This window comes from Capricornis sumatraensis, chromosome 7, assembly GCF_032405125.1.
Source record: "Capricornis sumatraensis isolate serow.1 chromosome 7, serow.2, whole genome shotgun sequence".
Taxonomy (NCBI): Eukaryota; Metazoa; Chordata; class Mammalia; order Artiodactyla; family Bovidae; genus Capricornis; species Capricornis sumatraensis.
In genome coordinates this window covers 92,965,655-93,033,723 of record NC_091075.1, presented here as the reverse complement: position 1 = coordinate 93,033,723, position 68,069 = coordinate 92,965,655, and the positions used below count along the sequence as shown (strand labels likewise).

The window sequence follows — 68,069 nt, the reverse complement described above, 5'->3', positions numbered from 1 at the left end:
TCAGGCAGTTAAATGTATCCTCCCCTCCATGGGGATTATCCCTTCTCGGCATATCCTCCCTAAATTGGGCACTGAGTTTAGGAAATCTCAGGGCAGGGCTAGAGATTAAAAATAAATAAATAAATAATAAAAATTCTTAGAAAAATTACAGAGAGCATTTAGCCTAACAACCAAAGTATATTTATCAAGAGAAGCATTTCCTCTGTGATAGACAAGAGACATTGCCATAAAATGAAATTATATTTAGGTTAAAATAGATCTTCTAATCCACCTCATAATAAAAAAAAAAAAAGAAATGACCTTGAAAACATTTTATGAGTCAAATGAATAGTGAAAGTGGGGAAGGAATTATGAATGCAACGTAAGATATTAGGCCAGCTGCCTAAGATATTAAAGGCACACCTTGCCGTCTGTCTTTCTCCTGCTCCTTCCTTTGTTCTTACTGGAGCCTGTGTGATATTTTTAAGAAGGAAAGCACTTCTGGTTTCTCTCTTGGCTAACATAAGTTAGTACTTCCCCACTGCCTTCAGATTAAATTTAAAATGTTTGATTTATAAAAGTCCTTGAGGCTACAAATTTGCCCTCTCATTACCCCAGCTTCCTAAACTCCAGCTTCAGTAAATAACTTTCAGTTCCTAACTGTTCTTCCTTTCAGGAATTTGCCCCTGCTTACCCTCTACCTAGGCCACTTCCCATCCACAAAGTTGCCTATTCTCTTTCTGTTTCAGTGCCCCACCCCCCAGAATCTGCCTCTCTCACAGATTTTATCCAGCTGTGTTAAACTTCTGTGTTGTATAGTTCAGCAGACCTCGGTCTACAGAAGGCCAAGAACCCAGCTTTGTCTGTTTCACAGGCCTTCATCCAGGTTAGTGTTTGACTCGTGTGTGAAAGTTGCTCAGTCGTGTCCGACTCTTTGTGAGCCCATGGAACTCTGCAGGCCAGAATACTGGAGTGAGTAGCCAGCCATTCTCTTCTCCAGGGGATCTTCCCAACCCAGGGATCAAACCCAGGTCTCCCGCACTGCGGGTCGATTCTTTACCAGCGGAGCCACAAGGGAAGCCCAAGAATACTGGAGTGGGTAGCCTATCCCTTCTCCAGCGGATCTTCCCAACCCAGGAATCGAACCGGGGTCTCCTGCATTTCAGGCAGATTGTTAACCAACTGAGCTATCAGGGAAGACTCTTGTAGACAGTAAGTAGCTGTTGAGTGAAAGGAGGCCGGGGGAGAGGCTACCAGTGGAAGTTGCATAACTGATAAGTGTCCCGGATGGGAGGATGGATAGGTGGAGTTTTGTGGACTAGGGACTGCTCCCTCATTCTGCGTCAGATCTCTGAGTGTCTAGTCTTCATGACTGGTCCATAAATTGCTTGAAACCCAGAGAAACTGGCTTCTGCTAACTGAACCTTGCACCAGCCTGAAGTCTGTTCATTTGTTAATGTGTAAGAAGATGTAGTAACTGTTGGGAGGAAGAGACTACTTGTCAGCACTTTTTCTTCCCGCAGGAAGTTACAAGGAAGCCAGATTACACTCAGAAGCTTGCTTGTGGGAGCCTTCTTCCTTCCGTCCTTCTGTAAGCATTTACTTGTTAAGTGCCTGCCCCATTGGAACAGAAGCTTGTGAGTGATTTTAAGGACAGTGCTTCAGCAGAGGCAGTTAGGAGACTGCTCTCTGTGCTATGGAGGCAGCACCATAGCGGTGGAGTGGCGCTAGCCCTGGGCTGCAGGAATCGCCCCCAGACTGGGCCCCGGCTGCCTTTCTTTTATCCTTTCAATGTTGACCAGCTGCCCTTCTCACTGACTCCTGTTTACATCTTCAGTCCGGTTAGGTCCAGATTTACCTCATGGAAGCATTTAGAAGTCTCTTCTGGGCCATTGACACATCTCTGCTGTTTCTCATGCCAATCTCATTTCCAAACTCCAGCATGGGCCTGGTGGGCAGGGATGTCCAGGGCAGTAATCACCTTGCTTGTAGCTTCCAAATATGCTTCTGCTGTGCTGTGTTGTGCTTAGTCACTCAGTTGTATCCAACTCTTTACTACCCTATGGACTGTAGCCTGCCAGGTTCCTCCGTCCATGGGATTCTCTAAGCACGAATACTGGAGTGGGTTGCCATGCCCCTCATCAGGGGATCTTCCCAACCCAGGTCTCCCGCATCGCAGGTGGATTCGTTACCATCTGAGCCACCAGAGAAGCCCATACGTCTGCTGATATAAACGTAAATAATGCTTATACTTATAGCAGGGCCTATTAGAGATTTACAATTGAGTATTTGCAGTGAAATATTGGATTATCAGGTTGTCAAGGAGAAAGAATTGCTCTATATTTTTAGGTTCAGTTGTTGGGGTACCTTTGAATTCAACTGACAAAGGACAGTTAAGGAAAAAAACTAAATTCAACTATTTGTTTTTATTAATGTGTGTATAGGAGTTCACAGAGACTGTGACTCTGGGGTAAGTTAGGATTTGGGGATTATATACCATCTTAATGGAGGAAAGGGAAGGGGAGAAGGGCATTTGCAGGAAAACAAGAGACTTCTTAAGAGAAGGGAGAGGGAGAAAGGGCCTATATTGGAAAACAGATGAGTTTTTGGAAAGGTAAATGGGCCCTGAGAAGTATCACAGGAGTTGGTGGTGGTGTCCAACTCTTTGTGACCCCATGGATTGTAGCACTCCAGGCTCCTCTGTCCTCCACTATGTCCCAGAGTTTGCTCACATTCATGTCCATTGAGTCGGTGATGCCATCTAACCATCTCATCCTCTGCCGCCCCCTTCTCCTTTTGCCTTCACTCTTACCCAGCATCAAGGTCTTTTCCAGTGAGAGGGCTCTTTGCATCAGGTGGCCAAAGTATTGGATGCAGCTTGAGCTTCAGCATCAGTCAGTCCTTCCAATGAATATTCAGGACTGAGTTCCTTTAGGATTGACTGGTGTGGTCTTCTTATAGTCCAAGGGACACTCAAGAATCTTCTCCAACACCACAGTTAGCAATTCTTGGGCGCTCAGCCTTCTTTATGGTCCAACTCTTATATCCATACATGACTAGTGGAAAGACCATAGCTTAGACTATACGGACCTTCATCAGCAAAGTGATGCCTCTGTTTTTTAATATGTTGTCTAGGTTTGTCATAGCTTTCCTTCTAAGGAGGAAGCATCTTTGAATTTCATGGCTGCAGTCACTGTCAGCAGTGATTTTGGAGCTTAAGAAAATAAAATCTGTTATTCCACTTTTTCCCCTTCTGCTGCTGCTGCTTCTGCTGCTGCTGAGTCGCTTCTGTCATGTCCGACTGTGCAACCCCATAGAGGGCAACCCACCAGGCTCCACTGTCCCTGGGATTCTCCAGGCAAGAATACTGGAATAGGTTGCCATTTCTTTCTCCATTTTCCCTTCTATTTGCCAGGAAGTCATGAGATCGGATGCCATGACCTTAGTTTTCTGAATGTTGAATTTTAAGCCAGCTTTTCCACTCTCCTCTTTACCCTCATCAAAAAGCTCTTTAATTCCTCTTCACTTTCTGCCATTAAAGTGGTATCATCTCCTTATCTGAGTTCAGTTCAGTTCAGTCACTCAGTTGTGTCTGACTCTTTGTGACTCCATGAATAGCAGCACGCCAGGCCTCCGGGTCCATCACCAACTCCTGGAGTTCACTCAGGTTCACATTCATCAAGTCAGTGATGCCATCCAGCCATCTCATCCTCTGTCGTCCCCTTCTCCTCCTGCCCCCCAATCCCTCCCAGCATCAGAGTCTTTTCCAATGAGTCAACTCTTCGCATAAGGTGGCCAAAGTACTGGAGTTTCAGCTTTAGCATCATTCCTTCCAAAGAAATCCCAGGGCTGATCTCCTTCAGAATGGACTGGTTGGATCTCCTTGCAGTCCAAGGGACTCTCAAGAGTCTTTTCCAACACCACAGTTCAAAATCATCAATTCTTTGGCGCTCAGCCTTCTTCACAGTCCAACTCTCACATCACATCCAAGCTTGATTCCAGCTTGTGCTTCATCCAGCCCAGCATTTTGAATGCTGTACTCTGCACAGAAGTGAAATAAGCAGGGTGACAATATACAGCATTGTTGTACTCCTTTCCCAATTTTGAACCAGTTTGTTGTTCCATGTCCAGCTTTTTGACCTGCATAGAGGTTTGGCAGGAGACAGGTAACATGGGAGATATGGTAGTTTTTGTGACAATGTCTGTGTAGGTGTGGTGTGGTGACTTCTCATGATCTCTGGTGATAAGAATGCTCTTTGGTTGACTTCTGACAGTTTCTTTGAGTTCTTTGGGGAGGCTCTGCTCTTATACAGATAAGAGATTTCAAGAACTCAAATGCCTTCTGCTCAAAATAAGTGTTATGCTACAGTGACATATTCTGGACCTTTCTTTTTTACTCTAGAATATTCCAGTGGATAGAAGATAATTGGATGAAATTCTTCTCCCAAGTTATATCAGTATTTGTATTTGAGCCCAGAAACCTTCAAACAAGTGACTAGAATATAAAACAAATAAAAACAAACATAGTGACCAGGATATTATTTACTGGATCCAGATGACACTTTGTTCCAAGCATAAAATATTGTTTACTCAACATGATTCCTTTTAGCAAAGTAAGAGGAGTAAGAAAACAATTTGATTCAAACCAAATGGTTTAAAATGATTAGTCTAATTCTAGTTAATCTTTCCCTGGTATTACGTGTGGAATTAATAAACTCTAATAGTATATTTTCAGCACCCTTTTTGCTTTTTATGATAGTAAAAAATAATCTTGGTCATTCAAGAAATATTTACTGTACAAGCATTTTCCTACTTGCTGGGAGTTTTATTTTAGCTTGATTTCTGTGATATGCCAAAAACGGACATGGAAACTAAATACAGGATGAAAAAGACCAGAACTTGCTACCCCAAGGGAGAAGAAGTGAATGAAAACTGTGAGGAAGTAGCCAGCAAAAGAGAAAGGGAAAAGCGTAGGCCAAGAAAGGCAAAAGCCAGCCACCAAAAGAGAAAGGGAAAAGTGCAGGCTGAGCGGTCAACTCTTGAACGGTTAGAATTGGTAAATTATGGCTAAAGCTGGAGAAAAGACCTAATAGCTACAAAATAATGTAGCAGACCTTATCTTTTTGGGAAGTAGGACACAGAAGAAGAAATATCCTTTATCGGTTGGGTTGACAGAATGACCTCATCTCTTTGGAACCTAGAAATCCAAAGAGTAATGAGGCTTTCTAGAATAGTGATGCCAAGTTAAAGAAGTTTGACCTGAGCTGGAAAGGGCTAATTAGAAAATATAGAGTTGAGGAGATAAGCTGTTATACAAATAATATGCTTTCTGATCAGTTGTGTTTAATATATTATATGCTTTCTAAACATTTTTTGATTTAGTTCTTATAACAATCTCATAAAGTACTAGTATTTTGACTTTAAAGAAGAGGAAACAACTTATGTTAACCTTTTATTGATGGATATTTATTTTTTTCATGCTGAATTAAACATTCATATGTTTAAAACATCCATTCATGTCCTTAAGTACTCCTGTTTTTATTTATGTTGATTTCTTTGCATATCTTAATGGATAATATAGGTTTACTTTTCCATATTTGCTATGCTTATAACTAGAAAAAGCATACATATTTAAACGGAAGGAAATAAAAGTGCTAACGTTATTTGTATTCAGTGGTATAATTATGGCTGATGTAGTCTTGTTTCCCATTTTCTACATTTTTGTGTTGAGTACATATTACTGAAGATGAAAATAATGAGTAAACTAAATGAATGGGTGATATGGGGGAATATTCATGAGATCTTCCCTAAAAGCAAGAGCTACAGGATAACAGGCAGATAAAATCTGAAATATAATAGTTTCAAAATCAATATAGTATGCTGTGGCTCATAAACTAATTAGAATCAAATCTAATAAACACTTTATAAGACATGCACATAGGCCTAGTGTTACAGGAGGCTGGCTGAGTGGTCTAATTTGTAGAAGAAAGTAAGAAAGGATGGTGGGAGGGCCAAGCTGAAGCAGTGGATAGGAACAGCCCAGCCTTCAGATTCAGCTGTGAACTGATGTGTGGTTTTGAACAAGTTCTCTCTTCTGTAAATGGAAATGATTCCTGCCATGCAGCTCTGTGCTGAGAATGGCACCAACCAACGGGAATGGGTTCAAAAAGAGAAGAAGAGGAATTAGAGACAGCAAGTATAGAAAACTCTTTTTTGAGGAATTTTACTCTAAGGAGAAGCAGAGAAATGGAATGGTAGCTAGAGGGGAATGTGGTAAGAAAGTTTGTTATTGCTTTGAAGTCCGTTTATTGGGGCTTCCCTGGTGGCTCAGCAGTAAAGAATCCACCGGCAATCCAGGAGACGCAGGATACGCGGGTGTGATCCTTGGGTCAGGAAGATTTTTGAAGGAGGGCATGGGAACCCACTCTAGAATTCTTGCTGGGAAAATCCCATAGACAGAGGAGCCTGGTGGGCTATGGTCCATGGGGTCGAAAAGAGTCAGACACAAGTGAATCGACTGAGCAGAGCAGCATGTGCTGATGGGAATGATCCAGTGGAGAGAAAGACTGGTGATGCTGGAGAACTGCAGGAGTGATGCTCTTGAGTACGTGAGAAGGGAGGATTGGCCTTAGGTGGGAGCGCAGTGTAGGCAAAGCAGCAGGTGGGACAGAAGAGTGGGTGGGTGCAGATGCTGGCAGCTGGAAGAGTTTGCAAGTGACTTGGTCACTCTTGACTGTTGTGGAATTAAGTCTCGCTAGCAGACAGTACCACCAAAGAGCATGTATTGGGGGGGAGGTGGGGGAAGCTGGCACCTTGAAGATGACAGAGAAGCTGTGATATAGTCTTTAAGGAGAGTAAATTGATAGGAAATGTTGCATGATTGCAGTGGCTGTGGTGGTAGGGTCCCTAAGGGCCCGCTGGAAGTCAGTGGGCTGGAATTTAAAGTGAGACCAGCCAGCGTTGTGTTTTCTTCCAGCACTGGAACTGGGCTAATGTCAAGATGTCAGCAGGACTGCTTCCTTCCAGAGGCTCCAGGGGAGAATCAGTTTTTTTGCTTGTGCCAGTTTCTAGAAGCTGCTTGCTCTTCTTGGTTCGTGGGTCCCTTCCTCCATCTTCAAAACCTGCCACATAACATCGCTGAAGCTCCGTCCCGACTCTGCTTCCTTTGTCCTTCCTGTCTGACAGAGGCCCTCTTGCTTCCCTCTCTAGGGGACCCTTGGGATACTTGGGGCCCACCCAGATAATTCTGGACTGCCTCTCCATCCCCAGATCCTAATCAGTCACATCTGGTGAATCCCTTTTTTGCCATGTAAAATAACATATTCACATGTCTGTGGATTAGGACTCAGACATCCTTCAGGGGGCCATTATTCTGTCTCCCATCATTAGTGAAATTGAATATGTTTTCATATGATTATTAGCTTTTTGTGTTTCTTCTTTTGTGAGTTACCCATTCCTGACATTTTTTTTCTATTAGCTGTTAGTCTTTGTCATTCATTTGTAAGAAGTCTTTCTCCCTTAAGGATATAAACCCTGACAGTGCAGCATCTTGCATTATTTCCCCCTAGTTCATTGCTTGCTTTTCAACTTTGTTTACAAAATATTATCCTACTTATAAAAGTATTACTTTAACAAAGTTTATCTTATGGAAAATGTCAAACAAATAAAAGTAGAGAGGTTATTATATTAAATCTCCACATATTTATCACCAAGCTTAAATAATGATCAATTCAAAGCTAACCTTATCTGATTTGTATTCTTACCTACTTCCCCTATGTTATTTGTCATATTCAATGCCAGATATCATTTCATTTTGTCCATAATATTTCAGCAAAATACATTAACTTTATGATATTAATTTTCTTAAAATTTTCACCAAGGTTTCTGGTTTTGGTACTGCCTATGAAAAAGCCCAATCCACTTGTCTTTTAAAGAGGATGAAAATAAAGTCCGAATGTAAGTTTTTTACCTTTTAAGGGAGTCATGTTTCTTTTTTCTTAACTTTTTTTTAGAAGTGACCATTTTCTGACTACTTAAACACGTCTATTTGAGCACCTACCATGTGGAAAATGCTGTGAATTCAACTTCATATTACCCTTTGCACGCATACGAAGAGGGAACTGTGTAAAAGGATTACAATTATAAAATTAGCAGCCTGCCCATTGGTGTCCGCATTCCTGATTTAGTCCTCTTTCCATGATGACACTGATGGCTGGGGACAACTGCTAGAAGGCTGGCAATTGTCGGCCATGCCTGCATTATTTACACTTTTCAGTGTTTTATGCCAAGGCCGCTGGGCACTGGCAAGTAAAAACAAATATGGAACGGAGGGGAAGACCATATCCCTTTCTTCACAGTCTGCTGCTTGGTAACCCCCTTTCTGTTCTCAAAGGCATGAGCCTCATGGTCCTTTGTTTAACACAGCCCACTCCATGATGGATTGTTGGCAACCAGAAATGGAATTAGAGAACCATTGACTTCCACGTCAAAAAAGAAGAAATACAACCAGTACAGTTATTAATTAGGACCAGGTGTGGACATGAGTTTGAGTGAACTCTGAGTGTTGGTGATGGACAGGGAGGCTTGGCGTGCTGCAATTCATGGGGTCACAAAGAGTCAGACACGACTGAGCAACTGAACTGAACTGAACTGAAGACTGAGTAATTCAGGTGATATCTTAGAGTTCCTGACGTAAAAGGGGGGTAGTGGGGCAGGAGTTCAGTGTGTGCTTGTCATAGCCTAGCAACTCCACAGCCAAAACAAACCCAGCTCAAACTTTACTACCATAAATACCAACCGATTTGTTTGGCAGCCTCTAACATCCTACTCTTAACTCCTTGAGATCTGGTTTTGTGAAAATTCTTTCAAAGGTTACCAGCCAGATTGTGGACATCATTTCAGTCTCTGTGCTGTGTGTCCTTTCTTTGGTAAGTGACTATTAAGAGGCCCTTTGTTTGGACTTCTTGTCCTCTTATCCTCTGCGATGCTAAGTGATTCTGTTCTTCCCATGTTTCGTGTGAGTCTTTGACGACTATGGTAGCTGCTTCCTCTCCCTTCATCCCTTAATTGCAGCTCCACTTAAGGCTGTGAGAGTCACCTGTGCTTCTGTCTTACAACTCACTCCTTAGCTTTAATTCTTTGGCTCCCAAATCTCTCTTTCAAGCTCAACTTATTTCCCATGTTTCTGGCTAATTTCTGGGGATATCCAAGTTGATTTGGCTCACCTTGGACTTCTTAGCTCAACTCGTGCCTTAAACTTTAGGACCTGGGGACTTCCCTGGTGGTTCAGTGGTGTAAGACTCCTCACTTCTGCTGCAGGGGGCCAGGTTCAATCCCTGGTTGGGGAACTAAGATCCTGCATATCATATGGCACAGCCAAAAAAAGACAAAAACAAACAAACTTGAGACCTTGGACACCCAACACCTCCAGGCTTGGACTCAACTTGTTTAGGAGATGATCATGGTAGCAACCGAGAAGGATCACAGTTTGACAGATCTTAGAATTGAGTCTTACTGCTATAACCTGGGTAGGCCTGAATTGAGCCTGTGGTACCTGGCAAGGGCTACAGTTGTACCACCTTTCCTCCTGGGCACCAGAATACTGCTTGTCTTTTTTTCCAAGAATTTCACTTTCCCTCTAGGTCTGAAGCCTGTTTTGCTGAGGCCTTGAAAGTGCTGATGAGTGTTAGCACGTCCCTTCCCAATCAATTGCTTTGTGTTTTCCCAGCCCCACGAGTGCTGTGTTCCAGCCCTCATGGGCTGAGCCTCCCGGGCACTGGGCCTTAAGCCACAGGGCTATTCTGGCGGTCCCTAAGTCTTGACTGTTAGCCCTTCTCAAAGTCTGGCCTTCTTTTGTGTCCTGCTATCCCAGCTGCCTCCATTGCTTCACTTACTTCATGCTCATACTTTCTGAAAATCCCTCCAGCTGTTATTATTTCTGGATGTGGTACTTCACACTTCAGCTCATCCTACCTTCTAGTGTCATCTTAAATTCTTCATGGAACTTGGTGAGGTATGAAGATATACTTACCTTTAAAATAGATTTTCTTTTTTTATAATTATTCATTTTCTTAGCATTATTTTTTGTTGTTTATTCCCAACTGCACAGCATATGAAAGGTTGGAGGGCCTGGCTTTGCCAGTGTCTCATAAAGTTAAGTAAGCACTCTTGATATATGTACTTATTTATTCAAGTTGTACCTAAAATATTTTCAAGCACTCATCTTATTGTGTTACTACATGGGAAAATGCCTATAGTTACCTCTCACCCCAGGCCATAGTCCACACTTACTGGTGTGCTATTGGAGGTCTTCCAAGAACACACTCTAGTATTTTTTTTTTTTCATTGAGACACAGTTTACTGAGATATCTTTATTGAGATACGGTTGACATACAACATTTTGTACGTTTGTACAGTGTGAGGATTTGATATAACTCATTAGCATTATTTTTTTTTAATTTCTTGCTTTTTAATTAAAGGATAATTGCTTTACAATATTATGTTGGTTTCTGCGATACATCAACCCGAATCAGCCATAGGTATACATAAGAATCTCTCCCTCACCTCCCACTCCATCCCACTGATATAACACTTTAGTAATATTAATAGGGGGGTTCTCCTTCCTCCTCCTCCTCTTCTCTACCTCCCATTCTAATTGACTAAATAATTATTGATCACCTAGAGAGGCAGGTCAGTAAATGAAGACATGAAGCCGGTGGCAGTGGGGGTTACAGAGACTGGAGGGAGGAGCCCCATCCCAAGGGAACAGACAGCATCTACTGCTCTCTCCATTGTTTCTGTGGACTGTGGGTCCAATGTTGTCAAATTGTTATCTTTTTCAGGAGAATTTGGGCATCTGTTTCAGTTAGGGCCCCATGCTTCCACTGTAGGAGGCACGAGTTCCATCCCTGGTCAGGGAACTAAGATCCTGTATGCCACGCAGCCAAAAAAAAAAAAATTAGCAACCAATTAAAAATCTTTTAAACCCTGTGACACTAAGCAGAACAACTGTGAGCTGGATCTGGCCTGTGGGTTCCTAGTTTGCGCTTTTACTCTCCAGAAATCCCCTCCAAGCCCCTCCATGTTCCCTGATACCTTGTGTTTTCCTGCCTCTTCCTTTTGTTCTGCATGTCCCACTAGCTGGACTGCCCAACCCCATTGATCCAAATCCTAACTCCTACCTGATCTCGAAGGTCAAACTTAAAAGTCTGCTGTGTGGCATGCTTGGCTTTTCAGCAGCAAGCAGGAAAATCCAGAATCAGCAGTGGGTTGACAGGTGGTCTAGACAGCACATCTGGGAGGTCATCCAAGGCAGGGATCGCATTCCCAATCTACATGGCCAGGGAACAGGGAGCCAGGGGACAAGGGGTTCAGTGACTTGGGCGAAGGAGTCTGAGCAAGTCCTAGACACAGGACACAGAAGATTGGAATGAAGCTTGATAGTAGTTCCAAGACAACCGCTTTTAAAAATAAAACAGGATTCTCTAGTTTTTGAAGGGAAAGAAAAAAGGAAGGGCAACTTTCTGTCCTAGGTATGTCTCAAAGGCATACTGCAGTTTAGAGAGATCAGATAGCATATTCATGTCATACAGCTAATGAAATGCAGGGCTAGAGTTTAGATTTTCTGTTCCTTGGAGCTTGAGCTTCAGCATCAGTCCTTCCAGTGAATATTCAGGGTTGATTTCCTTGAGGATTGACTGGTTTGATCTCTTTGCTGTCCAAGGGACTCCTCAAGAATCTTCTCCAGAACCACAATTTGAAAGCCTCAGTCCTTGGGTGCTCAACCTTCTTTATGGTCCAACTCTCAAATCCATACCTGACAACTGGAAAAACCATAGCTTTGACTATATGGATCTTTGCTGGCAAAGTGATATTTACACTGTCTAGATTTGTCGTAACTGTCCTTCTAAGGAGCAAGTGTCTTTAAATTTCATGGTTGCAGTCACTGTCCTCAGTGATTTTTGGAGCTCAAGAAAATAAAATCTGTCACTGCTTCCACTTTTTCTGCTTCTATTTGCTGTGAAGTGATAGGACCAGGTGCCATGATCTTAGGTTGTTTTTTTTCTTGGCTGTGCTGGTTCTTCATTGCTGTGCAGGCTTTTCTCTAGTTGCAGCGAGCGGGGACTGCTCTCTAGTTGTGGTGCGCCAGCTTCTCATTGCTGGAGAAGGAAATGGCAACCCACTCCAGTGTTCTTACCTGGAGAATCCCAGGGACGGGGGAGCCCGGTGGGCTGCCATCTCTGGGGTCACACAGATTCGGACATGACTGAAGTGACTTAGCCGCAGCAGCAGCTTCTCACAGCAGTGGCTTCTGTTGCTGTGGAGCCCAGGCTGTAGCGCATGCAGGCTTCAGCAGTTGTGGTTCCCAGGCTCTAGAGCACAGGCTCAGTAACTGTGGCACACGGGCTTAGTTCCTCCGTGGCATGTGGAATCTTTCTAGATCAGAGACTGAACCCGTGCCTCCTGCATTGGCAGGCAGATACTTTACCCGAGCCTCAGAGAAGCCCTTAAGTTTTCTGAATGTTGAGTTTCAAGCCAGCATTTTCCCTCTTCTCTTTCACCCTCATCCAGAGGCTCCTTAGTTCCTCTTAGGGAGGCTCTGAAAGCAGGGGTGGGGGATGTGCGTCTTGGGCTGTGCTCTGTTTGCCAGAATATCACAGAGCCACTCGGATGTGAGGTCAGTGTCTTGGTTTGAGACCAACCAGAACAGAAATATTAAAAATGAAGGCTCTGCAACGTCTAAATATATGCAACAAACATCAGTTCAGTTCACTCGCTCAGTTGTGTCCAACTCTTTGCGACCCCATGAATTGCAGCATGCCAGGCCTCCCTGTCCATCATCAACTCCCGGAGTTCACTCAAACTCACGTCCATCGAGTCAGTGATGCCATCCAGCCATCTCATCCTCTATCGTCCCCTTCTCCTCCTGCCCCCAATCCCTCCCAGCATCAGAGTCTTTTCCAATGAGTCAACTCTTTGCATGAGGTGGCCAAAGTACTGGAGTTGCAGCTTTAGCATCAGTCCTTCCAAAGAACACCCAGGTAACCAATGAATATGCTTCCTTCACTAGATAATGCTTTCCGGTACCCATAAAATGAGCAATGATGTTTAGTCCTCAGACCAGAAATCTCCAAAAATGATATGAAATATGTATCCCTAAGCCAACTGGCAGAAACCAGTCACTTCTATGGGTTTCTTTGACTAAATGTTATTATAGCTTCTTCTGTGATTCCTTTTTAAGACACCACGTTTTATAGCAAAGGTCATCAGACCCCTTCCTAGTCCAAGAGAAAGAAAAAGAACTGCTTTTAAATATTTAAAATCTCTATATTTTCTCAGTTTGTGCAGAAAAATAGGGAAGAAATGCAGAGGTTTTTCATGGAAATTAAGCCCAGCTTTTCTTAGACCTCTGTGTTGTCATCTTTGCCCATCATAGAAGTAGGTTCTGGGATGAAAGTATTTGTGCAATTACTTTTTCTGGGATTTATATACAGTGGAAAAGCTTAAACGTAAAATTTCTTTAAATGCTATTTGCCCTGCCCCCCTCCTTTTTGAGATATTGGGTTCAGCCTTGAAGCTGATGTTGTGGTAACACCAAACTACCTCTTCTTGCCAATACATGTCACGATTGCTCCAGCTTTGTACTTGCTCTTCCTTCTGCCTGGGACAGCTGTTGTCAACCATTGCACTTCCTTCCCTGGCTCATTCTTTTGTTGTTGTTGTTTAGTTGCTAAGTTGTGTCTGACTCTGTAGCCTTCCAGGCTCCTCTGTCCGTGGTGTTTCCCAGGCAAGAATACTGGTTTGGGTAGCCATTTCCTTCTCCAGGGGGTCTTCTGACCCAGGGATCAAACCCACATCTCTGTTGCAGGCTGATTCTTTACCACTGAGCTACCTGGGAAGCATGGCTCATTCTTATGTCAAGATTCAGCTCAGGTGTCATCTCCAGGAATTCTGAGCCTCCAGGTTGATGTCATTGCCCGTTCTGTTTGTTCTCACCGCGCCCTGAGCAAACCTCCATCTTAAACCTTAGTATAGACACTCCTTGAAAGCAAACTATTAATAAAAATGATGGCGTATATAATGTCCTTTTATTTTTCTTTTAAAAACCATAATATCGGCCAATTTCCAAGCTTTAGGTTTATTTAAATCCTTAATGGAAAGCATGTGGCTTTGTGAAATGCACAGTATCATTATTATTTTGTCTACTATTAAACAGAAATGATCTAGATGAAGATTCTAAGTCCTTAAGTACACCATGATGCTGAGCAAATATGGGCTGGTGTACACATTGTGAAAAATTGCCTCCTCTGCTTTTGTTTTGTGTGTCTTTTGTGTGTTCCTTCCTTTACTAACCGCTTATGGTCTCTGTTGAGGCTTCCCTGGTGGCTCAGATGGTAAAGAATCTGCCTGCAATGCAGGAGATCCAGGTTCAATCCCTGGGTCGGGAAGATCCCCTGGAGAAGGGAATGGCTACCCACTCCAGTATCCTTGCCTGGGGAATTCCATGGACAGGGGAGCCTGGCAGGGTCTCAAAGAGTCGGACATGACTGAGTGACTGATACTTTCACTTTTCACTACTGTCTCTGTTCAACTAGATTTTCTTTCTTCTGATTTCTAAAAAGTAGTTCCTTGCTTATGCTCTTTACTGCCACTTTAAGGATTTTTGTTTCCAAGATTACCCCAAAGGAAACAATCTCCACTTTGACAACCATATATGAAAACCATGTACCTGCCACTCAGTGAAGGCTGATATCCAGGCTATGAGCATTTGGCCTAACAGTAATCATAATAATTTATATCTGTACCAGCAGGTCTATGAGATAGGAATTGCAATTGTGCCTTTTTACAGATTCAGAGAACTTAATAACTTTTCCAGCATCATGCAAGTTATAAATGCAGAGCTGGGTTTAAGAACAAAACTCCACCAGATTCCAGAACTTATGTTTTAAAATTTTTAACTGTTTTTGCAATAGAATAAGGATAGATTAATAGAGAGTTGCAAAGAAATGTGTGGGGAGGTCCTGTGCAACCCTCACCCCATCTCCCCCAATTTGACATCCTGTATCACTGTCAGTTCAGTTCAGTTCAGTCACTAAGTTGTATCTGACTCTTTGCGACCCCATGAATCTCAGCACGCCAGGCCTCCCTGTCCATCGCCAACTCCCAGAGTTCACTCAAACTCACGTCCATCGAGTCAGTGATGCCATCCAGCCATCTCATCCTCGGTTGTCCCCTTCTCCTCCTGCCCCCAATCCCTCCCAGCATCAGAGTTTTTTCCAATGAGTCAACTTTTCGCACGAGGTGGCCAAAGTACTGGAGTTTCAGCTTTAGCATCATTCCTTCCAAAGAAATCCCAGGGCTGATCTCCTTCAGAATGGACTGGTTGGATCTCCTTGCAGTCCAAGGGACTCTCAAGAGTCTTCTCCAACACCACAGTTCAAAAGCATCAATTCTTCAGTGCTAAGCCTTCTTCACAGTCCAGCTTTCACATCCATACATGACCGCAGGAAAAACCATAGCCTTGACTAGACGGACCTTAGTCAGCAAAGTAACGTCTCTGCTTTTGAATATACTATCTAGGTTGGTCATAACTTTTCTTCCAAAGAGCAAGTGTCTTTTAATTTCATGGCTTCATAGTCTTGACTAGACGGACCTTTGTTGGCAAAGTAATGTCTCTGCTTTTCAATATGCTATCTAGGTTGGTCATACTTTCCTTCCAAGGAATAAGCGTCTTTTAATTTCATGGCTGCAGTCACCATCTTCAGTGATTTTGGAGCCCCCCAAAATAAAGTCTGACACTGTTTCCACTGTTTGCCCTTCTATTTCCCATGAAGTGATGGGACCGGATGCCATGATCTTCATTTTCTGAATGTTGAGCTTTAAGCCAACTTTTTCACTCTCCTCTTTCACTTTCATCAAGAGGCTTTTTAGTTCCTCTTCACACTGTTCAGTTCAGTTCAGTCGCTCAGTTGTGTCCGACTCTTTGCAACCCCATGAATCGCAGCACACCAGGCCTCCCTGTCCATCACCAACTCCCAGAGTTCACTCAGACTTGCGTCCATCGAGTCAGTGATACCATCCAGCCATCTCATCCTCTGTCGTCCCGTTCTCTTCCTACCCCCAATCCCTCCCAGCATCAGAGTCTTTTCCAGTGAGTCAACTCTTTGCATGAGGTGGCCAAAGTACTGGAGTTTCAGCTTCAGCATCATTCCCTCCAATGATGTCAACATCAAAACCAGGAGATAATTCAACACCCCTTGGTGTGGTATCCCCCAGTTTGACATCCTGTATCACTGTAGTCAACATCAAAACCAGGAGATAGTTCAACACCTCTTAGTGTGGTATCCCCCAATTTGACATCCTGTATCACTAGTCAACATCAAAAGCAGGAAATAGTTTAGCATCCCTTCATGTGGTAAGCCAAAGTCACTGATTAGCATAGAATTTTAGTTAAATATGGCTTTTGAATGAGAATAGCTTCTTTATATTGTAAAGCCTTCTTTTAAATAAACAACTCATTATTACCATGATACACACTGAAGAAGAATGTGGTTTAGATCATTAGTTCTTAACCTTTTAGGTTAGATATATTTTAGAAGGCAATGCAACGTGGACCTTCTGGGCAAAAAAAGATGCATGCATGCATATGTACAAAATCATGGTTTCCTAAACATCCTCTATCTCCACCCCTCAAAATGTGCTGAGACTTAGATTAAAAACTTCTGGTTTACAAGCAGCATTTAAGGAAGTCACATTTACTTAATCTGAAACAGTCCTTCTTAGTGCTTTTTTATCTTTTCCCAACTCTGCTTATAGAGAAGCCTCCAAACTCTCTTATTACTCTTTTGTTGACATTTAAAGGGCTGAAAGTTCCTTGGGTTTCCTACAACTCTTCGTGGCTTAGGGAAAAACTGTTTGCAACATTATTGCTCTTGTGAACACACTTTATCTGGGTCTGCTTTCGTGTGCATAGAAGTCATTTGGTCAATAACTGTTAAGTTGTCTTTCCCTTTTCACAACTTGGGTAATCTAGGGTCCTGGCTCTGGAGTTAGGGATCAGGCCTGGGATCTCTGAAGCCCGGCTATATATGAAAATGCCATTGAGAGCTTCTGTCAGTTTTGAGCCAGCTATCAGGACCCTGGAAATGTATTTCCACAGCCAGGGCTCGCCCAAGAGAGTTCGAGTTAACAAGTCACATGTCAGAGCCGCAACCTGGCAGGAGGAGGGTAGATATATATCTATATATATAAAGTCAGGCTGATGGTCTGGCCAGAAGGGTAGGACAAATCTTGATTATGAAGAAGATTCTTGCCTTAATCATAAACCTCTTATATGCTTCCTGCTGAGGTAAAGCTCAGAGGCGTGTTCTGCTGCCGGAAGCCAGAGTTCAGTGAGCCAAGAACCCACAAGGAAGTGGTCACACCTGGAAATGTGTGGGTGAAATTAAGGGCTGATGCTGACACTTTGCATGAGGAATTGGCTGTATTTTGCGCTCAATTGGCTAAGGCAGAAGAAAGCCAAAATACTTTTACTGTGTATCAGCTACCTGATTTTTTATGATGATCTTTTTCCAGTCAGAAGAAGTTTCATAGCAGCTCTATCACTTTTTTTTGAAGTTTGCTGTCTGCTGATGAATGCATTTTATTTTGCATACAGTTGGCTTTTTACTGCCCTGAATAATTCTGTAGCCTGGTTGCTGAAAGAGACTAGTTGAATAAATTGCTTTCAAAGGTATGGTATCCATTTCCTCCTCCTGAATTTGTCTACTTAAGACGAAGTTTTTTACCGTGGTTTCTTTGTACTGTCAAACCAAGTATTTGACCCAAGAGGAGAATGAAGATTGGAAGAAGGGAGGGTGGTCCTGGGCTAGTGTCTGTTTCTAACTTTGTCAAGTGCTGTGTTGGGGTCCCCTGTTGTTGAAGGTCTGCCTCAGTTTTATAACAGGAATCAGACTCTTATATCTACCATGCCAGACACTGTGCTAAACACTATAAATGATCCTCCCAACAACCCTAAAGTTGGCTCTTTTCTCTTGGCCGTGCTATGTGGCATTCAGTATCTTAGTTCCCTGACCAGGGATTGAACCCATGCTTCCAGCAGTGGAAGCACAGATCTTGACCCCTGGCCCACCAGGGAAGTCTCCTAAAGTTGGCTGTTTATCCATGAGGAAAGTAAAGGTCAAAGAAATAAACTAACCTGACCAGTGTCACAAAACTAGTGAGTGAAGAAAAAGGGATTTGATCCCATGTGTTTCATCCTTCTGTATTTAAGGGGAGGATTTGGCCCTCAGCTCTGGCTTCTCATGCTACAACCTCTCTCTTCCCCTCATCCCTCCATGAGGAAATCTGGCTCAGGGATAGGAGTTAACACTTAATCCGTTGAAGACTGATTAATGACCCCAGAATGCCTTTTCACAGAAGCAGATATGCCTTTCCAATAAACAGAATATCCACTGGCCAGGGACCCTCCTCTGGGTCAGAGTGCTTAGTGAGAACTGCTGCTGCTACTGCTGCTAAGTCGCTTCAGTCGTGTCCGACTCTGTGCGACCCCATAGAGAGCAGCCCACCAGGCTCCCCCGTCCCTAGGATCCTCCAGGCAAAAATACTGGAGTGGGTTGCCATTTCCTTCTCCAATGCATGAAAGTGGAAAGTGAAAGTGAAGCTGCTCAGTCGTGTCCAACTCTTTGCAACCCCATGAACTATACAGTCCATGGAATTCTCCAGGCCAGAATACTGGAGTGGGTAGCCTTTCCCTTCTTCAGGGGATCTTCCCAGGGATCGAGCCCAGGTCTCCCACATTGCAGGCAGATTCTTTACCAGCTGAGCCACAAGGAAAGCCTGGATACCTTTAAGGTATCTCATATCCAGGCTGTAGTGTTAGTTGCTCAGTTGTGTCCGACGCTTTGCGACCCCACAGATTGTAGCCCACTAGTCTCCTCTGTCCATGGAATTCTCCAGGCAAGAATATTGGAGTGGGAAGCCATTCCCTTCTCCAGGGGATCTTCGCAACCCAGGGATCGAACCCAGGTCTCCTATATTGCAGGCGGATTCTTTACTGTCTGAGCCAAAGGCCTGAAGAATTAAACACAGCCTGTAGCCCTGAGATGGCTATAGGCCATGTAGCCATCTGCCAAATATAGTCTACCCTGAACAGTGCAAGATAAACACTGATGAAGCTTCTTTCCAAAGTCATTTTCTGGACTCCAGGCAACTCAGGGCAGATGACTCTTATTTATGTTATCTTTAGTTGTTCGGATTATTCTATCTCTTAGATCACTTAGCCTGAGGTGATTTTAGCTGTCATCATAACTTTCTGAGCATTGGATAGAATTCATTAGAATTTACAAACCATTATTCAGGGTGGCTTACTTTTGTAATCCCAAGCCTATTTCTTGATTTATGGTGAGATTATTGTCTCTAAATTCTGAAGAAGTTATCTCAAGAGTTTGCAACCTTTATTCTGTCAAGCTTGGTAGCTTTTAGAATCTCCTCTACTTGAAGACTTTAGTGATCTAAACCAGCTACATGGCTGAAAATCCACCATCTAGAGCAGTCATTTATTTACATTTTATACTGAACAGCAAATGGGCAGGCTGCACAAGTTTTTAATGCACTTTATGGATGTGTGACACTTTCACATACAATGCCTGAATCGAGAGGAAGAACATCTCTTCAGTCCTAGCCTGTCCCAGTCTCACAAAGATAATGGATGGAAAGATTTCAGGAGAAATGAACATTTTGTTCTTTGTTCAGGCCATAATAGTCTTTTTCCTTTTCTGCCTTAAAAGGAATGAGGTTTATCTTACTCACCAAAGTAGGTTTCTCTTTGCATCAAAAAGCTTTGTAAAGGAGCCAGCTGCACCAAGAGAGTCCTGAAATTCTTGAGAAACCAGTTTTCAATTAGGAAGGCTTGATCCAAGGCTAAGGGGGTTCATCATTTAGTGGCACTAAATTAGCCATGGGGGACTCTGGGGTCTCTTTCTAAATTGGCCACTTTTAGCCTTGTGCAGCCTGCCTGCTTTGTGAATTGCTTGTGAAACTGCAATGAGGTAATGTTTTGAAAGTGTTTTGAAAACCATAAAATGCTATATACAACTCTAAGTTGTTCCTTCAGAGCAAAGCAATGAGCAGTGAAAAAGGAATCAGCTGAAAGCAACTGGTGCATTTACTTTTTCATGAACCAGACACGAAGTGCTGATGTTTACACTCCAGTACTCTTGCCTGGAAAATCCCATGGACGGAGGAGCCTGGTAGGCTGCAGTCTGTGGGGTCGCGGAGTCGGACACGACTGAGTGACTTCACTTTCACTTTTCATTTTCACACATTGGAGAAGGAAATGGCAGCCCACTCTAGTGTTCTTGCCTGGAGAATCCCAAGGACAGTGGAGCCTGGTGGGCTGCCGTCTATGGGGTCGCACAGAGTTGGACACGACTGAAGCGACTTAGCAGCAGCAGCAGCAGCAGCAGGCATGGTATAAATGTTTTGCTTTTATTAACAGATCTAATCTTTATAGTGTTGTAATAAGGTGGAGACCATTGCTGTTGTTTAGTTGCTAAGTCATGTCTGACTCTTTTGTGACCCCATGGCCTGTAGCCCACCAGGCTCCCATGTCCGTGGGATTTTCCAGGCAAGAATACTGGAGCGGGTTGCCATTTCCTTCTCCAGGGGGTCTTCCTGACCCAGGAATTGAATCTGTGTCTCCTGCTTTGGCAGGTGGATTCTTTACCACTGAGCCACGAGGGAAGACCATAAGGTAGATATTTATGGCCCATTTTACAGATGAGAAACACTGAAGCACAGAAAAGTTAAGCATCCTGTCCAAGGTCATATGGAGGAAATATACTCAGGTCATACATTTACTAAGTGATGAGATGAAGCTGGGATGCAAATCCTGGCAGCCTGGCTCCAGAGCCCAGACTATACTGCTGGCAGTCTAATCCTTCCTTACTAACTGAATTGGTAGCAGGTCCAAGACATTTGTTATGTATGTCTCAAAAGGTTAAATGTTATGTAAATCTTGAAAGGTTAAATTTGTGATGAGTAAAGACACTAAGAAAAATGAGAATCCTTTAAGGATTTGGATTTGATTCTCTTCTAATGCCTAGTCTTCATAGTTTTGGGTCCTATCTTACTTATACAGAATAAGTGTGTTCCTTAAACATGCTTGTAAAGTCATCTCTTAAACACCCACTTCATCAGCAAAATTGTGGTAATGGAATTGTTTGATCTTCAAAGACCAATAAGATTGAAATGAGAGGGTATAAGGAAAAACTTTATAAAGTAAAATGTCAGTGAAGTATTTTATGCTGAAGTCTATAATAAAAATCAGCATCAGTTAATATAATTCTAATAATTTTACTCTTCTAAAAAATTCACCTGCTGATGGTGATTGGCTCTTTTTTCCTTTTTTTTTTCTGTAAAAAAAACAAAAACAAAAAACCCCAAACTGGCCGCACTTGCCCTCTGCAATGGCCCACACTCCATCTGTGGACTGCGCTTCTCTCAATCTGAATAAATCCATTTCTTACCTAAAAAACAAAAACAAAAACAAAAACAACCAAAAGTATCAACTATATTTTTTAACCTAAGATTGATTCATAAACATGTTTGGATTTCATACTAAAATATAAATATATAACTTAAAAATATATTCTTAAATATTTAAATCTATAGCTTTTGATGTATATGTGTCAAGGATATGTGTCATAGTTAACCATTCACTATTATCAGATATTTAAGATGCCTCCAGTTTTTAAATGATAATAAATAATATCACAATGAATTTCTTGGTGCATATCTTCAGAGGAATAAATACCCAGAATTAGAATTATTGACCCAAAAAGTATAGACATCTGAAAGCTTTTGGTATGTCTTGTTAAACTTTTTTTAGAAGGATGAATTAATATTTACTTGTGACAAAAATGTACAGGGTATATATTTTTTGAAAATTGGACGTTTTCGTTTAAAAATATTTGCCAGTTTATGGTTTGCATTGTTTCCATTTAACAGCTCTTCATATATGTTTGATGCTAAGTCCTTTTTTTTCTATAAATGGGACATACTTTGCATGTCTATTGGTTAGGTTTTCATACTGATTGCTTATGAAGTTTATTAGTCCTTTTGATTCACATTTGTAGCAGAAATGTGTTATTACGTAGCTTATATTTATTTTGATTCCATCCTCATAATTTTCTTTGTAATTTAGCTTAAAGTCTCTAAGCTTAGGATGTCATTTCTCACCTATGGAACCATTGAAAAGAATTAAGTACTAATAATATAAAGTGCAATGGCACCCCACTCCAGTACTCTCGCCTGGAAAATCCCATGGATGGAGGAGCCTGGTGGGCTCCAGTCCATGGGGTCGCTAAGAGTCAGACACGACTGAGTGACTTCACTTTCACTTTTCACTTTCATGCATTGGAGAAGGAAATGGCAACTCATTCCAGTGTTCTTGCCTGGAGAATCCCAAGGATGGGGGAGCCTGGTGGGCTGCCGTCCATGGGGTCGCACAGAGTTGGACACGACTGAAGCGATTTAGTAGCAGCAGCAGCAGCAGCAATATAAAGTGCAGAGAAGGCAATGGCACCCCACTCCAGTACTCTTGCCTGGAAAATCCCATGGACGGAGGAGCCTGGAAGGCTGCAGTTCATGGGGTCGCTGAGGGTCAGACACGACTGAGCAACTCACTTTCACTTTTCACTTTCATGCTTTGGAGAAGGAAATGGCAACCCACTCCAGTGTTCTTGCCTGGAGAATCCCAGGGACGGGGGAGCCTGTTGGGCTGCCGTCTATGGGGTCACATAGAGTCGGACACGACTGAAGCGACTTAGCAGTAGTAGCAGCAATATAAAGTGATGTCCAGTTACACTGTTAAGAAAAAAAGAGAATGTCTTGCAAAACAATGTTAATTATGATCCCATCCCTCTCCCTCTTTCTGTCCCCCCATCCCTCTCTCCCTCCATATACATACACATACACGTTTATTTATTTATGAATTTATTTTGAATGTCTCCTTTGTGGCACAGATATAGCATTGGTCAAAGCAGACAAAATCTGAGTCCTTATGGAACTTGGTTTATTGGAGAGGCCATACACCAAAGGATTGGGAATTCCCTGGTGGTCCAGTGGTTATGAGTCTGCACTGTCACTGCTAAGTACCTGGATTTGTTCCCTGGTCGGGGAACTAAGATCCCACAAGCCACGGGAGAAAAAAAAAAAAATCACCAAAAATAAATAGAATGTTAGATTGTGGTAAGTGCTATTAACAGAAGTTCAGTTCAGTTCAGTTCAGTCACTCAGTTGTGTCCGACTCTTTGCGACCCCATGAATCTCAGCAGAAGTAGAGCAGGGCAGAGAGATGGAGAGTGACGGGGGCTCCTTTAGATTCAGTGGTCAGAGATCTTTCTAACGTGGCATTAAGATCAGAATGTATTGAATGAAGTAGCTAGTATAATATTGTATATACCCATATGGATAGAAGAAACCCAAAGTTCTGTGTTCCCCTTCTCACTGAATATTAATGGTGGTTCTTTTGTCACTCAGACAAATCCAGCAAAGGAATCTATCCTAAACTTTTCCCTTACCTCGCATACCTAGTTAATCATCACATCTTTGCCACTTATATATTTCTAAATTTCTTTTCTACTTGCCATTGTCTTCTCTTAGGCCTTTGCCACTTTTTGTTTTCTTTCACTTTTTGAAAAGATATAGTGGTTTATTTTTATGCACCAAATAGTGTGTAATTAAAATCTGTAATACACTTGAACTAACTTGGTGTGGCTTCCACTGGTCAAGGGGGGGTAATGTGAGCATGAAAATAAACATTAATAGTAATGGATTATCAAATAGGAATCTGGGAGTTCACACTGATATAAACAAAAGAATTTTTAAAAATGAGAAAGAAGAAAAGGTCTTACCTATAGTAGAAATGCAGCTGATCAATGTGGAAAGAATGATAGAATTAGAAAAATCATAACTAGGTAGCCACTATTAAAACAGCTGACTCGGCCAAGAGTCGTCAATGGCTGCTAAAACTGGGTGAAAGTATGATGATAAATGGGATATATATATAATCTCAAAGTAGTCGCCTACACAAGGTACTTACTGATTATAAAGGGAAAAATAGTAACTTATAGTGGAGTATTCCTTCAGACACTGCATTAACCAAGCAAAGCAAACATCACTGGTAATAGGACACCTGGACATCATGTGCCTCCATCATGCACTGAGGACAGAACAGTACTTCTCTGGTATTTTTGCCAAAAATGCGTAACCTAGATCTAAATACCACGAAACAACATAGGTTACCAAATGCATGGGCATTCTTCAAAATAATTGTCCTGCACTCTTTAAAAGTATTAAGGACTTGGTATTTCCCTGGTGGTCCAGTGGCTAAGACCCTGTACTTCTAATGCAGGGGGCCTAGGTTTGATCACTGGGTGGGGAACTAGATCCCACATGCTTCAACTAGGACTCGGTACAACCAAATAAATAAATATTTTTAAAAAATAATAAAAATAACAAGGTCATGAAAGAAGACTGAGAAACTACTTTAGACTACAAAAGACTAAGGTGACAGATGATAATTAGATTCATTTGTAATCCTAAATTGTATCCTGGTTAGAAAACAATTTTCCCTTTTGATATTAGTCAGACAGTTGATGAAATCTGAATGTCTAAACCCACTCCAGTATTCTTGCCTGGAGAATCCCATGGACGGAGGAGCCTGGTGGGCTACAGTCCACGGGGGTCGCGAAGAGTCGAACACGACTGAGCGACTTCACTTCACTTCACTGGTGGCTCAGATGGTAAAGAATCTACCTGCAATGTAGGAGACTCATGTTTGATCCCTGGGTTGGGAAGATCCCCTGGAGAAGGAAACGGCAACCCACTCCAGTATTCTTGCCTGGAGAATCCCATGGACAGAGGAGACTGACAGGCTACAGACGGTGGGGTCGCAAAGAGTCAGACATGACTAAGCGACTATCACTCATTCACTCAGATTATAGTAGTGTATAAATGTTAATTCCTGATTTTGATAACTATTGTGGGTATAGAAGGAAAAGCCCTAGTCTTTTAAGAAATAATACTAAAGTGTTTAGGGTAAAGCATGTCCAAAGAAAATTTCAACTAGAACCTCTTTTAGATGCTTTTTCATGGATGGAGGTCATATGACAATCTATCAATTGTCTGATGGAGTATCCATAATAACCACTTGCAGGTTTCTTTGATACTCCTGGACTTGTTCGTTCAGGAGCCATCACTGAGTGCCAGTGTGTAAGCACAGTACTGTGTATGCACGGGATGAGGCAGGAACAATTGAAACGTGTCCTCAGGGAGTTGACAACCTATAGGAGACAAGCCAAAGAAAATTAATGAGAATGAGAAAGCAAATGTAGTAAATACTAACATTTGAGGAATGTAGGTGACGGGTATCCATTTATTATTTTTGCAAATTTTCAGATCTATGAAATTATTGCAAAATAAAAAGTAAAAAAGGTAAAAACTATTAGAAAGATGATAATAAAAGACAGTAAAAAGATTTCAACTGCAAAGGAAAATAACAAATTCTACAAAGCACGGAAATGTACACACCATACTCACAGACTACGAGCACTAAAGCAAGTAAAAATAAAGTGTTTAAAAATCCAAACCGCTTAGACAATCTCAACTCTCTCTAAACCATAACTGAATCAAAGAAGAGATACTATATACTTCCAAACAATTTAGAATACGTGTTAGTTGCTCAGTTGTGTCCGACTCTTTGCGACTCGATGGACTGCAGTCCACTAGGCTCCTCTGTCCATGGGGTTTCCCAGGCAAGAATACTGGAGTGGGTTGCCATTCCCTTCTCCAGGGGATCTTCCTGACCCAGGGATCGAACCCAGGTCTCCTGCACTGCAAGCAGATTCTTTATCAACTGAGCCACCAGGGAAGCTCATTTAGAATATATTTATATATTTAGAATAGAAATATATATTTCTGTATTTAGAATATAATAGTAATGAATAAAACCTCTGGGATGTTGCCTAAATTATAGGCAAGGGAAAAATCTGCAGTCTAAAAACTATTATTATTCATCAAGAAAGAATAAAAATCATAAGCGGTTTTAGAAATTAGGGCAAAAGTATAAAAACTACTAGAAGTCCAAGAGGAACACTGTGGTGCTCTCCCTTCTCTGCTCTCACAAGGCTTTGTCAGCTACTTTATGGAGCAATTTAGGGAGCACTTTCAGTGGGCCAGTACCGAGTGCTGGACTGGAGAAGCAAACAGGAGTATCTCTTTGTGGAACTTTCAAGGTTTGTGTGTAAGAGAGGGAAAATATCAGATAATAAATTATAAATCCAAAAATTCAATGAAGGTTAGGAAGGTGAAGTACACAGTGCTATTCAATATCCCTGGTGTAGTGTCACTTAACAGGACTGTCTGTTGGCACTGCCTCCTTCCCTCCTGTTTTTCTCTAACTCTCCCTCTCCCTCTTTTCCTGTCTCTCCCTGTCTTTTTGTTTTCTCTTTTCTCCTCTCGCTTTCTCTCTCCCCTGCCTCCCAACTTCCTGAAGACAATATGCTTATTTTTGCCTCATCTTGAGCCTAGTTCTTTGCTTGATAGCAGTCAGTAGTGGCCACTGAATGAACGTATTGAGAAATTAATGAATGAACCCTATAGGCTATTACTGAGTGGACACTGCCAGACAATGTGTAGGTTACCATTTGGTAAACTATTTATAAAAAAACAACCTAGAAGAGAACATAGGAAATATATACTATAGAGTACAAAATAGCCACAAAATACTGCTTAGACAAGCTAGTGGACTGTTTAAGCAGTATAGGGTTAATTGAAATTCTATGAAGGGTAGTTTGTGTAAGGGAAAATCATGCCTAGTTTATTTTTTAGAATGCCTGAATGAAGTATTTCAGTGTACTCTGGGAAATCAGTACATGCAGTTTATTTTGATTTTTCACAGAATTTTGATGAAGGTTCACATTCAAGACCCACACAGGGGTGGGAACGTGAAGTGTCAAAGGAAGGACTGAGGTGTATGAGAGAAAAAGTAGTAAGAAAAGACGTGGAAGTAATAAGTGAGGACTAAATTAGGGACACCTTGCATGGTAAGGACTTGGGATTTTATTGTGCTGCCTTTGGAGAGTTTTGCAAATGTTATCTGATTTATAGCTGTAAAGGATCTGGTTGCTGTGAGGCTAAACCATAGTTAAATAAGAGCAGTACATAAGACTAAATAAAAGGTTGCTGCAGTAGCTGACGGTGGTATAAACTACAATAATAGCAGTAATAGTAGTTAAGGTGAAGGTGAAGGTGCAGCCACTCAGTCGTGTCCAACTCTTTGCGACCCCGTGGACTGTAGCCTACCAGGCTCCTCCGTCCAGGGGATTCTCCAGGCAAGAATACTGGAGTAGGTTGCCATTTCCTTCTCCAGAGGATCTTCCCGACCCAGGGATCAAACCCAGGTCTCCTGCATTGGCGGTAGACGCTTTAACCTCTGAGCCACCAGGGAAGAAGGCAGAGGGAACAGAAGTTTACTGTGATTTGCTGTGTGGTGTAAGAAAAACAGAATCAAGAGTGACTTAGAAGTTTTTGACTTGAGCCATTGAATGAATACATTTATATTGTCTCCTTGCCATATTGCCTGAAGAGGAGTGAGTATTTCATGGAGGTTGTTCCTGTAGGACAGGGAGATTACTTAGGAGGTTGTTGCAATTGTTCTGGAAAGATGAAAGGGGCCTGAATCCAGGTATCAGCTCTAAGTACGGAGAGATATTCAAAGGTCACATTCTTGAGAGACATTTAGGAAGTAAAAATAACGATTTAGGAAAGCAGTTTCAGGTATTTCAATAAAAATTCAAGATAACGGAATTTTTCCCAATAACTCCACCTACTGATACACTAAACCTTTGAGCAAGGTTTGTCTGAGGCCTGTTTTTACACAGCCCAAAAGCTCAGAATGGGTTTCCCAGGTGGTACAGTGGTAAAGAACCCACTTGCCAATGCAGGAGACTCAGGTTCGACCCCTGGGTTGGGAAGATCTCCTAGAGTATGAAATAGCGACCCACTCCAGTAATCTTGCCTGGAAAATTCTATGGACAGAGAAGCATTGAGGGCTACAGTCAATGGGGATTGCAAAGAGTCAGACATGACTGAGCACACATGGACAGAGCTAAGAATATTTTTTTTTTTAACATTTTCAAAGTATTTTAAAATGCAGATGAGCTTGGATATGTAACAGAGAACATTTATGGCTTCCAAACCAAAACATTTACTGTCTGCCTCTAACACTGTATGTTTGCCAACCCATGGTGTGGATCAGTGGCTTTTTTTTCGTTTGTCTTTAATCTTCTATTTCTTTAAAAAATTATTTTTTAATTGAAGGATAATTGCTTTACAGAATTTTGTTTTCTGTCAAACCTAAACATGAATCAGCCATGGGTATACATATGTCCCCTCTCTTTTGAACCTCCCTCCCATGGATAAGTGGTTTTTAAAGTGTGGTTCCTAGAGCAGCAAGCAGCGCCTGGTAACTTGTTATAAATTCAGATTTTCAGGCCTCAACACACACTTGCTGAATTAGAAACCCTGGGAATGGGACCCAGCATTGTGTGTTTTAACAGGTTCTCCAGGTGATTCTGATGCATGTTAATTTCTGATAATCACAGATCTAGAGAAATTTTTGTACCTGGTGAAAAATCACGGCTTCTCTGGAGGCTCAGTGGTAAAGAATCCGCCTGCCAATGCAGGTGATGCAGGTTCGATCCCTGGATGGGGAAGATCCCCTGGGGAAGGAAATGACAACCCATTCCAATATTCTTGCCTCGGAAGTCCCATGGACAGAGGAGCCTCGCAGGCTATAGCCCTTGGGATTGCAAAGAGTTGGAAACAACTTGGCAACTGAGCACATGAAGAATAACAGTATTGTGCATAAGAGCTTCAAACTGCAAACAGAAATGTCAACCAATAGAAAGGTTGGTACGATGAAAATATTTAATCGCTTGTGGTAAAGGGCATGTCACTGAGTGCACATAAAAGGCAGACTGCTTGTGTTTGAATCCCAGCTCCATCAGAGTAGCAGCTGTTATGACCTTGGGCAAGTTACTTGACCTCTCTAAGCCTCAGTTTCTTCATGTGTTAAATGGGCATAAAAATATTAACTACTTTATAGGGTTACTGTAGGATTAAACAAAGTAGATGAGTGGCTGGTACATAAGTATTAGATATGAAGGGCAATCTGCATTTAATGTATTATGCTACTTCTAAGGAAAAACATGTCAAAGTTCACTTCATAAAAGTGACAGCCCATATATTTTGCATATAACAAAATGACTGAGCAACCTAAAAGTGTAGATTTTGGAGGTTCAAATGTTGGCACTGCCCCGTAAACCTGTTTTCACACGTGAAAAAAAAAGCTTTAAATTGCTTTAATAGGATTGTGAAGAAAACTGCCGAAATGTGTATGCCTACATTTTGTCTGTATATGGGCATTTCCTAATTGCCTTTAATTTCTTTCACCATTTCCTCAGCTCCTCTTTTCCAAAATTCCTCAGTTGTCTTGATAGTCCCTGAGAAACATTGCCAGAACTAAGGTGCAAAGTGGCTTCCTTGACTGTAAGCAGATTTGGCTTTTTCCATGAATCAAGGTCATGAGTCGGTGTCTAGTGTTTTCTCAGCTATGCCCCCGGGGCCAAGTCTGAGCCTAGATCTAGGACAGGGCTGTAATCCTGATATCTCCTGGGATTTCACCCTTTTAGCTGCTTTGGCATATAAAATGCTTAGCATGTATTTAGCAACGCCTGAACACTGAACAGGCACACAAAGAAATAGAACCTCCCCCCGACACCCGTGGAGGCCACGTCGTATTTTTTTCCACATCCCAGTACCTAGAACGCAGTAGGCCCTATAATGTACGTTGCGTTAAACCTGTTTGAACGGATGTGCCCTTCTCCGTGGAGCTTTAGAACCTCCATTTCCTAGACTGAGTTTACGGTGCAAGCAGCTAGAGCCACTAACTGCATTTTACGCTCGTCTAGAGCAGCAACCTGCAGATACCTAGTTCAGAAAGAAGAATCACTACATTCTCTCCCCCCTTAACATTAATAATGTAAACGGACCAGAAAAATCAGTCCCCAAAATGGCACAGCGCAGAAAGCACAGCGCTGCAGCCACCCGGCTCCTGTTACGCCGCGATCTCGAAGGGCGACGAGGCCCGAGCCTTGGGCCGGAGAAAGGCAGCCTCCTTGTGACGTCAAATCAGCGGACTCTCGCCCCGGCTTCAGGCCGGTTCCGGTTCCCCGGCTTTCCGGGAGCGAGAGTACGTGAGCGCGGCGGCGTTCTGCGCGTGCTCCGCAGAGGGACGCGAGAAGGTTGGGTCCAGCTCGCGGAGGAGATGCTTGATTGGCTGAAGCCGTGCTGGGGGGTTCCCCAGCCCTTTCGGCAGGGGTAAAACAATAAGAGGGGGAGGTGGCAAAGGGGGCGGGACGTCCGTGTTCCTTGTCGCTCGCCGCAGCGCCTGGCGCCCGGGAAGAGGTGTTTGTGAGGGGAACCAGCTCGGCTCTCCGGCTTCCTAGGCTTGAGATTTGTCAGAGGGAGGGGGCGGCGAGTGAGACGAACCCGCTGCAGCCGGTCTCGGCGACTCTCCCGCTGACCTCCGCGCGACGTACCCGCCGCCGCTGTTGGTTGGAGGTGTGTACGGGGGCCGGGAAGGGCGGTCGGTGTGGTGGTCGGAAGGGGACATTCCCGTCGCGCGCAGCGGCTCGCGGCAACCGTTCTGTGCGTGAGCCCCGGTGTCGGAGGTGTTGAGGCCGAGAGAGACATTGTTCTTGCCGGCTGCCTACGCTGCTGGTGTGTGCGCGAGAGAAACCGAGCCTTTCCTCTCAGGTGAGGGATGGGAGGCCGCGTGGGCAGGGAGGTGACCGGCGCGCGTCGTGCGGACGGAGGGCTCCGAGGGCACAGGTGGGGCCGGGGTTGGTTGGGGATGAGATGGCGAGCTGGGTAAGGGGACGCAGCGGCTCCAAAGGCGCGCTGATGGAGGCTTCGGACGGGACGTGGGGGAGTGGGCTTGCCGGAGAGGATGTTTTCGGGTGCGGAGCCCCCCACTCTCATCCTCGACTCTTGCGGCTCTTATTCGCGGTTCCCCGGGAACGGGGAGGCCGCCGCTGCCGCCCCGCCCGTGGGGGAGGGGAAAAGAGGCTGTGTCGGCGGAGGCAGAAGCGACGCAGATGCGAAAGTAGCGGCCTCCGGGCACCATTTCTCTGCACGGAAACAGAATCCGGGTCTGAAGGCAGCCGCTGCTTTGCTTACCCAGTACCTGGTGTTCCGCGGTCTCTGACCCCCTCGGTTTTATCCCGAACGACTTCTGAAACCCGGGCTATATATAACGTGCTCCTTCTCCTTGCCCTTTTATGCAGGCGATCTCTTACTGACTCAGGAATAGAAAAGATGTTTGCGTGCTCTGAGGAGGGGGTTTATTTCTTTTCTCCCATTTATTTCTTGGGGAGAGTGGGAAGAATAGTCAAGGGGAGGAACATAGCGTCCCTAGGTTGTGTTAATTTTGTTAGTTGAATCTGATCGAATTTTACCTGCATCTCTAAAGGCAGATTTCTTAAGATGGCCCTGTGCCGCTTTGGGGCGAGTGTAGATTGCAGCTACAATTTTCCGCATAGATAATTTTTTGTTCCTCCAAGGTATGCCTAATTTCTTAACAGAATTTTTTTTTTTTGGAGGGTCAGTGCCTTTGCTGTCTTAAAGATCAAAACACAAACAAAACCACACACGTGCACCGAAGGTGGAGTAATAGCAAAGTTATTCCGTCTTGCCCCCCATATGATTGTTGTGATAATAACTTGTGTCGAAATGCTTTAGCACCTCGTGCTAGTCTTTCAAATGTTAGCATTGCGTGTACCTGGATTCGTGAAACATTAACTTCAGTTTGGGGAGCCTCCTATATTAGAGGGGAAGAAAATGGGAATTCCTTGCCTAGCTCCATATTTGGCAGTTAATATAGCCTTAGGCATGTGAACAAAGTTTCAGAGTAAACATTTGGCCCTGTAAGTATCCAGTGGTCCTTTTGATGTCCAGAATTCCTGGTCTCAGAAAGTAGACTGTATGATTCGTTTAAACTGAAATGTGTTGTTTCTTTGGTGATATTAATTTCCCGTTAAATATTTGGGATTAGCTGTAGTATTTGGGATTACCTTCTTCCCTGGTGGCTCAGAGGTTAAAGCATCTGCCTCCAATGCGGGAGACCTGGGTTCGATCCCTGGGTCGGGAAGATCCTCTGGAGAAGGAAATGGCAACCTACTCCAGTATTCTTGCCTGGAGAATCCCCTGGACGGAGGAGCCTGGTAGGCTACAGTACACGGGGTCGCAAGGAGTCGGACACGAGTGAGCGACTTCACCTTCATGAGTAAACATGCATTATGATTTCATCTCTTGAGGGTGTTTAATTCTGAAAAGTTAGCAAGGAATTGAAGGGAGGATAAGGACCTCAAATGGATTTCTTTCTATTTAGGAGCTGTTCAAGTTGTTGAATATTTAGGGGTTGAAATATAGATAGCATATTGAAAAGCAGAGACATTAGTTTGCCAACAAAGGTCCCTCTAGTCAAGGCTATGGTTTTTCCAGTGGTCATGTATGGATGTGAGAGTTGGACTGTGAAGAAAGCTGAGCGCTGACGAATTGATGTTTTTGAACTGTGGTGTTGGAGAAGACTCTTGAGAGTCCCTTGGACTGCAAGGAGATCCAACCAGTCCATTCTGAAGGAGATCAGCCCTGGGATTTCTTTGGAGGGACTGATGCTAAACCTGAAACTCCAGTACTTTGGCCACCTCGTGCGAAGAGTTGACTCATTGGAAAAAACTGATGCTGGGAGGGATTGGGGGCAGGAGGAGAAGGGGACGACAGAGGATGAGATGGTTGGATGGCATCACTGACTCGATGGATGTGAGTCTGAGTGAACTCTGGGAGTTGGTGATGGACAGGGAGGCCTGGCGTGCTGCGATTCATGGGGTCACAAAGAGTCGGACACAACTGAGCAACTGAACTGAACTGAGCAAGAGGAAAGAACTAGAATGCTTGTGGGGTGGATAGGGATCAAAAATGGAAGGAGAAGTAAATGTCTTTAATTTGGTAGTCGAGTGAGTGAGTAGTTAGTAGGTGAGGAGAACTGCTACCAGACAGCTCTTGAGTTTGAATAGTATTGGCACTGTTGGTAGTAGGTTATTTTCATTACCCACAATTCACTTAATGAAAACGTCCCTATCAGTTACTGAAAATATATAAATACCAGTAGTGTCTTTAGGTTAACAGTTTCCTTGTCCTGAAGAATAATTGTTGTTAATTGCCCATTATCAGGATTGAAAATTCTTACCTTGATTGTTTAAATAAGACTTTTGCCCTCATATTTTATACTGAGTAAGTATGGAGGTGAGGAATGACCCCTTTTCAAGGCTGATTTTGATAATTACAAACTAGAGGGTTGTTCCTGAACTTAAATTCAGTAGAATTTAATTGACAGACATGACTCTGTCCGCTGGGAAACATTTAAAAGCTGACAGAACAAACAAGTTCCATCTCCTGGAACTCTGGACTGGCTTCAGCAGCAGTGTAATCAGTTTCTTGATGGCTGTCCTTCAGCTTGTTTTTATCTTTTAAATTCTAGATGTTTTACCCTATGTTGATAGTGTAGGTATGTTGGGATGACTGTTGTGGATTTCTTTTTGTTACTGTCTTTTGTCTTTTAACTTCTCCCTACAGTATCAAATAAACTAACAGTTGGACTTTAAATTTTTTTTATATTCTTGCATCCCTGAATGGTCTTCAAAAGTGGTAGTTCTTAAACAGATATAATGAAAACATCACTGTCCTAGGGAGGAGACCTGATTTCAAATGCTCTCTCTCATAACTGAGGGACTTTGAACTCCTTTCCTTAGGCTCTTAACATTGTGGCTTCCTTTTCTGTAAATGAAGCCATTATCCTATCTATCTCAAGGAGGTAAAGGGATGTGTAGGTTACTTGTTTAAGGTTACCTTAAAGCATAATATAAATACACACTAATTTTTGTGGGGTAACATTTCCACTTTAATACTTGGTCACTTTTAATACCTTCTGAACTTAAAAACTCACCTCCTTACCTTTGGGGCCCTTGGAAAGAAAAGGCTTAATCCACAACTATCTCTCATTTCTGTGACGTGCTTAGATCTTGTTTGTGATGCTTTCATTCCATGGTGTGCCACAACAAATTGAAGGTCGCTGCTTTCAGATTAGATAAGCATTGCTGTTTTGATTGGTAAAGTCATTTTAAATAGAGACCCTTTGATAGTTCCAAAGGTTTCTATTTTAATATGGGGTTAGCTTTTAAGAATGGGTATTAGAGCCCATGCTTCAGTGACAGTGGACCTGAGCCTGACTAGTGTGAGCCAGCCAGGAGTGAGGGGCTCTAGAGAGGAAGGGGTGGGGAATAATTATTCAATAGTAGAGATAAGTTCTGTCCTAGCATAGACATAGCCTTTGGTAACATAGTTTCTGATAAGAGAACTGCATCTTCTTTCTAGGAGTTCACTTTTTTTTTTTAATAGAAAGCAAGATAGAGTACTACTTCTAACTTCACAATACTGAAAAATTATTTTTGTAGAATTTTTTGTTTTCCAAAATGTCATTTTCTTTTGGCTTCTTAACTTTTTTTAAAAAACAAGACAACATGGGGTCTCAACTTTTTTAGCAGTTTTTATTTTGGACTTTTTTTCCCTAAGTATTAAATTGTGATGGAATTTCATGTAATTAGTTTGCAATAACTGAAATTCCCCATCCCCAACTGTTTGAGCTGAAGATCCTGCAGTTCTCATCACTCGTTATAGATGGTGGTCAGAGTATTCCAGGCTCTTTGAAGAGTGAATTTTCAGTTCTGCATTTTGATGCTTATGGGGCTTCCCAGGTGACTCACTCATAAAAGAATCTGCCTGCAATATGGAGACCCTGGTTTGGTCCCTGGGTTGGGAAGATCCCCTGGAGAAGGGAATGGCAACCCACTCCAGTATTCTTGGCTGGAGAATCCCCAGGCAAAGAGGAGCCCCAGAGGAGGCTGGTGGGCCACAGTCCGTGGGGTTGCAAAGTGTCGGGCATGACTGAGCAACTAACACTCACTCACTTTGATACTTATGTATGGTTGAGGTGCAGCTAGGTGTTTAGCAGTTTAGTATAGTTAGATTTTATGATCATGTGTAGATAAAGCCATTTTATTACTGAGTAGAGAACGGAGGTGCCATTTCAGAGATTCCTAAGATTAAAAATTATTAAAGGAACACAAAAGTATTTCGCTTGGATAACCTTATCTTTTGTATTGTATTCTGCACTGATCATTGTTTTGCAGTAGTAGATCTAAAGAATTAATTTCATTTTCCTGTCCAGGTGCATACATTGCTCTTCATGTTATTGAAATCATACTTTAGTTGCAGATTTTATATTTCATTATTTTCCCCCTATGGTTTTAGCCTTTGACAGTATTTTAATGACTGCATATGAACTGATGTTCCACAGTTGGGGTTCAGTATATTACATTTTTGTTTTCAAGACCATTAAATTAACATTAAGCTATCAAAAAAAATAGTACTATATCAGGTAAGCATACCAGATGTTTTTAAAATTACCTCTTGGAAACAACAATATTCCACTGTACCTTTGGATCTAGGCAGTAAGTTTCTTTTTGTTTCTCTGTGTAGCTGCTCATTTTAAATTCCAACATGGTATAGCTTTACTAGTCTGTTCCCCTCCACCTCCACCTACTCAACTTTATCTTCAATTAGTTGGTAGTATTTAAGCACACTCAAGATTTTAACGATAAATTGTCACTAATGTAGCCTTAATGTCAGATTATTTTTGCTCTGCTACTAGTGCTAAATTAATTTTCACACTTTTGATCTTTATTTTAGAGCCATGTTTTTGAACCAATAACATATATCTGTTATGATTATCAGAAAGCCAAGTGAAAATTTTAAAATGTTTTTTAAAATTACAAAATTAATTATACTCTTTTTAATACTCAATAAATAGTTTACCAGTGGTGGTGCGAAATGATATGTAGTTTTTTTTCCCCCTAGACCCACAACACATTTTATCTTGTATACTTCTTTTTGTATTATCCCTCCCCCCCCCGAAGATGGGATTTGTAGCATTCTAGAATTTACTGTTTCTCCCAGCAGTCTTGATTCCAGCTTGTGATTCATCTATCCCAGTATATCACATTATGTCCTCTGCATATAAATTAAATAAGCAGAGTGACAGTATACAGCTTTGTGTTCCTTTCCCAATTTTGAATTCTGTTGTTCTGTGTCCAGTTCTGTTAATAACTTGCTTCTTGACCTGCATGTAGATTCCTCAGGAGACTGGTAAAGTGATCTGGTACTCCTATTTCTGAAAGAATTTTCCACAGTTTGCTATGATCCACACAGTCAAAGGCTTTCTCATAGTCTATGAAGCAGAAGTGGATGCTTTTCTGGAATTATCTTGCTTCTTTCTATGATCTAACAAAATGTTGGCAATCTGATCTCTGGTTCCTCTCTGCTTTGTCTAAATCTAGCTTGTACATCTGTAAGTTCTTGATTCACATACTCTTGAAGCCTAGCTTGAAGGATTTTGAGCATTATGTTGCTAGCATGTGAAATGAGTGTGATTATGTTGTAGTTTGAACATCTTTGGCTTTGCCTTTCTTTGGGATTGGAATGAAAACTGATTTTTTCCAGTCCTGTGGCCACTGCTGAGTTTTCCAAATTTGCTGACACATTGAGTGGAGCACTTTAACAGCATCATCTTTTAGGATTTGAAATAGCTCAACTGGAATTATATCACCTCCACTAGCTTTGTTTGTAGTGATGCTTCCTCAGACCCACTTGACTTACACCCCAGGATGTCTGGCTCTAGGTGGTTGATCACACCATCGTGGTTATCAGAGTCATTAAGACCTTTGTGTATAGTTATTCTGTGTATTCTTGCCACCTCTTCTTAATCTCTTCTGGTTCTGTTGGGTCATTACCATTTCTGTCCTTTATCATGCCTATTCTTTCATGAAATGTTCCCTTGGCATCTCTGATTTTCCTAGAGAGAGCTCTTGTTCAGTGGCTCAGTTGTGTCCAACTCTTTGCGGCCTCATGGACTACACACCAGGCTTCCCTGTCCTTCACTGTTTCCCAGAGTTTGCTCAAAATATGTCTATTGAATTGGTGATATGATCCAGCCATCTTGTCCTCTGTCATCCCCTTCTCCTCCTGCTTCAATCTTTCCCAGCATCAAGGTCTTTTCCAGTGAGTCAGCTCCTCATATCAGGTGGCCAAAGTATTGGAGCTTCAGCTTCAGCATCAGTCCTTCCAATGAATATGCAGGGTTGATTTCCTTCAGGATGGGCTGGTTTGATCTCCTTGCAGTCCAAGGGACTCTCAAGAGTCCTCTCCAGCACCACAGTTCAAAGGCATCAGTTCTTCAGCGCTCAGTCTTTTTTATTGTCCAGCTCTCACATTCATATATGACTACTGAAAAAACCATACCTTTGACGATATGGAACTTTGTTGGCCAAGTAATATCTGTGCTTTTTAATACACTGTCTAGGTCTGTCCTAGCCTTTCTTCCAAGGAGCAAGCATCTTTTAATTTCATGGCTGCAGTTACTGTCTGCAGTGATTTTGGGGCCCAAGAAAGTAAAAGTCTGTCACTGTTTCCATTGTTTCCCCCATCTGTTTGGAATGAAGTGATGGGACGGATGCCATGATCTTTGTTTTCTGAATGCTGAGTTTTAACCAGTTTTTTCACTCTCCTCTTTCACCTTCATCAAGAGGCACTTTAGTTCCTCTTCGCTTCCTACCATTTGAGTGGTATCATCAGCATATCTGAGGTTGTTTATATTTCTCTCAGCAATCTTGATTGACAAGGGCATTTCATATGATGTACTCTTCATGGAAGTTAAAAAAGCAGGGTGACAATATACAGCCTTGATGTCCTCTCCCAGTTTTGAACCAGTCTGTTGTTCCATGTCCAGTTCTACCTCTTGTTCTTGATCTGCATATAGGTTTCTCAGGAGGCAGATAGGTGGTGTGGTATTCCTGTTTCTTGAAGAATTTTCTACGGTTTGCTGAAGAATTTTCTACGGTTTGCACAGTCAAAGGCTTTAGCCTAGTCAATGAAGCAGAAGCAGATAATTTTTGGAATTCTCTTGCTTTTGCTATGATCCAACAGATGTTGGCAATTTGATCTCTCGTTCCTCTGTCTTTTCTAAATCCAGTTTGTACATCTGGAAATTCTCAGTTCACATACTGTTGAAACCTAGCTTCCCATACTGGAAGAAGTCTATCTTCTTTCCCATTCTGTCGTTCTGCTCTATTTCTTTGCATTGTTTACATAAGAAGGCCTTCTTATCTCTCCTTGCTATTCTTTGGAACTCTGCATTCAGTTGGGTATATCTTTCCCTTTCTCCTTGCCTTTCCCTTTTCTTCTTTGCTCAGCTATTGGTAAAGCCTCAGACAACCACTTTGCCTTCTTGCATTTCTTTTTCCTTAGGATGGTTTTGGCCACTGCCTCTCCTGTACAATGTAATGAATCTCCATCCTTATCTTCAGGGACTCTTGTCTACGAGATCTAATCCCTTGAATCTACTTGTCACCTTTGCTGTATATTTATAAGAGATTTGATTTAGGTCATACCTGAATGCCTAGTGGTTTTGCCTACTTTCTTCAATTTACGTCTGAATTTTGGAATAAGGGGCTTATGATCTGAGTGATCCTCAGATTGCTCCGGGTCTTGTTTTTGCTGACTGTACAGAGCTTCTCCATCTTCAGCTGCAAAGAACATATCAGTCTGATTTCAGTATTGACCATCTGGTGATGTTCATGTGTAGAGTCTTCTCTTGTATTTTTGGAAACGGTGTTGGCTATGACTAGTGTGTTCATTGGATGAAACTCTGTTATCCTTTGCTGTGCTTCATTTTGCACTCCAAGGCTAAATTTACCTGTTATTCCTGTATCTCCTGACATCTTACTTTTGCATTCCAGTCCTGTATGATGAAAAGGACATCTTTTTGGGGGGTTCTAGAAGGTGTTGTAGATCTTCATAGAACTGGTCAGCTTCAGCTTTTTCAGCATCAGTGTTTGGAGCATAGACTTGGATTACTGTGATAGTGAATGGTTACCTTGAAAATGAACCAAGATCATTCTGTTGTTTTTGATGTTGCACCCAAGTAGTGCATTTCAGACTCTTGTTGACCGTGAGGGCTACTCCTTTTCTTCTGAGGGCTTCTTTCTCACAGTAGTATGTAAAATAGTCATCTGAATTAAATTCAGGCATTCCCGTCCATTTTAGTTCACTGATTCCTGAGATGTTGATATTCACTCTTGTCATCTTCTGCTTGACCACATCCAATTTACCTTGATTTACCTTTACCTAACATTCCAGGTTCCTATGCAATAATAATACTCAAAATTCTCCAAGCCAGGCTTCATCAGTACATGAATGATGAATCTCCACATGTTCAAGCTGGATTTAGAAAAGGCAGAGGAACCAGAGATCAAATTGCCAACATCAACTAGATCATCGAAAAAGCAAGAGAGTTCCAGAAAAACATATGCTTTTGCTTTATTGACTATGCCAAAGCCTTTGACTCTGTGGATCACAACAAACTGTGGAAAATTCTGAAAGAGATGGGAATACCAATCCACTTGATCTGTTCCCTGAGAAATCTGTATGCAGGTCAAGAAGCAACACTTAGAATTGGACACGGAACAGCAGACTGGTTCCAAATCGGGAGAGGAGTATGTCAAGGCTGTATATTGTCACCCTGCTTATTTAACTTATATGCATAGTACACGAGAAACTCTGGGCTGGAAGAAGCACAAGCTGGAATGAAGATTGCCAGGAGAAATAGCAATAACCTTGAATACGCAGATGACACCACACTTATGGCAGAAAGTGAAGAACTAAAGAGCCTCTTGATGAAAGTGAGAGGAGAGTGAAAAAGTTGGCTAAAAACTCAATATTCAGAAAACTAAGATCATGGCCTCTGGTCCCATCACTTCATGGCAAATAGATGGGGAAGCAATGGAAACAGTGAGAGACTTTATCTTTTTGGGCTCCAGAATCCCTGCAGATGGTAACTGCAGCCATGAAATTAAAAGATGCTTGCTCCTTGGAAGAAAAGTTATGACCAACCTAGATAGTATACTAAAAAGCTTTAATAATGTTTCATTAAGAAAGAGACATTACTTTACCAACAAAAGTCTATCTAGTCAACGCTAAGGTTTTTCCAGTAGTCATGTATGAATGTGAGAGTTGGACTGTAAAGAAAGCTGAGTGCTGGCAAGAATTGATGCTTTTGAACTGTGGTGTTGGAGAAGACTCTTGAGAGTCCCTTGGACTGCAGGGAGATCCAACCAGTCCATGCTAAAGGAAATCAGTCCTGAATATTCATTGGAGGGACTGATGTTGAAGCTGAAACTCCAATACTTTGGCCACCTGATGTGAAGAACTAACTCATTTGAAAACACCCTGATGCTGGGAAAGATTGAAGGTGGGAGGAGAAGGGGACGATAGAGGATGAAATGGTTGGGTGGCATCATTGACGTGATGGACATGAGTTTGAGTATGCTCCAGGAGATGGTGATGGACAGGGAAGCCTGGCGTACTGCAGTCCATGGGATTGCAAAGACTCAGACACGACTGAGCGACTGAACTGAACTGAATGTTCCAAGTTCCTATCCACTACTGTTTTTTACAGCATCAGACTTTATCTTCACCACCAGACACATCCAAGCTGAGCATCATTTCTGCTTTGGCCCAGCAGCTTCATTCTTTCTGGAGGTGTTAGTAATTGCCTTTCCTTCTTCCCCAGTAGGGCTTCCCTGGTGGCTCAGAGGATAAAGCATCTGCCTGCAATGCAGGAGACCTGGGGTTGATCCCTGGGGTGGGGAAGATCCCCTGGAGAAGGAAGTGACAACCCACTCAAGTATTGTTGCCTGGAGAATCCCATGGACAGAGAAGTCTGGCGGGCTACAGTCCACGGGATTGCAAAGAGTCGGACACGACTGAGTGACTTCACTTTCTTTCTTTCTTTCTTTCTTCCCCAGTAGCATATCAAACACTTTCTAACCTGGGGGCATCTTCTGGTGTCATACCTTTTTGCTGTTTCATACTCTTCGTGGGTTTCTCATGGCAAGAAATTGGCAGCGGGTTTCCATTCCCTCCTCCAGTGGACCTTCTCCATGTTTTGTGAGAACTCTTTGCTATGAACTGTCCTCCTTGGGTGGCCCGACAGGGCGTGGCTTATAGCTTCATTGAGTTAGGCATGCCCCTTCACCCGGGGAAGGCAGTGATACATGAAGGGGAGCGTTAACTTTATCTTTGAATAATACTTTGGAAACTCATTTATGTTGTTGCATTTTGCGTGCTAAGTCGCTTTAGTTGTGTCTGACTCTTTGTGACCCTATAAATGCAGTGTAGCCCGCCAGGCTCCTCTGTCCATGAGACTTTCCACACAAGAAGAATGAGCTGCCAACCCAGGGATGGAACCCATTTCTCTTAGGTCTCCTGCATTGGCAGGTGGATCTTTACCACTAGTGCTACCTGCATATTATTGGTAAATTATTTTTATTGCCAAGTAGTATTTGATTATTTGGATTTACCACAGTTTGTTCATTCACCTGGCTAATGATCATTTAGTTGTGTTCCAGGTTTTGAGTGTTAATAAAGCTGCTAGAAGAAACATACAGTTCTCTGTATAGACATATGCTTAATTTCTTTTGCATAAATATCTAGGAATGGAATTGCTGGGTAATATGAGACATGTATGTTTACTTTTATGAGAAACTGCCATACTGTTTTCCAAAGTAACTGTACCTTTTTTCAGTTCCTACCAACTTTTCCCATCCTTGCAAGCGCTCAGTACTTTTAGATTTTGATGTAAGTGTTATTAAAGATATTTAGTGCTATGTCATCATGGTTTTAACTTCCAAATTTTAAAAAAAGTATTTATTGGCTTTGCTGGGTCTTGAGCTTTTCTCTAGATGCAGCAAGTGGGGGCTGCTCATTGTGGTACCTTCTCTTGTTGCCGAGCGTGGGTTCCAGAACACAGACTCAATAGTTGTGGCACATAGGCTTAACCCACCAGGCACCTCTGTCAATGGGGATTCTCCAGGCAAAAATACTGGAGTGGTTTGCCATGCCCTCCTCCAGGGGATCTTCCCAACGCAGGGATCAAATCCTGGTCTCCTCCATTACAGGCGAATTCTTTACTGCCTCTCTGAGCCACCAGAGAAGCTGAAAAATTCTTGAGTGGGTAGCGTATCTCTTCTCCAGGGAAACTTCCTGACCCAGGGATTGAACCAGGGTCTCCTGCATTGCAGGTGGATTCTTTACCAGCTGAGCTACCAGGGTTGCAACTAAGTGCTGGGGCAGCTAAAAGAAAAAAAAAATGAGAGTGTAAAAGATTGGCTTTCAAAATGTTTTGAAATTACATGATTCATGACTTAATTATTTTTTCATTAGCATTCCCACATTGCATCAGATGGTAAATCATATGCCTGCAATATAGGAGACCCAGGTTTGATCTCTTGGTTAGGGAAGATCCCCTGAAGAAGGGAATGGCTACCCACTCCAGTATTCTTGCCTGGAGAATTCCATGGACAGAGGAGCCTGGCCAGTTACAGTCCATGGGGTTGCAAAGAGTCAGACACAACTGAGAAACTAATACACAATTGTCATAGCATTATATAAGTTTGTGTACAGCAAGATGATTAGACTTACATACATTATGAAATGATTATCGTAATAAGTGTTTGACTATCCATCCTCTCATACAGATAAGAAATTATAGGAATAGAAAGAAAAAGTTTGTGATGTGACCTCTTTGAATTTACTCTCTTAACAGCTTTCATATGTAACATAGAGCAGTGTTAATAACTTAAATTTATCATGTGCATTACATCCCTCATAGCACTTTAGAAAGTATTGAAATACCTTTGTATTTTGGTAGGCTCCTTCTCTTAAGAGTGTTTTGTGGGTTTTTTTTCGGCCGTGCTTTGTGGCATGCACAATCTTAGTTCCTTGACCATGGATGAAATCCCTGCCCTTGGCAGTGGAAGCATGAAGTCATAACCACTGGACCACCAGGGAGTTCCCTTTAGAAGTCTTCAGCATCACAGATTTGTTCAACAATTTTTTTAATCCTCTTAAGTACAAAGGAATCGTAGATGCTACAAAGAATCTCTTGAGCATCTCCTGGAAGCATAACACTGCCAGGCCTTTGTTTAGCATTAACTTAAGGAATCTTCCAAACAGGAGAGGGTTATGCCTGTGCACATGCACACATTACTAGGACTAAATGTGTTAATCAAAAGAGCCAAAGATGATGCACGTAGTACTTAGAAGAAGAAATGAGGGACCTATTTAAGAAAGCCGGGTAGGATTGGAATAGGATCTTGAGTTTTTGAAAAGCCCATGAAGGAGAATTGATGGTTTTGAAGAGATGGTCGTTCCCTAAATATTTTCTCTTTTATTAATAGCTTTGATTTGGAATACTTCCTTCCATCTTCTGCATGCCAGATTTCTGTTCCTGTTCCAGTTCAAGTGGTACATTCTTTGCGGTAGGGCTGTAGCATTTATCACATTAGACAATTGCATTTAGGAATTCTGTCTCCCACTGGACTTGAAATTTCTTTGGAGCAGCAGATCAAGTCTGTCATATTCACCTCTCTTTTTCCTTGCATAGTTTCTGGCCCTTAGACAGTATGTATTTAATAAATATTGAATGAATTTTTATTGTCCCACCTATTTATCCCGCTGGTGTTGAATGAAGTAGGACAGTAGCCTAGAGTATGAAAATTGCAAGTTCAGGGAAAGATGCTAAGTGGTATGATACTCTTGCTTATTTGCTCAGTCGTGTCTGACTCTTTGCAACCCCATGGACTGTGGCCCTCCAGGCTCCTCTGTCCCTGGGTTTCTCCAGTCAAGAATACTCGAGTGGGTTGCCATTGTCTCTGAGAGATGTTCCTAACCAAGGGATTGAAACCAAGTCTCCTGCATTGCAGGTGGATTCTTTACCATCTGAGCCACCAAGAACATAGAATTTGTTTAGAAAGGTGAGAAGTATAGGGGAAGGTACATTTGAAATGTTGGTTAGGGCTGTGTATATCAGCCTGGATTTCTGTGGAAGGCATAATACTTCAAACTGAATGCAGGTGTTTAAATTTTACATGTACAATGAATGCTACACATGATACAGAAGTTTGGAAGACTTTTTTTTTAATGAGGACATTAAACTTAGAAAAATTATTCCTTTATTTTTGGTCGTGGTGGATCTTTGTTGCTGTGTTGTGGTCTTTCTCTGTTTGAGTGAGCAGGTGCTGCCCTTCCTTGTGCTCCGGCTTCTAACTGAGGTGGCTTCTTTTGTTGCTGAGCACTTGCTCTAGGCACAGAGGTTCAGTAGTTGTGGTCACGGGCCTAGTTGCTCCACGGCATGTGGAATCCTCTCAGAACAGGAAGGAACCTCACCCCTGCCCCCTGCGTTGGCAGGCGAATTCCCATCCACTGTACCAGTTTGGAAGGCTTTTGAGAAAGAACTGAAAGAGTCTGAATTTAGTGGGAAACAGAAAGGATGGGACAAATTCCGAGAGATTTTTGAGTTGTCAAGATTTTACTTGGAAGCTTTTTAAAGAGGACAAGTCACTTAGGACTGAGCTTTCAAGTAAAAAATGTGGTGGCATCATTAACAGACACAAGGAAACTGCTCTATCTGTATAGGGGAGCGTGTATGTATTGGTTTACTTATGAGATCATGTGTGCGTATTCAGCAAGGGGTTAAGATGTCAAATTTGAATTCTAGCAGAGACTATACAAATTTAGGTAAATCTGGGAGCTGAAGTTGTTTGATGATCAGTAGTTGACGCATTAGAAGACAGACCTTGAGAACTTTGCATTTTAATGAGAAGGAAAGTTGCCTCATCGTAGAACTCTAGAAGTGTTAGGCGGAGGTGAGCATCAGTGGTGATGCAGACTGGTAGAAGACTGAGGTCATTGGATTTCTGAGAATCGTGACTTTCTAGAGAATTACATTTAAGGGAGAATTTGGGTTATAATATTTGAGAGGGGAGTAGAGAAGGGGAAGACTAAGATAGATGCACGGTTAGTAATTAAGGTCAGAATATGATTAATAGAGTGCAGAGTGCATGATAGCTCCTTGGCAAAGTTATGACCAACCTAGACAGCATATTAAAAGCAGAGACATTACTTGTACAATAAAGGTCCATCTAGTCAAAGCTACGGTTTTTCCAGTAGTCATATATGGATGTGAGAGTTGGACTGTGAAGAAAGCTGAGCGCCAAAGAATTGATGCCTTTGGACTGTGCTGTTGGAGAAGACTCTTGAGAGTCCCTTGGACAGCAGGGAGATCCAACCAGTCCATCTTAAAGGAAATCAGTCCTGAATATTCATTGGAAGGACTGATGCTGAAGCTGAAACTCCAATACTTTGGCCATCTGATGCGAAGAACTGACGCATTTGAAAAGACGCTGATGCTGGGAAGGATTGGGGGCAGGAGGAGAAGGGGACGACAGAGGATGAGATGGTTGGATGGCATCACCAACTCAATGGATGTGAGTTTGAGTAAACTCTGGGAGTTGGTGATGGACAGGGAGGCCTGGTGTGCTGCAGTCATTGGGTCACAAAGACTCGGACATGACTGATGACTGAACTGAACTGAGTGCATGATAAAAAGTACTTTGAGAATTCAGAGGAAAGACAGGAACAAATAAAAAGATGCTTGAAGATACACAGGAGTTACAGGCAGAGTTAGTGAATGACCTCTGAGGTAGTTGAGGTTCTGTTAAATAGTATGGAAAGCCAGATGTAATCAGGTTGGTATCTTGATGAATAAATAGGATGATATTGCTTTTAACTGACAGGAAAAGAGTACCTTTTACACTGTACGTTCCAGTGTGACAACAGTCTCCACATAATCACGTGTTTTGGGAGAAAGTAGGACTTTATAGGGGAATTTGACATTCTGTAAAAAGGTGTTAGATGATAATTGCTCTTTGAAGTTGATTTGAGGCTAACAACCTTCTGAAGATTCTTTTTGTACATAAGTATTCTTAAATCTTGCCTGGAAAATCCCATGGACGAAGGAGCCTGGTAGGCTGCAGTTCATGGGGTCGTTAAGAGTCAGACACGACTGAGCGACTTCACTTTCACTTTTCAGTTTCATGCATTGGAGAAGGAAATGGCACCCCACTCCAGTGTTCTTGCCTGGAGAATCCCAGGGATGGGGGAGCCTGGTGGGCTGCTGTCTATGGGGTCGCACAGAGTTGGACATGACTGAAGTGACTTAGCAGTAGCAGTATTCTTAAATCTTGGGTCTATAGTCTTGTAGGCTTGACTAAAGATCACTTCTTAATTTGTGAGTTGAGAAATCACTTAACCATCTCAAAAGGTTAAGGCTTTTTCATGGCTTTAGTTAAAACCCTTTCCTTACTTTGATGTTCAGGGTTTTATTTTATATACAAACATAAGTGAAAGGACCCAAATCCTATAAATTTCTTGCCTATGACTTGGTTTCTTTTCTGTGAATGCATTTCCCTACTCCAGGGGAGAAAACTGAAAGATGGCAGTTCTTTGTGTAAGTAAGTGCAAGTGTTTGTGTAAGTAAGTGTTAGTCGCTCAGTCATGCCCAACTCTTTGCGACCCCATGGACTACAGCCCATCAGGCTCCGGTATCCATGAGATTTTCCAGAAAAGAATACTGGAGTGGGTTTGCCATTTCCTTCTCCAGGGCATCTTCCCAACCCAAGGATTGACCTTGGGTCTCCTGCGCTGCAGGCAGATCCTTTACCGACTGAGCTACAAAGGAAGCCCTTGTAGCTTCCCATGTTGTTTGTGTAGAATACATTAACCTGTTGTTAAAAGTAGAGTGAGGTTGCTTTCCATACCCCTCCCCTCCATACTTTTTACTTTCTGGTTAATGTAGTTGATTTCCCATCAGTCAATTATATTTTAGCCCTCTAAATTGAGTCCATTTAAGTCAGTGTATTTAATTGGAACACCATCCTCTATGTAACATCTTCATTTCATCTATTCCCTGTGGGAGTTTACCTGTAACTTTTAAAAACTGGACTTTGCACAGCCTCTTATGCATAGCTGTTTGTTTAGGCTTTTACCAGGTTAGCACTGCTTTATCTCATTCCCCATTCAAAGTTCAGTTTTCAGGTTATCTCTTTTCGAATAAATGTAATTTATTGAGTAATCAAATAAAAAGTTACCCCCACTGCCAGTTTCCTTTGCCTGTCTCTCTGATCTAAATTGATGATACCATGGCTTCATGGCCATCAACTTTAGTAACTGTAAAGGTAGTGGGCAGTGTGAAGCCTCTCTTGAACTTTGTTACAAAAACTCCAGTGTATTTTGACCTTTCTTTGATATTGATTGTGTGACACTTTTTTTTTTTTTAACTTGGCAGTACGTAGGTGACAAAAGTGGCAGGTGAATGTGTACTTTATAAATGTGATGGGAAATTGGGATAAGTAACAAAGTCTCGCTGGAGAAGGCAATGGCACCCCACTCCAGTATTCTTGCCTGGAAAATCCCATGGATGGAGGAGCCTGGTGGGCTGCAGTCCATGGGTCGCTAAGAGTCGGACAGGACTGAGCGACTTCACTTTCACTTTTCACTTTCATACATTGGAGAAGGAAATGGCAAGCCACTCCAGTGTTCTTGCCTGGAGAATCCCAGGGACGGGGAAGCCTGGTGGGCTGCCATCTCTGGGGTCTCACAGAGTTGGACACGACTGAAGCGACTTAGCAGCAGCAGCAGCAACAAAGTCTCGCTGAAGAAAATCTGGAAGTAGAGAAGAAAAAAAGGGGAAAATGAGAATCCCCAAACTCAGAAACAATACCTAATAGTGTTTTTTTGTCATTGACCTTTGAACAAAACTGTTTTGTACATAATATTTTATTGAGAGGGTAAGTTAGTATTTTGCCACAGCTTGACATCAGTTGTTAACAGTAGTATTAAATGTACATAATTTCCACGTTTTTGTTGTTTTATAAAATTTTACTAGATAAATCTGTTCCTCAACCTTGCCTATCATTCTTAATAGAAATACTGTGGTTTTTTCCTTCACTATTTTTTAAGAGTGTTTATTTGCCTGTGTCTTCATTGTGTCCTAGAGGAGCTTACCTTTTGGTGCTTGGGCTTTCTAGTTGTGGTGCATGGGCTCAGGCTTAGTTGCTCTGTGACAGGTGAGATCTTAGTTCCCCAAACAAGGATCAGCCCCATCCCCTTGCATTGCAAGGTGGATTCTCAAACATTGAGCCATTGGAGGAAGTCCCTGCTTCATTTCTTTAAACATAGCAAATGAGTCTCTTTATGCATCAGGATTTGTTAATCCTTATTGTTGGAGGTATTTAGGTTTGGGGGAAACTAATGGCACCTGAAATGACTGTGTCTAATTTTGCTTTGTGCTTTATCTTTTTTTAAATGAGTTGATTTAAATGTAGGTTGCACAAAATTTAAGGTAGAGCAAAGATTGAAGAACAGACTGCCTGGATTCTAGGCTGGGTTTACTTTGACCTTACAACTAGGATAGAAATGACTAAGGGAGAACTGAAGGGATAAGCCACTGTGTGAACATTTCTTTTCTTGAATGTGCCGCGGGCTCCAAGACAGCACTTTATTCTAGCTTATTTGTTGTTGTGTAGTTGCAAAGTCATGTCCAACTCTTTTGTGACACCATGAACTGTAGCCCGCCATGCCGCTCTGTCCATGGGGTTTGGATTTCCCAGACAGGAATACTGGAGTGGGTTGCCGTTTCCTTCTCCGGTGGATCTTCCTGTTCCAGGGATTGAACCCACTACTCCTGCATTGGCACATGAATTCTTTACCACTGAGCCACCAGGGAAGCCTTTTATTCTAGCTATTGGTGGCAAAAAATGTTATGAAAGAGAATGCAGTGTTTAAACAGCAGCAAAAGTAAGGATTACCATCACCTGAGGCATAAGGAACAGCTTTTTGCCAGATTTCCAAATTCTGCCTGTGGCCTGGGGTGCCTTCTGCATGGCCTTCACTTTTAGCTCCTCCAGCTTCTCTGCTCCTCTTTTTGTTACTGCTTGAAAGCCTTACCTTTCTCTTCCATCTCCTCCTCCTGTTTCTTTGGCTGCTTCAAGGACTGCTTGCCACTGCCTCTACCCCCAGACCCTGGCACTGGAAGCAGTTAAGCATTATATAAAAAAAATAATAATAAAAAAAAAGAATTTTTTTTTAATATCAACTGAGAGTTTCAAGGCAATCGCAAAAGGAGAAACAGGGAACCTAATACAGTATTATGTAAAAATTGAGTTGGGAGTCACCAGGATTAATTTAATTGAATTTTATCTGTAGGCCCCTTTATGGCTGGTATCTGATTTTTATTAAAAAGCATCACAGTTGTAATGATAATGGTGGGCTATCTTTGTGAAATTTTTTAAAAGGGGACCTACTTTGGGGGAATTCCCTGGCAGTCCAGTGGTTAGGACTTCTCACTTTCACTGCCGAGGGCATGAGTTTGATCCTTGACAGGGAGCTAAGATCCAGCAAATTTAGTGCAGCAAAAAAACCCACCTTGAAGTTTATTTGTTAACAGGAATTTAAACTGCATCTTGATTTGCTCAGTAGTTTGACACACACAAACGTGTGTATATATGTGTATTTAAACTAGTGATACTCATATTTTCTCTTTTTTCCTCCCATTTCTCTTAATTCTTAGTGTTATGACTTTTACTGTTTGGAGGGCTATAGGCATACATTATTTACTTTAAATGATGAAAGGTTATGTTTCTGTTATATTTTTTACTTATCTTTGAGAGTTGGGGCTTAGAGGTACATTTAGGTCGCACCTAACCCATTCTGTTCCCTGTTTGCGTGTCTATATTCCATGATAGATTATAAACTCCGAAGGCTAGAGTCCTGTTCACTGAGGTATCCCACTTACTATGAACAGTGCCTGACATGTAGTTAATTAATGTCAAGAAAGGTTGAAAAGACATACACTACATGTGAAACACCTTTATCTGAGTATTTCAAGTATTGCTGATTTTTAATGGTAATTATGATTTTGAAACAGTGCAATTAATCCCTAGAAGGCGAGAGTATTACATAAAGAAGACAAAAGCTAGTACTGTCTGTAAGTGCAATCTCCCAAGTCTTGAGTTGCACCCTCTGCTTAGTTTTCAAAAATAAACCATTAGAATCTAAGAGTGTAGGAGATAATGTTCCCCAAAGGAAAAATATACTATGAGTAAAAAGACTTTATTATGGTGCCACCTAGTCTGAGACAGCACTGGACATGCCACTTCCCCTTGTATTGAGACATAGGGAGATCAAGAAATAGAGACATTGAAAGAAAGAGGAAATGGCAAATGTTGGAGGTTGTAAGTAGTTATTGGGAATTTATTATTTTACTGTTATTTTTAATAAGTGATATTTTACTTTCATTTGAATGGCTTAGAAAATTTGCTTCATGGTATTTAACAAAGATGACTTTTAAGAGTTATTATTCCTATGTTTGTTTCCCTAGTATTTGACATTGTGCAGCAAAGAAATGGTTATGGAGAAGCCCAGTCCGCTGCTTGTAGGGCGGGAGTTTGTGAGGCAATATTATACTTTGCTGAATAAAGCTCCAGAATATTTACACAGGTAAATTTTAATTGGATTATTTACTATTTTTATTTACTTTTATTTTCTTGACTATGACTACATATAAATTTTGTCTTTCCTGTCTCCTTGCGTCCTGACAAGTATCTTTACAAAGCTCATCCAATATTTTAACAAACTGATGGCATAAAACCCATCTTTTTTCAAGTTTCCTCCTTGAATGAAATCTGCAGTAAGAAAAACACTTATCAGATCCCATTATATAACACATTCACATCTGTACACACACTTAACATACACAATTACATAGTCTGGTATTTTATGTTTGTTTTTTTAAACCACAAACTTGACCAACTAATGGGTTCTAGTCTTGATGGGAATCACAGGTTAAGTTTTTCGTTTGGTTTTTGTGTGGTTTTTAAAAGTTCTCTGTAGCAGTGTTAGGAAATGAATCAGTTAATTGATTTCATTTGTGAAAATTCCTTCAGATTGATTCACAAGAAAATATTCCTTTGTGAGATGGCAACAGTAGTCTTATTTACTAGTTTGGCAAGACATGTATAAGCTTACTTTTTTCCAGAGATTGAAATGAAATTGATTTATATTATGAGTAGTATTTATCATTTTTGTTCTACCTGTTGTATTTTTTTAGTAGGTCAAAGATAAGTGAGACCTTTGTAAGGACGCTTTGCCAGCGTTTGTTGTAGAACACCCTAGCCAGATGAGTTAAGGATAAGTATGTCGTTGCTGCTTTGCATGGGAAAGAATGTTAAAGGACTTTTCTCTTTGATATATAGGTTCTCTGTATAAATGTGCTGGGCATTCTAAAGTTCTATTTTGCATTGTGCCCTGCCATTGTTAAGCATGTGTGTAATGCTCCCTGTGTTATTCCAGGAGACATTTTTAGATAACACTGCCCCCCCAAAAAAATGAATCAGTACCTGTACATTTTTATGATTATAAAAATAAAAACATTCCTGTTGACAGTATATGTGAGTTTGAAGGAGAATGGAATTATTAAGGCTTTTCATTATCTGAAATTTTATCTTCACTGTGTAGGTATTAGCATTTTTAACTTTTTCTTAAGTTTGTTTAAAATTTTTCAGTTACTAACACTGTAGTGCATATCCTTACATGTGCGTTTTTGGGCATCTTTCTAGTTGTTTCCTTAGGATAACTTCCTAGAAATAGAATTGTTAAATCAAAGGTATGATTTTCTCTAAAGCTTTTCTTATGCACACTTAACAGCCAAATTGTCCAAATGATAACTGTATACATGCTTGCCAGTAGTACATGAGACAGAACAGTGTAAACATAAAAAAAAAAATATGGGTAGTGGTTAAAAGCATGGGCTCTGGAGCCAGCTGCTCTGACTTGATAGGTGTGTAACATTTGAGGAGTTAATTTAACCTCTTCTGAACTTCAGTTTGTTCATTTAGATAACAGCACTTAGTTTAGTCCTGAGGTTGTTAGGAGACTAGAATGAATCAATACATGTGTAGTGCACTGAGAAAGTTGTTTGTCATAGAGGAAGTCTTCCATGATTTATTGCAGTAGGAGCTGAATTCTCTTTATGAAAAAATTTATTTTGCATTTTTGATAACCTTAATTTAGGAAGATCTCCTAGTTGCTTTAATACCAGAGAAACACTATAATTTATCATGTACTTAAGAGCAGTATAAAAAATATTGAGAAATTAGATGCTAAAATAATATATATATATATATTTTAAACTTGATCTCTGAATTATTTCAATTAATTTAAATTAAACTTTTAACCTTAGCCTTTGGAATTAGTAGTCATTTGGAACTCTTAGTAGAATGAATGTTAAATAGTATCTGATTCTAAACAGATCTAAACAACTTTTTATGTTTGACAAAAATGGGTAAATAAATAGCATCTGTATTTAGAATATTTTGAATGTATCATTTTCCCACTTAGCAGCATATAGATACAGTAAGATGAGAATAGCTAAAGACAGCATGCATAACTAATAGCTACACACACTAAGAATTCTATGTCATTGCTCATTTAATCCTTATAGTAACTCTGTGGAGAAGTTACTCTTGTTCCAAGTTACCAAGGAAAGTGAACTTGAAGACTGTTAAGTCTCAAGGTTACCCAGCTAATAAATGACAGAGCCAGACCTGGAAACTAGCTCTGCTTAATAGCGGGACTCTACTCCCTCTTAGACTTCTTTCTCTTCATAACTTAATGTTAATCATTATCAATGCTTTTACAGGTTTTATGGCAGGAATTCTTCTTATGTTCATGGTGGAGTAGATGCTAGTGGAAAGCCCCAGGAGGCTGTCTATGGCCAAAATGTAAGTGTCAATTTCATATACATTTAAGATTATTTTAATTTATTTAAACTTGTTTAAGTTAAGATTATTTTATTTAAGTTAGGTTAGAGGTTTGGAAAATAGCCTTCTTGTGCCCATGGATTTCTTCTTGACTGTAATCAGTTAGCTGTGCTAAAATTTATGTTGTAGTACTTGTCAAATGTGCTTTGAGTTCTTATAAACATTGATTTTGTAGGAAGCACAGTATTAACATTGGCATGGATACAAAAGAGAAAATGGGACATTTTTATATCACTGGTGTATTTTATACCTGAAACAGTTGAGACAGTGTATAACATTTATAGAAATGTGGGCTAAACCTTATGTTACAGGAATGAATAGAAATATATTCCTTATGACTATGTAGAGGATGTGGGATTTCAGCTAGTCTCTGAATTATAGGATTGGCCTTACCAAACAAGAGGAAATTGAAGGAAGAAATGCAGACAAGCAGTAAAGTAAAACCAGGTGTGAGGTGATGTAGTAGTCAACGTAGTTTATGGAGCATGGGTCTGTCAGTAATGCATAGCATGGCGGAGTGGATTCAAATGAGGCAGAGAGATTAAGCAGTTAGAATTCTAGAGTTGTGAGGAAATCGGTGGAAGTCTGTAGTATTGAATAGGTAACCTAGTATTAAAAAGGTAATGCAATATCATGAGTTTGTATTTCCTCCCTACCTTCTCCTAATAAAGGATATACACCACAAAGTATTATCTCTGAACTTCAGCGAATGTCATACTAAAATTCGTCATGTGGATGCTCATGCAACCTTGAGTGATGGAGTAGTGGTCCAGGTCATGGGTTTGCTGTCTAACAGTGGACAACCAGAGAGGAAGTTTATGCAAACCTTTGTTCTGGCTCCTGAAGTAAGTTTTCGTTTCAATTAATTTTCATTTATGTGATTTCATTTTGCAGTTAACTAGTTGCTGGAAGTGGCTAGAGTTTCCTCTTACAGGTATAGATATGCATGTAGCTGTTGTTGAGAAATCTGTGTTGGACTTGTTCGTTTATTTGAACTTTCTGTGCTTTGACTGTTTAGCAGAAAAAAACGAGATCCTGATACAAATGTGCAAACAGATGATTAAGATTACAGAAGTAATATTAAAAGTGTATTAATAGTTTGAAAGTAGTCATTTCTTGAGTTTAAGTATTCTGTGATTTTCTTCATATTAACATTATAGCATGTTCAGCTTTGGAAAATTATATTTAGTCTATATATTATTTCTGTATTAAAATAAAAACTTTATTCTCTATGTCATACCATGTTTATGGGTATTTATGGAGTATTTGGGTGTTTTTTTTTTATAGGGATCTGTTCCAAATAAGTTTTATGTTCACAATGATATGTTTCGTTATGAAGATGAAGTATTTGGTGATTCTGAACCAGAACTTGATGAAGGTGAGGTTACTTTCAAGATACAAGGGTTTTGTTGGTATCAGTACTCTTTAATAACATGTAAAGTGTGAAACTTACAGAAATTTGACTCTGTAACTGAGTCAAAGCCCCTTTGCTCCTTTTTGTTCTTTTTTTTTTGGTTTGTTTAAAAAATAGATGTTCTTTATATGAAATTATATAAAAATCATACGCAGAAAGTAGAAAAAAATCTCCCTCAATGTCATTCTCTATAGATAACCAAGAATTTGGTGCCTACTACAGAATTTTGTTATATTCTAAAAGTGGAAGTAGCTGATTCAAAGCTAGGCCTTTTTTTCATCTAATGTGTCTTTGTTAGCTGTTTATTTTTTTGTCTATACCATAATTATGTAATCTTCTATTGACATACATCAGCTTGTTTCTTATTCTCTGTCATTATTGCTTCATTGAATTAATGTGGCAAAGGAAACTGAGTTATGACTTTAAGACCATTTTTCCTGGGGACTTTGCTGATGGTCCAGAGACTAAGACTCCACACTCCCAATGCTGGGGGCCCGAGTTTGATCCCTGGTCAGGGAACTAGAACCCACGTGCTGCAACTAAGATATGGCACAGCCAAATAAATAAATATATTTTTTTAAAAAGACCATTTTTTCCTACTCTTTCCTTTTCTTACTAATAGATCTTTTTAAAAAATAGTGTAATTCCAAACTTCTTCATGCTTGCTCTTTTTTAAGAGAACAAGGAATATTAAGTGTCTTTGTACTTTCAAGAAATATGCTATTTTTAAACTATGTTATGATTTCTTTGAACATTAAAAATATATATATGAAATTGTATATTAAGCCTCTTAAAAAAAGATGTGGTGTATTATGTGTTGTCAGAATCAGAAGATGAAGTAGAGGAAGAACAAGAGGAAAGACAACCGTCTCCAGAACCTGTGCAGGAGAATGCTAACAGTGGTTACTATGAAGCTCACCCTGTGACGTAAGAATAGTGCTTGCAAGGCCACCTTTGGCCTAAACTATTCATATCATGTAGTTGCAAGTGGTTTTTGTTCCTAGAATTGTTGCTGAAAGTAAATTCTTGATAAAGCTATGTAGCCTGTGCCTGAGTATTTACCATGTATATGCAAGAAATTTGGAAAGCATATTTACGTTTAATTCAAAAATCGAACATGGATTTGACCTAAAACTAATCACTTGCTAATGTGTACTGTTTGGGACAACACAGAGTAGGCATTTAATTTTTTAAATAATGGGTTTTCCTTACTTCCTAATAGTTAGTGCTAAAGTAAACATGTTGAGTAATCCAGTTTTTACATTTAGGTTAAAGAAATGCTGCTTGAGAGTATTGTTCCTTCTGCCTTCTGGTTGTTAATGAACTTTGCTTCAAAACAGTGTATATTACTTGTTCTGCCCATTAATTAGAGAAATGCTGAATTTTCTCCTATTTGAGTTGATCATTTGACTCCTGCTGAAAAGTGAACGAAATGTTTTGTTGTAGTAATGGCATAGAGGAGCCTTTAGAAGAATCCTCGCATGAACCTGAACCTGAGCCCGAATCTGAAACAAAGACTGAAGAGCTGAAACCTCCAGTGGAGGAGAAGAACTTGGAAGAGTTAGAGGAGAAGTCTGCTTCTCCTCCGCCTGCTGAACCTGTTTCTCTGCCACAGGAACCACCAAAGGTTAGATCAGAGGAACTCTTTAGACCCGTAACATCACGCTTTCATACGGTGCCATTAATGAAGCATGACCTTTGTTCTGTTGTGTTGATTGCTGAATAGTAAACTATGCTTTTTTATGTGTATGAAAGAAGCTGTGGGGTTTTTTTTTTTTTGTAATTCTGAGGAAATCTTATTTCACCCCCTAAGAAACACCCCTCAGAATAAAATTTAAGATTGATTCTTATCTGTGTGCAGTGTTTAGTACCATAGTGAAATTATTTGAGTCCATGTAATAAAGCCGAGAGTTGCTCTTCCATTCTGTATTAAGTCCTCTACACACGGATGCAAATAGGAGTCATGCAGTTTCCCAAGTTAAAACAAATTGGCCTATTGTTAAAACAAGTGATACGTGTGCTATTTCTGGTTTAAATGGGAACAATTTCCTTATTACTACACCAAACTGTCTTGGAAAGATGAGTGATGCCCATAGTGTTTCATTTAAACCTACCTAAAACATCTTTTATCTTTCTGTAAAGTAGGTATATTTGGGTAGTGAGAGGAGATTGCTTGTTCTATTTGGGAATGTCTGTTAAAGTTTCCAGCTAGTACTCTCTTCTTTTCTGTCCTTCCTCTCTCCCCTTAGCGCCATCACAACACCTTATCTTCCCCCCAAAAGGGGAAATAAATTGATTCTGTTAGGTTCTTATTTTTCTAGCATGTGTAGTTGTTAGTGGTTTTGTTTGCCACTTGCTCATCTACTTAGAGCATATAGGAACTTGCTTGTGGATTTATTTAGTAGTTCAGACAAACAGTCATAATCTTGCATAATGAGATTTTGAAACCTGGCACATAGACTGGCATGTGTGTGTGTGCCTTTCTTTTTAGGAGTCCTCCAATATAGAGCAATAGTTTAGAAATGAAAAGAAAATATATATTTGGAAGTTTCCCTATAGGAATGTTGGTGGTTTTCCATGATTAGTAGTCTAGGTTTGTTGCATTTCCTGCAGGCTTTCTCCTGGGCTTCAGTGACCAGTAAAAACCTGCCTCCTAGTGGCACTGTTTCTTCCTCTGGAATTCCACCCCATGTTAAAGCACCAGTCTCACAGGTAACCAATCTGTGAACACATTGGATTGTATCCTTGTTACATTGCCAATTGCTTATCTTTTTCATACTTTTTAAAATGAGTCAATCAGAAATTACGGATTAAATATACAAAAAAATTGTATTAAATGTCAGTTGCACCCACTTTAAACACCAGATCTCCATTCATCATCTATATAGGTGGTATTTGGGGTATGGGTGTGTGAAATACAGATTTAGTTACTTTTAACAATATATATTGTCATTTAAAAGCCTTCTTAAAATAACCAAAAAACTCCTTTTTATAAGTTTAAAGTATCATTTAGCAAAAATATTAGGGAAGAAATTTGAAAGCCACAGAGTACTATGGCATTATAAAGAATCATTGTTATTTTTTTTAAACAGAAAACTTAAAAAGAAAAAGCACTGCCTAAGCTCTCAGTCTGTAAGTGGTTCATACTGTTTAATTGAAGCCTGTACCAACTTATGACTGTAGTGTTCACCTTAGCTGATCATTCTAGTATTCTGCCTTTTGTCTGTCATCTTTCCCACCCCAGAGCTGTCAAAACCATTGAAAAATAAAGACACTGGCTACCTAATGTGTTCATTAGATATACTTTAGAGTTAACCGAATTCTAAAGTAAATAGGCACAGTTAAAGGGTGTCCAGTACTTCTCCTACATTTTGAGTCAAGCTTCATTCCGGTATAAAATTTACATGTAAAATGGTTAGTGCACATAAAATTGTGTTTATACACCTCTTTTTGTGCTCTAAACATTGAAACTGTGAGATTTCAAAAGTAGCTAGGAATTATTAGGCAGTCTGCCTGGTGTTGGTACGCATAATTAGCTATATAATAGAATACGTGGCCTTGTGGTAGCTTTTCTTTTTTCTTTTTTTTTTCAGCTAGATATTCAGGAAATACTGAGTAATTACCTCAGAACACAAATTAGAAGTCTGTCTTAATGAAGAAAATTACTTTGCCAAGTACTGATTGTACTTTTCTACCCATCTGAAGACTCAAGAAGTGATTTTCTGAATTTTCTTTTGGAATTCTTGGTTTCTTACCAGATTTGTGTTTGGAATTTTTTGAATTATTACTTGAATTTCAGAGAGTTGGCTACATTTATTTTAAACTTAGCGCTAGTTAAAAGTTAGAGTAACTAATGCCTATTATGCCTTTAGTATGGCACCACACATTGTGCAAAGTACTTATTTATTCTTACCTAATCCCTACAACCACCTTGTGAGAATGGTTACTGTTATTATTCCTGTTTCACAGACAAGTAAATTGAGACATCGAGTACTTCACCTAAGGTCAGACAGCTATATAAATAAAATAGCAGGGCTTTGAATTCATGCAGTTGGATACCCATGCAAGCCTGTAGGTTTCTTCAGCCCTTGCAGGGCAGTGTATCTCTGTTTACATCAAAGAAGAGGAGTGCTATATCTAAGTCATGTCTGTATATTACATTATATTAGATCCTAGCCTTTTGTCTAGAGAAATCAAATTTTAAGAAAAAAAAATCAGGGTAAGAGACTGGATTGTGTTTTAATAACCTATCCCCTTATTAAGACAAAATTTTAAACATTTATAATAAAAACTTTAAGTTTCTGACCTCCTTAAGCTGTATAAGAATGGATTCATAATTGTTTTCCTTTTGATTTAATAAACCATTCAGTTTTATTTGTCACTTTGGTATAGTATCCATTTCCTTAACACTTTGAGCATAGATTATTAATAAAAGGCTTCCCAGGTGGTGCTAGTAGTAAAGAACCCGCCTGCCAGTGCAGGAGACATAAGAGACACGGGTTCGATCCCTGGGTCAGGAAGATCCCCTGGAGAAGGAAATGGCAACCCACTTCAGTATTCTTGCCTGGAGAATGCCATGGACAGAGGAGCCTGATGGGTTCCAGTCCATGGGGTTGCAAAGAGTCAGATATGACTGAAGCGACTTAGCACACATTAATAAAAGAATTAAATGTAATTCCAAAGTATTGGTAGGCATGAATTTAGAAGTAGTTAAGTTATTTTCTTGGCAGATTTGTTGGAAGTTGATTAGTTCATTTAAATAGCTTTTGTTTGGTTGAAGTACGCATTAGTTGTGGTTTTACCTGCTGTTACTGAGTTGATTTGATGGTTTCATTTTTATTTCATATTCTGTTTGCTTTCATTTGTGGAATTTGTCATGTGAGCACACTTTCTGGTTGCATGGAATCAATTTTCAGGCCTGAAGGTTGTATGTGGTTGTCTTAGTTACTTTATCTCCTTGGAGCAAGAAGTTTTCATGAAATTAATCCTGAAGAATTGTAAGTGCATAGCTGGCTTAGTTGACACATATTGAAAGAAATATTGATAAATTTTGTTTGTCTCATGTTTTTCTTGTACTGACATCAAATATCTAAAAAGTTGCTAAATTCATGTATGGGTTATTTGTAAGATGTTGGAACTTATTTAAACTTGTGTTTTTAATATTAAATCCTTAAAGGATAATAGGAACTTTTTTGTTTTACTACTTGTAGTTATTTTTGTTTTAGTTATCTTTTGAAAAGAATCTGAATCAGTCAGCTAGGATTCTTTTTCTTGGATTGAATGAATTGAGGTTTTTCTAGATATTTAAATTAAAAAGTGTGATTTGCTTTGTTCCTTAAGTATTAGCTTCATCAAACTTTAGAAAATATCTATTCTTTAATAAGGTTTTTTATTCATACTGTTCAAGTTGTGCTTTTAGGCCCTGCCCTCCTCAGTTGAAATTTCTAAACAACTTGCCTTTTCCATTAAATTATTATGTAGTCTTAAATTTTAAATACAGATACCAGTGGTCTCAGGGCTGTAATGTTGGCTCCCTGGTCAGGCTAGAACATTCTCCTACAGGTTTTGAATTAGAGAACCAAATATAATTTAATTTTAAATGAACTATTAGTTACTGAACATCTGTGTTTAATAGCACTGTACTTGGTACTTTTTCTGGTGTAGAAATAAGATATGGTCCTTGTAGGAATAAATACACATAAATAATTTAAATAACCTGAAAGAGTTAGACATTGAAAAATTTTCTTTTAGCTAAAAATTCTAGAACATGGGAAGCAACTTCATTTTGAGAGAAGTAGGAAATCTAGAAGAAAAATAACTGAGTGAGACAGGCAAATTTATTACAGACTGCTAGGATAGGAGATAATATACCTTTTGGTTACAGTGGGTGAAACGAGAAATTGTTTTTGGAAAAAACATAGCTCTTTGTATCAAAATTTGTCCTTGCAAATTATAGTATCCCAGTTATATAAACTATGAAAGAGTGTGAGCCACTCTTGGGCTGAGGTACTCAGAGGTGGTCAGCCATAAAGATAGCTGGTTTTCTGACTTGAGGACACATTCTCCATATTTCTGCTAAGTGTTTTCAGCATTCTTTGAAGGTGCATATGTTTTCTCTCTTCCTTGGACCATAAATATTTGGGCAATAGACTGCCTGAAGAAGTTGGAAATACTGAAATGCCATGTATGAAGGAAAAGGTAATAGATGGTAGATGTCATTTTATGTTTTTAATAGTTATTTAATTACATGTATTTAATTTATCAGTTAGCAGAAACTTTTGGAGGGTAACTTAAAATGATCTATTACTTCTCCTACCACCCTCAAGAAACAGTTAAGAAACATTATTGGGGTCAGTCCTTAAATAAATGCATACTTCTCTCATAAGGAAGAACAACAGGGAGCTAAAGGACATCTTTGACTGTTTGAGATGCTATAAACGTTCTTGTATTGTTTTTTGTGTGCATCTTAACTTTAAGGTAGTATTTTTAGGTGCCAGCGTATACTAAATTTTATATTTTGAATTACCAAAATATTGATTTAAAAAATTATTCATGATGTGGAGTTTATATGAGCACTAAATTTGAAGGGCAACAAACTAGGTAATTAGAAGTATGTATCATATATTCTTATCTTCCAAAGATAAAGACGGCTTTTTATTTTGTATATGTATTTACATGAAATGGCTCATCTTGCATTTTTTACTTTTGTAGCAGTATCTGTCTCAATGTGGATGTAACTTTATTGAAAAAATATGGTTGTAAAAAACAGCTTATGAATTATAACCTAGAGTGAGAAAACAAAATTTACCCTACAGTCCTAGATTGGTACAGAATATCTTTATAAAAATTTATGTTTCACATATATAGGACATATATTAAAAACATTCTAGACTTAAAATTACCATAATGCCTGCTGGTGACTTGGTTGTTGCTTTAGTTTGGTTGTTTTTCTCCTGTGAAATGTGTTTCTTTATAATGTGTTTTTTTCCTTTGTATTTTAGCCGAGAGTGGAAGCTAAACCAGAAGTTCAATCTCAGCCACCTCGTGTGCGTGAACAACGACCTAGAGAACGACCTGGTTTCCCTCCTAGAGGACCAAGACCAGGTGAGTCAGCCCCTCCTGTGATCTTCAGCAGTTAGCACTTGAAAAGTTAGAAAAAACTGAACTGAAAAAAATTTTTTTAATTATAATGTATTTTATATGCAAATCCTTTTAGTACCAAGTTGCTTAAAGGCTAAAGTAATCTGATATATATACAGCCTGGGTAAAACAACTAACTTTGAGGGGAAATTAGTTGCACTGCCATAGAGACATGTATTTTGAAAATGTTAAGAGAATTTTGAGACACATTTTCTTTGGTTATTGTCACTGGTTCTAAGAATTCAAAACCGAGCTGCCAATAACCTACTCTCTTACTTAGCACTCTTATCTCTTCACAGATAAACAATAAGCACACCCTGATTCTTCTTATTTTGATTGTCTTAGGTATTAAGTAAGTGGCCATGATTTTTGACTTGTTTCCATTGTTAGCTAATATATGTAGAACCTATATTTGAATTCTATAAATATGTTTAGATTGCTTTCGGGAGGAGGTGGGAGATAGTATACATCATATTTAGAAAATAAACTTTTTTTAATAAAAAAAGTGTGTTATTAAACCAGGAGTTATGGGAGCTGGGATTTATCCCAGCCTTGTCACTGAGTTTGTGATCTTGGGTAAGACCCTTAAATCATGACATTCTCTTAAACCATTCAGTTACTACACAAATTTTTTCTGTGTGATGCCTTTCTTTCTATGCCTCATTCTGTTCTTTGTGTTAGTGGGAGGATCATATAAGATTTTACACATGTAAAAAAAAAAAAAAGAGGGTGCTCATGTATATATGAGCACCCTAAGGTGTATAAAAGCTTATATAAATGACAGTATTGCTGTTAAATTGACTGATTTGGCTATAATTTTATACAATAATCTTTTATACAAGATTAATTTGTGAACTGTAAAGTACTAAACAAATATTTAGTACACATCTCACTATATCTAAAATCAGTTTGGTGCCTGGGTGATGCAAGAGTTTGGTTAAGGAGACATACTTGTACTGCTGATACTTGGCTTTCACATGATCAGACCAGTAGATTGAGAAGAAGGGACTTTAGCAATCTAGTCAATACCCTCGGGTAACACTTCAGTGTCATGTTGTTTTCTAACTAACCTACTAATAATAGGCAGTTCCACAACTCAAAGGAGCTTATTATCTTATTAAACTAAAACAAGAATATCAAGTGTTGGGGTTTTTAACTTTCATTGCTTTGAGCTAATTTTTATTATATGACATTGTAAACTTTAATATCTGCTCTGTTCCTCTTCTCAGGCAGAGGAGATATTGAACAGAATGAATCTGAGAACCGTAGAATAATTCGCTATCCAGATAGTCATCAACTCTTTGTTGGTAACTTGCCACATGATATTGATGAAAATGAACTAAAAGAGTTCTTCATGAGTAAGTGGTTTACTTTGCTTTATGGTAAAATTAAGCAGGAGTTGAAGAGAATTTTTTTTCTAATCATAAGACTTATTCTTCTTGACTTTTATTTCAGAGAAAGCATTCTGTTGTTAATAATCAGGATTTTCACATAATATTATATTCCATATAATTGATGGTAATGCCAAATATTTCTGACAACTATTTTGATTTGCTGTAGTTTCTAGAGTTAAAAAAAAAATTTTTTTTTAGACTTTTCTTCCCCTTTGTTAGTTACCGATTATTATTTTTTTAAACTTTTTATCTTGTATTGGGGTGTAGCCAATTAACAGCGTTATAGTTTCAGGTGAACAGTGAAGGAACTCAGCCATACATATACATGTATCCATTCTCACTCAAGCTCCTTTCCCATCCAGGCTGCCACATGACATTGAGCAGAGTTCCATGTAGCTCTACAGTAGGTCCTTACTGGTTATCCATTTTAAATATAACAGCATGTACATGTTGATACCAAGCTCCCTTAACTATCCCTTCCCTTTTATGCGTGCCCCCCCGCCTCCTGAAACGATAAGTTCGTTCTCTGTGAGTCTGTTTCTGTTTCATAAGTAAGTTCATTTGTGTCATTTCTTTTTAGATTCCATGTATCATGTCATATGATATTTCTCCTTCTCAGTCTGACCTACCTCACTCAGTATGGCAATCTCTAGGTCCACCCATGTTCCTGCAGATGGAATTATTTCATTCTTTTTAATGGCTTAGTAGTACTCTATTGTATATGTGTTCTACACTGGGGAGAGCTCTTTTTTCATAATACGATTTTTGAAAAAACATTTACGTCTGTACATAGTGTGTATCTTTAGGTACTGGTCACCTTTAATTGATCAGGAGTATAAGGTTATATCAGATGTTTCCCAGTGAGTGTACTTAGTGTTGATTGACCTGGTTCTGTAGAGGTTAGAAGAAAGAGCTGGGTGAATCAGTCTTAAATTGGGAAATGGGATTCATCCGGCAAATACAAATCTAATATAGAAAATAAAATTGTCTCTCTAAAATGTGTAGGTAACTTTTCCTTTTGAATGGACTGATAAAGATGCAGGGCAACAGAATAGGCTAGTTGTTGGCATGTTAAGTGAATGACCTGTAAGAGTTGAAAGTACCTTAATGCACTGGCTATAGCAGCTTGCAAGTTGTGTTTTGAAATGGATCAGGAAGAATGATGTATTTCATTCTGAACAGTTAAAGTTACAAAATATTCTGTTAAAATATTTTATCCTTTGTGTAATGTATATTTTCACAGGTTTTGGAAATGTTGTGGAACTTCGCATCAATACCAAGGGTGTTGGGGGAAAGCTTCCAAATTTTGGTTTTGTGGTTTTTGATGACTCCGAACCAGTTCAGAGAATCTTAATTGCAAAAGTAAGTGACTTAAATGGCGTAATTGAATACCGTATTATTCCTGTTGTATTTAATGTGAATAAGTCTTTTTTAAACGGTACAGTTAAAAATAGTTTACTATGAACTAGTATTTATGCAAAGAATAAAGATGTGTTAGTAATTTTAAAATTTGAGGCATGGGTCATTTTAAAATAAATTTGTTTGATTATTTACTCTGGTAAAGAAGGTTGGATATTGAGAATAGATTGCATATTGAGAATTTTGAAAGTTTTTTTTATGTTTTTCACTATTTCTTACACCACTGTTACCGTCTAACCTGTCCATGTACATTTTTTTCTTCCTTTTTAAAGCCAATTATGTTTCGAGGGGAAGTACGTTTAAATGTGGAAGAGAAAAAGACAAGAGCTGCCAGAGAGCGAGAAACTCGAGGTGGTGGTGATGACCGCCGGGATATTAGGCGCAGTGATCGAGGTCCTGGTGGTCCCCGGGGAATAGTGGGCGGTGGAATGATGCGCGACCGGGACGGAAGAGGACCCCCTCCGAGAGGTGGCATGGCACAGAAACTTGGCTCTGGGAGAGGAGCCGGGCAGATGGAAGGCCGCTTCACAGGACAGCGTCGCTGAGGCTCCACTGTTGGCAGAGTCTTGGCAGTGGTACATTATTCATCGTGTTTGCATTCTTGTTAATTTTTTTTTTGGCTTTGGAATGTGACACAGCCTTTTTGATCATTTCTTTGATGTGAAAAGCATCTTTCGGTTGTCAGTTAAATTGAGGTGGACATTATTTCCCCAATTTTACAACAGGATTCGCATTGTTAATTTATAAATCTAGACTTGGAGAATTAAGGACTGAGAAATGACCATATCTTAAACTGTCTACAACAAAGTGAACTTAAAAGGACATGCCCAACTGAATTCAGGTCCTTTGAGTCAAAAAAATCCTCTGCTGCACATTTTGTTTAAGTGTTACTGTTTCTGCCTATTATTGTTGGAAACACAAATAGTGCAATTTGTGCAATTGGAGAATCTTGCCTTTTTTTCTTGGCTCCCCCCAAAAATACAAACCAACAGAAACTTGTTATGCACTCATCAGAATGCACTAATGGGTACTCTGAACTCGTTAACCTTGACATCTGCAACAGGAGGCAAGAGGGGAAAAAAATCTTTCATCTTTTTTTCCAGTAGAGCATAGTTTGTGAAATGATGAGGGCATTTTTACCTGCTTGCTGTGACCAGCGTGTGTACACATAAACCTTAACAAGACTACAAGTATATTCCAGAAGGAAGTCATTTAGTTATGAACGAAATAACAAAGATCAGAACTTCAAATGCTATGGTCTTGAATGTTAGACCAGATTTAGTAGCTCCATATCTAAGGTTTTTTTCTACCTGCCCCTCTTCAGTACAGAGATGGCTGGCTGCTCAACACACTCCTCCTCCCCCTTTTCCTTTCTTTAAGCTGTGTACAGTGAAAATTGTCTTTACTGTATTTTTGTTCTCTGGTAATGTAATACGCATGATGGTGCCTTCTATTAATACATCATTCCAGTCTTGCTGGTAATTTTGTACAGTATAGTGTATAAATTGCTGTGCTGCAAAGCCAAACAGCTGCAAAATGTTGAGAAATCATTGAAGTATATAAAAATTGCAGTATCTTTAAAATCAGTAAAATTGACTAGTATATTATTTACCTTGTTCTTCAGTTAACAATTTTGTGTTCTCTGTGGGAGGGAGTCTTGTGTGTTTGGGAGGCAGAGGGAAGGAGGAAGTCAGTTATTTGAGTCAAAGTCTCTTGTTGACTTTTCTCTTAGCCTGAAGGTGAACATTGAAGCCTATCACTTGAGAGGTGCTTGGAAAAGTCAGTCAACTTGATCTATATTGTTAGTGACCTTTTAAAAGCAGTCAGATTCCATAAATGGCACGTAAATCTGAAGTAAGGATACTGCAATTTTCAGAGAAAAGAACAGCAGCTCTTAAGTGTTTGCATTTTCTATTTGAGGGGGCAGGGAACTGTCATTCATTTTGCACAATTCTTGACCTGATGTCAGCACCTGAGTGGCTCTGAATTTAAGTCTGGGATGACATCTTTTATTTTTACATGAATCTCTAAACAATTCTGTGAGCAAAGTTTGTAGCTGCTGGATTATTGTCTGTCTTTATAGCAAGTTCCGGTAAACCACAAATATGACAAAGGATATCCGATTTTATGCTTGGAGTATTTGGTACCTACCAGTTTCTGATGTTTCAGGCCAGGAGTGGGGTAAATAAGTGTGACCACTTAAAGCTGCTTGTAGCATGGAAGACTTCTCCATTCTGTCTTAGTAAAAACAAACAAAAAATGCACTTGACATAATAGCAAACTGTTTCTTAATTATGAAACTGTTTGCTGTTTAGTAAACTAGCAAATGATGCACATATTTTGTTTTCCATGTACTGGGCAATGTAAGTAAAATTAAGCCTGTCCCCTTTTTCCCCACCTTGAATGAGGTCTTCCATGTTCGAGGAAAAGTCTTGCACTATTGGATATATTTTGGGGACACAGATTTCTCAGTTTCCATTTTGGGGGGCTTAAGGATTTTTTTTCCTGTTTGAAATACATTTACGCTTTCTAATGTATAGTACTTGAAGTTCTTACAAGAAAATTACTTTCGAGTTTTGAAGCTTTTATTCAAACTGCTTTTAAATAAGTGGTTTCTTGTCAGTGTTTTTTTTTTTTTTATAGCATATTGTTCCTCTTTCATTTCTTTCTCCTCCTTCATTTGATATATATATATGTAAAATTTTCAATCCAAGATATTGCCCTGCCGCCCATGAAAACTGTTCTGGCACCAAAAGTAATGATAAATGTTAAGTGTAATAGAAAATTAAAGCAAAGAGCCATTCAGCTTCAGTCTTTACATACCATGAATAAAACTTTAAAACATCACATGGAGAAGTTTACATGGTGATTGTTCACCTGCAGTACTGTGGACTTTTAACATTTTGTCCCCTTTTCAGTGAACCAGAGTAAAAATATTCATCTACCATAACTGTTATTTGCTGGGTTTTTTTATTGTTGTTGTTTGTTTTTATTTTTTGGATGGTAATATTCTATTCTATCCTTATGACACTATTGCAACCAAATTGGCTTTACCATCTTGGCTTTAGTAGGTATAGAAGACAATGGATTACCATCTTTATTGCTGTAATGTGTTAAGCATTATATGCTAGTAGTATCTAGTTTAATTGTTTCAGGTGGAAAGTATTCTTTGAGTTTCCATTTTGAATGTGTTTGGACTAAACAAACAATAAACTACTGATGTCTGCAGCATTTTATTTATGTCCCTAATTTAATCTTTAGGTTTGTGTTCCGAAATATTTTCTCCCAGTTGCATTTCACACAGCCTCAGGAAATAAGGAATTGTTCTAACATCAACTGATGATTATTTGTGAAATTTGATACGTAAAATTATTTAAGTAAGACTTGGAACATAATTACTTGAACTGAGATAGGTGCCAGTTCAGTTAGATAATTGATAAACAAGATAGAGAATGTTAGACCAGAATAATAAGTAGTGAGGAAGGTGAGAAGCAGACTACTAAATGTTTATTTATTTGTTTTTAATAATCTTGGGTTTTCTAAAGGATTGCTACTTCATCTCAGAAGGAAAAAAGGATGGGAAGATCAAGGTGATCTGAAGTTATGGACATGACCAGTTCAGCAATTGGAACAAATTTGTGAAGCTCTAAAAGAATATTAAAAGGGAAGAGAATCATTCACTCATAGTTAACAAATATACTCTTCAAA

The 68,069-nt window shown here is 40.1% G+C and overlaps 1 protein-coding gene across 2 annotated transcripts; it reads left to right on the top strand.

The window, feature by feature from the left end:
- The first annotated feature begins 30,518 nt into the window (after positions 1-30,518).
- On the top strand, positions 30,519-67,760 carry G3BP2 (G3BP stress granule assembly factor 2). Of its 2 annotated transcripts, XM_068975719.1 has the most exons (12): positions 30,519-30,666; positions 50,555-50,673; positions 52,874-52,955; positions 53,666-53,839; positions 54,282-54,372; positions 55,233-55,335; positions 55,855-56,035; positions 57,022-57,120; positions 61,410-61,512; positions 62,778-62,906; positions 64,186-64,304; positions 64,634-67,760. In XM_068975719.1, the coding sequence occupies exons 2-12, from the start codon at positions 50,579-50,581 to the stop codon at positions 64,904-64,906; spliced, it is 1,449 nt and encodes a 482-aa protein (XP_068831820.1). In that variant the 5' UTR covers positions 30,519-30,666; positions 50,555-50,578; the 3' UTR covers positions 64,907-67,760. The 2 variants fall into 2 exon arrangements, with proteins under 2 accessions (XP_068831820.1, XP_068831821.1); XM_068975720.1 differs by lacking the exon at positions 57,022-57,120.
- Positions 67,761-68,069: the final 309 nt, after the last annotated feature.

Bases quoted from the DNA above. Each gene is read 5' to 3' on its own strand.
- G3BP2 (XM_068975719.1), top strand. From the start codon at position 50,579: ATGGTTATGGAGAAGCCCAGTCCGCTGCTTGTAGGGCGGGAGTTTGTG. The intron at 54,373-55,232 runs GTGAGGTTACTT...ATGTGTTGTCAG, and splicing joins TGAACCAGAACTTGATGAAG to AATCAGAAGATGAAGTAGAG. The intron at 57,121-61,409 runs GTAACCAATCTG...TTTGTATTTTAG, and splicing joins TTAAAGCACCAGTCTCACAG to CCGAGAGTGGAAGCTAAACC.